The sequence below is a fragment of the Moschus berezovskii genome, chromosome 20 (genome assembly GCF_049115385.1).
Source record: "Moschus berezovskii isolate FMDL1 chromosome 20, NW_MosBer_1.0, whole genome shotgun sequence".
Lineage (NCBI taxonomy): Eukaryota > Metazoa > Chordata > Mammalia > Artiodactyla > Moschidae > Moschus > Moschus berezovskii.
Window position 1 is genome coordinate 18157490 of NC_142479.1, and position 63043 is coordinate 18220532.

General features: G+C 39.9%; 1 protein-coding gene across 1 annotated transcript; it reads left to right on the forward strand.

The window, feature by feature from the left end:
* The first annotated feature begins 21681 nt into the window (after positions 1-21681).
* Positions 21682-53382, forward strand: LOC129536469 (phosphatidylcholine transfer protein-like). The gene is made up of 6 exons (XM_055395432.2): positions 21682-21888; positions 42984-43098; positions 46645-46724; positions 49523-49694; positions 51370-51437; positions 52555-53382. The coding sequence occupies exons 1-6, from the start codon at positions 21757-21759 to the stop codon at positions 52618-52620; spliced, it is 633 nt and encodes a 210-aa protein (XP_055251407.2). The 5' UTR covers positions 21682-21756; the 3' UTR covers positions 52621-53382.
* The last annotated feature ends 9661 nt before the right edge of the window (positions 53383-63043 follow it).

The following is a 63043-nucleotide window of genomic DNA, read 5'->3' on the forward strand; positions in this document are numbered from 1 at the left end:
AAAAACAAAAAAGAAAGTAATTTTGTTTTAGAGCTGGTTGTCCAGATGGGAAAAAAAAAAAAGACAAACTAATGTGGATACAGAAATTTATGGAAGATTTGATTAAAACAACCCTGAGAATAGAGTTTTGTGCATGGGAATGATTGGCTTAGAATAAATATAGCTGAGTAAATTTTAAAAGCAAGTTTGTATAAAAGCAGAATTTGTTTTTTTTCTCTGCTGTGGACATTTTGTTGAAATGCTGATCTCCTACCTTTAACAGGGAATCTGTTATACTTTCTTATTTTGCCTTTGAAATCTTTAGTTGTCATTTTGGTCACGTGAATAAACACTGATTCACAGTGAACAACGATCTTATTTGACCAAGTAGTTTGAAACTTTTTGATATTTTTGATGAAAAATTTCCCAGATCAAATTCTAATGTAGTTCTTTGACCTCTAGCCTAATTTTGGTTACTTTAAAGGACCACTGGAACATCCCAAAGAGAGAGGTAATCTAATTAGATTTATTTGATATGTTAAATTACATGGGCAGTTTTGTCAAATAAGTAAATAAATCTTAGGCTACATTGCGTGAATAAATATTATTAATCTAGAAATTACGTGGAATTTCTGAGAATCTGGTATGTCCTGGTAAAATGTTATCAGTCATAATTTAAGTCACTATCTTAAAATGTTGTATGTCACAGCTGTAACCAAATTTCTTTGTTAATTGTGTAGTGAGCAGGTCTTTAACCATACCTTTTTAAAACTGGTAACAAAAAGTGTTATTTATATAGCACTATGTGAAATAGTGAATATGATGATAAATTTATGATTTCTATCTCAAGTATTACTAACTTTCAATCTTTCTTTTCCAGATAAAAAACTCTTATCTGGAAAAGACTCTCCCCCTCAAACTAATTATGAGTTATAGCAACTTGGTGAATTATACCTTTTAAGCAGAATTAAAACATTTATCTTTGTTCTCTCCATGATCCTCCAGAAACTGTAAACTCTTCATTTTCCAGAAACTTTGAAAATCAAGTAAATTAGGAAAGCAATCCCCTAACAGGTTCAGGAATCTCAAAGTATTTTGGGCCCTTGAAAAGGGAGAAATTGATTCAAATCTGTAGTTAACACAGAGGAAATCTGTGACGAGGCTTTGGCATGACTTTCCTGGCTTTATGAGGTCTTTTAAAAATTCAATCTGGGGAGACAGGAAGATGGCGGAAGAATAGGACGGGAAGACCATTTCCCCCCTCCACAAATTCAGCAGAGGAACATTTGAACGCTGAGTAAACCCCACAAAACAGCTTCTGAATGCTGGTAGAGGACATCAGGCACCCAGAAAAGCAGCCCATTGTCTTGAAAAGGAGGTAGGAAATAGTACAAAAGATAAAAAGAGAGTCAAAAGAGGGAGGGATGGAGATCTGTCCCAGGAAGGGAGGCTTAAAAAAAAAAGAGAGAAGTTTCCAAACACCTGGAAACACTCACTGGTGAGTCTGTGGTGAGTCTTGGAACCTCAGTGGGTAACATAACCAGGAGAAAAAAGAAATAAATAATTAAAACCCATAGAATACATGCCCAATGGTAACTCCCAGAGGAGAAGCAGCACAGATGCCCACACCCTGCACTAGCACACGGGGGTTGGGCAGGGAGGCTCGGGCTGCATTGCTTAGAGTGAGGATTGGGCCTGAATGCCCTGAGGGCAATCTGAGGGCGCTAACTTAAGACAGCCAAGCAGACTGTGGGATAGTTACCCCACGAAAAGGTGAAAAGCCCCAACCTAAGACACCGCCAGACCCGCTCATAGAACAAAGGACTGAGCGGAGCTAGCCAGCTACGGCTGGCCCATTCCCTGCCAATATAGGCAGGGGAGGGCAGCCAGAGCCGGAAGGGTGTAATCGTGGCCCCAGAAAGGCTTCCAATACCAAGCTGCTAGCAGGCTTCGTTGCTAACCAAGACTTCTTGAGTTCCAGCCAGTCGATATCCGCCTGAAGAAGGTGCACAAGCTGTACACCCAGAAAACCGAGCAGCAAGGACCTGGGAGGCGGTAAGTCACAGTGACCACACTTGCCAAACACCTGGTCACCTGAGCTGCTTGGACCGGGGAAGTGCATACAGCCCAGGGCCAGTCTCAGACAGTTCCTGGCAGAGCAACCTAGAGCCTGTGCAGTGTAGACTGGGACAGCACATGCGCCATGAGCAAGGGCAAACCAAGTGTGGCCAAGACACTGGGAACACTCCCCACAGACGCCATTGATATTTGTTAGCAGCGTTCCTCCCTCCCCACAGCACGACTGAGCAGGTGAGCCTGAAAAAGTGTCCACCACCGCCTCCTTGTGTCAAGACGGGAATTAGACACTGAAGAGACCAGCAAACAGAAGAAGCTTAAACAGAAGGAACTGCCTTGGAAACGACAGATGGAGAAGTCCTGAGCCAACGGCAAGAATAAGACTGAAAACCAGAGGCAGAGGCTTAAGGCCGAATCCTGAGAACACCAGAGATCTCCTGTTCCAGGGAACATTAATCAATAGGAGCTCATCAAATGCCTCCATACATACACTGAAACCACACACCACCCAAGGGTCAAAAAGTTTCAGAGAAAGACATACCACGCAAATTCTCCAGGAACACAGGAGAACAGCCCTGAGTTTCAATATACAGGCTGCCCAAAGACACTCCAAACCCATTGACATCTCATAACTCATTACTGGACACTTCATTGCACTCCAGAGAGAAGAAATCCAGCTCCACCAACCAGAACACTGACACAAGCTTCCCTAACCAGTGAACCTTGACAAGCCACCCGTCCAACCCCATACACATTGAGGAAACTACACAATAAAGAGAACTCCACAAACTGTCAGAAGACGGAAAGGCCACCCAAAACACAGCAATATAAGCAAGATGAAGAGGCAGAGAAATACCCAGCAAGTAAAGGAACAAGATAAATGCCCATCAACACAAACAAAAGAGGAAGATATAGGGAATCTACCTGATAAAGAATTTAGAATTTTGATGGTGAAAATGATTCAAAATCTTGAAAGCAAACTGGAGTTACAGATAAATAACCTGGAGAAAAGGATTGAGAAGATGGAAGAAAGGTTTAATAAGGACTTAGAGGAAATAAAAAAGAGTCAATATAGAATGAATAACGCAATAGATGAGATCAGAAACACTCTGGAGGGAACAAACAGTAGAATAACTGAGGCAGAAGACAGGATAAGCGAGCTAGAAGATAGATAGAATTTTAGAAATAAATGAAACAGAGAGGAAAAAAAGACAAATGAATTAAAAGAAAGGAGGACAATCTCAGAGACCTCTGGGACAATGTGAAATGCTCCAACATTTGAATCATAGGAGTCCCAGAAGAAGAAGACAGAAAGAAACACCATGAGAGAATACTTGAGGAGATAATAGTGGAAAACGTCCCTAAAATAGGGAAAGAAATAATCACCCAAGTCCAAGAAACCCAGAGAGTCCCCAACAGGATAAACCCAAGGCGAAATACTCCAAGACACATATTAATCAAATTAACAAAGATCAAACACAAAGAACAAATATTAAAAGCAGCAAGGGAAAAGCAGCAAATAACACACAAGGGGATTCCCATAAGCATAACAGCTGATCTTTCAACAGAAACTCTTCAGGCCAGGAGGGAATGGCAAGACATACTTAAAGTGAAGAAAGAAAATAACCTACAGCCCAGATTACTGTACCCAGCAAGGATCTCATTCAAATATGAAGGAGAAATCAAAAGCTTTACAGACAAGCAAAAGCTGAGAGAATTCAGCATCACCAAACCAGCTCTCCAACAAATGCTAAAGGACCTTCTCTAGACAGGAAACACAGAAAGGGTGTATAAACTCGAACCCAAAGCAATAAAGAAAATGGCAACGGGATCATACTTATCAATAATTACCTTAAACATAAATAGGTTGAATGCCCCCAACAAAAAGACAAAGGCTGGCTGAATGGATACAAGAACAAGATGCCCATATATGTTGTCTACAAGAGACCCACGTCAAAACGAGGGACACATACAGACTGAAAGTGAAGGGCTGGAAAAAGATATTCCATTCAAATAGAGACCAAAAGAAAGCAGGAGTATCAATACTCATATCAGATAAAATAGACTTTAAAACAAAGGCTGTGAAAAGAGACAAAGAAGGAAACTACATAATGATCAAAGGATCAATCCGAGAAGAAGATATAAAAATTATAAATATTTTTGCACCCAACATAAGAGCACCACAATATGTAAGACAATTACTAACAAGTATGAAAGGGGAAATTAACAACAATGCAATAATAGTGGGAGATTTTAATACCCCACTTACATCAATGGATAGATCCACTAAACAAAAAATTAACAAGGAAACACAAACTTTAAATGATACAATACACCTGTTAGAACTAATAGATACCTATAGGACGTTTCACCCTAAAACAATGAATTTCACCTTTTTCTCAAGTGCACAGGGAACCTTTTCCAGAATAGATCACATCCTGGGCCATAAATCTAGCCTTGGTAAATTCAAAAAATTTGAAATCATTCCAAGCATCTTTTCTGACCACAATGCAGTAAGATTAGATCTCATTTATGGGAGAAAAACTATTAAAAATGCCAACATATTGAGGCTGAAAAACACGCTGCTGAATAATGAACAAATCATAGAAGAAATCAAAAGAGAAATCAAAATATGCATTGAAATGAATGAAAATGAAAACACAACAACCCAAAACCTGTGGGACACTGTAAAAGCAGTGCTAAGGGGGAATTTCATAGCAATACAGGCATACCTCAAGAAACAAGAAAAAAGTCAACTAAATAACCTAACTCTACATCTAAGAACCTAGAAAAGGAAGAAATGAAGAACCCCAGGGTTAGAAGAAGGAAAGAAATCGTAAAAATTAGGGCAGAGATAAATGCAAAAGAAACAAAAGAGACCATGCAAAAATCAACAAAGCCAAAAGCTGGTTCTTTGAGAAGGTAAATAAAATTGACAAACCACTATCCAGACTCATCAAGAGACAAAGGGAGAAGAACCAAATCAATAAAATTAGAAATGAAAATGGAGAGATCACAACAGACAACACAGAAATACAAAGGATTATTAGAGGATACTATCAGCAATTATATGGCAATAAAATGAATAACCTGGAAGAAATGGACAAATTCCTAGAAAAGTACAACTTTCCAAAACTGAACGAGGAAAAAATAGAAAATGTGAATAGACCCATCACAAGCATGGAACTAGAGGCTGTAATCAGAAATCTTCCAGCAAACAAAAGCCCAGGTCCAGACGGCTTCACAGCTGAATTCTACCAAAAATTTAGAGAAGAGCTAACCTTTTAGAACTAAAACCCAAAAAAGATGTCCTTTTCATTATAGGGGACTGGAATGCAAAAGTAGGAAGTCAAGAAACACCTGTAGTAACAGGAAAATTTGGCCTTGGAGCATGAAATGAAGCAGGGCAAAGGCTAATAGAGTTTTACCAAGAGAACGCACTGGTCATAGCAAACACCCTCTTCCAACAACACAAGAGAAGACTCTACACATGGACATCACCAGATGGTCAACACCGAAATCAGATTGATTATATTCTTTGCAGCCAAAGATGGAGAAGCTGTATACAGTTAGCAAAAACAAGACCAGGAGCTGGCTATGGCTCAGATCATGAACTCCTTATTGCCAAATTCAGACTGAAATTGAAGAAAGTAGGGAAAATCACTAGACCATTCATATATGACCTAAATCAAATCCCTTATGATTATACAGTGGAAGTGAGAAATAGATTTAAGGGACTACATTTGATAGATACAGTGCCTGATGAAGTCTGGACGGAGGTTCGTGACATTGTACAGGAGACAAGGATCAAGATCATCCCATGGAAAAGAAATGCAAAACAGAAAATGGCTGTCAGAGAAGGCCTTACAAATAGCTGTGAAAAGAAGAGAAGCGAGAAGCAAAGGAGAAAAGGGAAGATATAAGCATCTGAATGAAGAGTTCCAAAGAATAGCAAAGAGAGATAAGAAAGCCTTCCTCAGTGATCAATGCAAAGAAATAGAGGAAAACAACAGAATAGGAAAAACAAAAATTAGAGATATCAAGGGAATATTTCATGCAAAAATGGGCTCGATAAAGGACAGAAATGGTATGGACCTAACAGTAGCAGAAGATATTAAGAAGAGGTGGCAAGAATACACAGAAGAACTGTACAAAAAATATCTTCACGACCAAGATAGTCACGATAATGTGATCACTGATCTAGAGCCAGACATCTTGGAATGTGAAGTCAAGTGGGCCTTAGAAAGCATCACTATGAACAAAGCTAGTAGAGGTGTTGGAATTCCAGTTGAGCTATTTCAAATCTTGAAAGATGATGCTGTGAAAGTGCTGCACTCAATATGCCAAATTTGGAAAACTTGGCAGTGGTCACAGGACTGGAAAAGGTCAGTCTTCATTCCAATCCCAAAGGAAGGCAATGCCAAAGAATGCTCAAACTACTGCATAATTGCACTCATCACACGCTAGTAAAGTCATGTTCAAAATTCTCCAAGCCAGGCTTCAGCAATATGTGAACCGTGCACTCCCAGATGTTCAAGCAAGTTTTAGAAAAGGCAGAGGCACCAGAGATCAAATTGCCAACATCTGCTGGATCATGGAGAAAGCAAGAGAGTTCCAGAAAAATATCTATTTCTGCTTCATTGACTATGCCAAAGCCTTTGACTGTGTGGATCACAATAAATTGTGGAACATTCTGAAACAGATGGGAATGCAGACCACCTGACCTGCCTCTTGAGAAACCTGTATTCAGGTCAGGAAGCAACAGTCAGAACTGGGCATGGAACAACAGTCTGGTTCTGAATAGGAAAAGGAGTACGTCAAGGCTGTATATTGTCACCTTGCTTATTTAACTTCTATGCATAGTACATCATGAGGAACGCTGGGCTAGAAGAAGCACAAGCTGGGATCAAGATTGCAGGGAGAAATATCAATAACCTCAGATATGCAGAGGAAACCACCCTTATGGCAGAAAGTGAAGAGGAACTCAATGGCCTCTTGATGAAAGTGAAAGAGGAGAGTGAAAATGTTGGCTTGAAGCTCAACATTCAGAAAACAAAGATCATGGCATCTGGTCCCATCACTTCATGGGAAATAGATGGAAAAACAGTGGAAACAGTGTCAGACTTTATTTTTTTGGGCTCCAAAATCACTGCGGATGCTGATTGCAGCCATGAAATGAAAAGACGCTTACTCCTTGGAAGGAAAGTTATGACCAACCTTGATAGTATATTAAAAAGCAGAGACATGACTTTGCCAACCAAGGTCTGTCTAGTCAAGGCTATGGTTTTTCCAGTGGTCACGTATGGATGTGAGAGTTGGACTGTGAAGAAAGCTGATCGCTGAAGAATTGATGCTTTTGAACTGTGGTGTTGGAGAAGACTCTTGAGAGTCCCTTGGACTGCAAGGAGATCCAATCAGTCCATTCTAAAGGAGATCAATCCTGGGTGTTCATTGGAAGGACTGATGCTAAAGCTGAAACTGCAATATTCTGGCCACCTCATGCGATGAGTTGACTCACTAGAAAAGACTCTGATGCTGGGAAAGTTTGGGGTGGGAGGAGAAGGGGACGACAGAAGTTGAGATGGCTGGATGGCATCACCGACTCTGTGGACATGAGTTTGAGTGAACTCTGTGAGCTGGTGATGGACAGGGAGGCCTGGCATCCTGTGTTTCATGGGGTCGCAGAGAGTCAGACATGACTGAGCTACTGAACTGAACTGAACTGAACTTACAATGTTCTGGACTATACACAGGCTGCTGATCTCAAAATCACCTTAAAACAATGCTCACACACGGGCAAACTACCATACAGGGTGTAGGAAGAAGTAGACAGGTATCTAAGTTGCCAAAGTAGGCCTGACGACTGATTACTTTGATAATTGCTCATATTTGCTTATGAAATGAATGTATTTCATGATCTTATGTACAGACTAAGTTAGTTGAATTGTTGAGTTTATGGCCAGTTGCTTATTTCCAGTACTTCTAGATTAACTTCAGTGGATTTCTCCACTCAAGGCTCTAAATGGATGACCCTTAGGAAATTATTCTAGAAGGAAGAAGCCATAGTTCTTTTGAAATTGATATTACTGGATGAGATTCTCTCATTTGGCCAATCAATCATAGCTGCTCTGATCATTGTCATAAATATAAAAATCCTCCCCCTTATGTTGGAAACAGTTAAACAATAGTAAGTGTGACCAGGTTAATAGTATGAAGAAATGTGATTGGGTACTTCATGAACAATGTCAAGATATCATTTCCTTCAAAGATAAGGATTTGCATTGAATATATTAAGTCAGATGAGCTGTGGATATACTGGGTGGCACCTAATGGAAGTTCTTATCCTGGGTTCTTACTTATAACCTTACAAATACTACTAACTCTATTACTTATATTCTGGTTATTTCATACTCTGATAAAATAATGATCAGATGACTTGAAGCAGTTGACGAGACATATAGATCTATATAAGATCAATAATAGTAATAGTGTAACTTTAAATATGGGGAGAAGCAACAAGAAGGAGTCATTTTCTGGACCATAATGCACTAGTAAGACAGGTGGTCCTGAGACTTGGCAGTTGATAGCGCCTAGTCCAGCAAGGCACACTGAGAGGCCTAAGAATGGGATCTTGGCCTGAACTCGGAACAAGCAATCCTAGCACTCTGACACAAAATAATCATGAAATGCCTCCCAGGCTATGGTCCAATTTATGACCATGAGAGAGCACTGCCAACTAAAACTTGGAACTTGCAATCTGTCACTACAAGCATGAAATCAGTAGCCACTGCAGTTGGTGACCTTCGACACACCCTGAAAGGAGTTCAGGGCAGAGGTCAGGAATAAGACACTCTTTTTTACTGAGAAATTCTGGTGGAACAGGCCTTCAGATATCCAGACATTTTCAGAGGAATATTTCATCAGACCAATTTCTTTCATCTTCTCCTATCTAGACAATCACTGAAGTCTTTAACAGACACATCTGCTCCTCATGACTAATAGCAACATTTTTGTGACTGACAGGAACCTTCTGCCAACATGTGTGCTTGATCACATGTATCCTCCTTCACTCAAATCACATATATACTGGCCTCCTTCCACAAGCTCTTCAGAGCAGATTTGAGTAACTTTCTCCTGGGCTATAGTCCTCATTTTGCCCAAAGTAAACTTAACTCACAACTCGCATGCTGGGTATTTTTTTTTAGTCAACACCTTCAGACTGAAAATGTTAAAATGTTCTCATTCTTGATAAGCAGCTCTACCACCATCTCTGATAGCCTACATAATTGAAGGCAGTCAAGTCATTGTTCCAAGGTCTCTTGAGGGTTGGGTCAAAAACAGCTCCGTGTTTCTGCATCCCTATGATTCCCCTTTCAATGGAGGATCATTTTGAAAAGTACACATAAAGGAGTATGACAATGTAAATCATGGTGTGCGGCACTGTGCCCTATCACTAAAAGAAAAGCAAGATTCACCATAAAGCTTTGTGTCCACTAGTCAAATAAAAAAGCTAGTTTTAGTTTAGTGAGTTTATTTTAAATAAGCATATTTTTAGATTTTTCAGCATTAAATACTTTTATTCTACCTGTGTCTGTTGAAAGTCATATAAGTTCATTTTATCTCTATCACAGAAATAACAAGCTGGACTTCCCTGGTGGTCCAGTGTTTAAGAATCTGCCTGACAGCACAGGGACCATGGGTTTATCCCTGTTCCAGGAAGATTCCCCATGCCTCTGTGCACCACAACTAATGAAGCCTATGTACTCTAGAGTTCATGCTCTGCAACAACACCACGTGTGCTTAGTGTCTCAGCCATGTCCGGCTCATTGAGACACTTTGGACTGTAGCCCCCTGGCCTCCTCTATCCATGGCCTTTTACCGGCAAGAATCCTGGAGTGGGTTGCCATTTCCTCCTCCAAGGGATCTTCCAGACCCAGAGACTGAACTCACATCTTCTGTGTTTCCTGTGTTGCAGATGGGTTCTTTATCCACTGAGTCATCAGGGAAACCTATAAGGAAACCAGATAAGCCACAGCAATAAGAAGACCACATGAACTGCAATGAAGGGTAAACCCACTCACCACAACTAGAGAAAGTTTGTGCAGCAAGGATTTCCACAATCTTTTTGGGACTTCCCAGTCTACATAATTATGTGAGTCAAATCCCTGTGATAAAATCGAATTTGGATGAAGATTAGTCAAAACACAGAGAGAATTTCCTTTAAAATTTGGGGAAGTAAAAGAACTAGATTCAGTCAAAGCACAGAAGTAAGTAATAATAGTGAAGGTTTACTTACCACATTCAAAATGCCAAGCACACTCTGAACATTTCACTCATTAGAATGTTTCATCCTAACACATCTGTAAGTATAAAGACTGTAATAGAGCACGGAATTTTATCTTGGTCCCAGCTATACACTCAATATATAGAACACACACAATTTTCAACTCTCTGATGAATTAATCGAAAGTGGAACAACACCCTAAAGCCCTAGGATCTCAATCTGACCGTATGGCAGAAAGATGGATATAAAAATTTACACTTTATCTCATGTTCCGCTTATTTCTTAACAAAAGAGTGAACTCTTAGAACAAATGAACTTTTAGAATTTTTAACAAATAGATTTTTTTGCCTTTTAGTTATTTTTTGCTTAGTTTTATTGATTAAGAATAAAAAAAAATGATCCTGCCTTTTGTTTGAACATCTTTGGTGGACATATAATGACTGTCTAGAAGTTGATACATTTGAAGTTATCATTGGTGTAAACAAGGGAGGAGAGAGGCAAAACATGTCAAGAAAAGAAGAGATTTTCATTTGCAGGCTAGGATGCTGGAAGTTAAGAAAATATGATACTCTTAGGGACAGATATGGGGGCTGGTGGGGGTGGAGAGCAGTTATCAAACCCATTTTCTCCAACCTATTTTACTTGATTCCTCTCTAGTGTTTCATAAACTGAGAAGAAGCCAATGAAAACCAAGCAGGCCAAAAATGGTACTTAGAGCTCAGTGAAGGATACACAGCAACTTTTCTTCTATGTCAAAAGCTTAGGAGGGACCAGATCTTTTTCTAAGTGGTCATGGTTTCTGCTTACCAATGAACACAGAGTTTCATTTTCCCAGGGACAGTGAATAAACTCTTTCTTAGGAGCCTAATTTCAGGCCAGTGTTGAGTGCTGGATTGCTGAAACTATCCAAATAGGAGGTCCTGTTTGTTTCCAGCTACTTCAGGCTCTTGTAAACAGCATTTGATTTCCATCACAAGCTAGGAAATGTGCCTGTGCAGCCAAGGTGACAGATCCCTGGAGAGGGTGTGCAAGGAGGCTGTTTTCTCATGTCTCATTTGGTTTATAAAATGTTGGTAGGGTTGAATAATCACCAAAGCTCCATGTCTTCTCATCCAATTATATTCCACTAATTTATGAAACATCCAGCAACCTGCTGGATGACTAGGAGGTCAACCAGATGTTTCCTGATGCAAAGTCAGAGAACTCGCATCCATGAGAGGGGAGGACTGGTGGGCACACATCCCTCCTGACATCACTGGGTGAGGCCTGGAGGAGATTTTCAAAGGAGAGAACCAGGGAAGAGTTCAGCTGGCAGATCTGAGCTGGGATTAACTCACCCAGATAACTGGGAAGAAGGATTCAGCAGTTTAAGCGTGTTTATTCTCCAGGAGGAGTTAGACCCTGCACTCCCTGAGTATCCCAGGGCTCTAGGAGAACTTACACTACAACTCCCCGGGCACAGTTAGGATCACATTCACCATATTCCACCCCCCAGCCCTCTTGTCCGAGCTGGACCTAGATACTTGCTTGTAAAAAACAGACCATGCTAGAATTGGTGTAAAGAAGAGCAACAGTGATGGGATGTCATCCAGAGATTAGACTATGAAAAACTGTGATGTCCTTCTTGCTCATTTTCTTTCTCTGGAGCTTCTCACTTCCTCTGATGAAGCAAGTCACCATTTGTGAGCTGTTCTCTGGAGAAGCTGAAGTGACAAAGAACTGAGGGTGGTCTTTTGACAGGCAGCCAGTCAGGAGCTGAGACCCTCTGTCCAACAGGCTGGGGGGGACAAAGTCTTGCCAGCAGTCTTCTGAGTGAGACTGAAGAGAATCCGTCTCTGTGCCGTCTGGCTTTGCAAGGACTGCAGTCCCAGAGGACCCCTGACTGCAGCCTTGAGAGATGCTGAGCCAGACACCAGGACCAGCTCAACCACACCCAGGCCCCAGACACACTGAAACTCTGAGATAAGAAATGTTCTTTATAGTCAATAAATTCTGGCTACTCAGTGATAGGCGACTCACTTCAGTCAGCTCTCTGCTCAAGTGTCTCCCTGTTTATAGTAGTCTCTTGCCTCCTGAGCCAAGGAGGCCAGCAAAACTGATCCCGCGTTATCCTCTAGATCCTTACTCATCTTCATCTTTCCTTATGGAAAACTATTGCTACTTACTTTTATACTACATATTTATTGATTATCTGGCTTCCCTACAAAGATGTCTGTCATTTTCTTGGTAAATAAGATGAATATATATTTGCCCCAATAGTGTTTACATATATTCATCAAATACTTATTACAGGGTTAATATATACCAGGTCCAGTGATTGTAGAGTCCCTGGAAGGAAATGGCAACCCACTCCAGTATTCTTGCCTGAAGAATCCCATGGACAGAGGAGCCTGGTGGGCTACAGTCCATGGGGTCGCAAAGAGTCGGACACGACTGAGCGACTTCACTGCTATCTAGGTCAGTAAATTTCTAAATAGATGTAGATAGACTGGTAGATATCTCTATTGGCCTTAGTTTTGCCCTCAGAAATAATAAAGAACATATCAATTCTGTTCCACAAATCCAGTTCTAATTGTTCTATTAACACTGCTTCTTTGGGTATGAGATCTGCTTATTGAATTTATTGTCTCCTTTATGGAGTTTAAACATGGGAATTTTACTTTAGTATATTTTTAATTTTAATTGAAGTTCGGTTGACTTATAATGCGCTAGTTTCAGGTGTGAAACAAAGTGAATCAGTTACATACATATACACATTCTTTTTTAGATTCTTATGGGAAAAGAATCTAAAAAATATAAACCACTACAAGAGTACTGAGTAGCATTCTCTGTGCTGTACAGTAGGTCTTTATTAGTTATGTAATTTATACATAGGAGTGTGTATGTGTCAGTCTCAGTCTTCTGATTTATCCCCACCATAGATGTAGAAAATAAATTCATGTCACATTGTTGACTTTTAATGGATGTTTGATGTTTCCTCATTTGGTGTTCACCTTTGCAATTGAGATTCCGTTTCAACTCTCTGCTTGCTTAGAGGAGGTGTGGGAGCTACTGAAGAGGCTCACTGTCTCCTGGTTTCCACTGGGAGGGCTCAGACTCATGGTGCATTAACCAGACCCCCAGGAACCATCTCCTGAATCACCAGACTGACGAACCACACTGTGTGTCTGCCTGAAGTTCCCACAGTCACTCTTCTTATCTAAGACAGAGTCCGCTAACCTTGTTGTATGGGTGTGCACTGTCAATGTTAACTGACCTGGCTACTTTCCTACTCTCATAAGATACACCGAGACAGACAACCTCTGAACGTGGATCATCTACATTGCTCCATTTTGACAACTGAGTTCTTTCAAAAGTCCCGACCTCTAGCTTTCTCTACAAGCTTTAATCCCTTTGCTGTCTATTTCTGGCCCACAAAGGATAACAATTCTTATGTTGACATCCTTCTGTACATAGTATAGAGTTATGTTTGTATAAAAATATAAAATATGACTATATTTATATTTTACATACACATATGTATATGTACAGGTTGTCAACTTAGGAGAAGGCAATGGCATCCCACTCCAATGTTCTTGCCTGGAGAATCCCAGGGACAGGGGAGCCTGGTGGGCTTCCATCTATGGGATCACACAGAGTCATACACGACTGAAGTGACTTAGCAGCAGCAGCCGTCAACTTAGCTCCCATCTTGAAACTATTATCTCTACCTCGCTTTCCATCAGCCCTTCAAGTATTTGAAGATCTTTATCACATTATCCAATATTCTCACTTCCTATGCCTAAAATTATTGTTTCTCTAATGACGCTAATCTCCAATAATTTTCTTATGCTTTATTACCAAAACTCCCTCCTCTATTCCAGTAGATATGTTAGAGTTCATTCAATAGCACTATATGGCTGCCAGTGTGAGAGGAACAGGGTACAGTGGGACTATTCTTCCTTGTACTCTATTTTTCTGTTTGTGCTAAGTCTGATTTATCTTTTTTAACCATATATTTATACAATTATCTCATAATAATCAACTTAGTAGAGGAGTGCGATACTCCTTGTCCATATTTTAAGTATTAAACTCTGCCAAGCAATAGCACACTCCTCTACTTCAGAATGAAAGACTTCACACTAGTCTCTGCTGAGTTTTACCATGTTAGTTTTAACCTCTCACATCATTTTGAAGAATGTCAGTCTATGCAGAAAGACTTCAGTTCAGTTCAGTTGCTCGTTTGTGTCCAACTCTTTGCGACCCTATGAACTGCAGCACGCCAGGCCTTCCTGTCCATCACTATCTCCTGGAGCTTACTCAAACTCACGTCCATTGAGTCTGTGTTGCCATCCAACCAGCTCATCCTCTGTCATCCCCTTCTCCTCCCACCTTCAACCTTTCCCAGCATCAGGGTCTTTTCAAATGAATCAGCTCTTTGCATCAGGTGTTTATTCCTGTCTTTACTAAGCTGTCAATCCTCTGAAATATTGGTCCCTGGTGAACTGCTGTTTCTTCAATCTATATGACATTTTTTCCTCTCATTAACTTATCAGAAGGCATATTATATTAGCTTTTTTAGATGTAAAGCCCATTTTTTACTCACTGGGATTATGTTATCCATTTATTCAATAAAGATGCATCAAGGGTCAACTCTGTGCCAGGAGCCAAGCTGGACATTGAATACACAGAGATCAACAAGCAAATGTGATTCTTGACCTCGTGAAACTTAAGCTTATTATTCACATTTTTAGAACTGTTTGTTAGACAATACTATAATTTCTAAGTTTTTATATTCAGAATTTTACTTTTTTTAAAGTACCAATCTTGATAAAGCAAAAACAGTACAATGTTAACTGTAGAATTTATGTGGTGGACAGTTGGGTTTTTCACTATATATATCTTTCTTGTTGTGTAGTCCCTCAGTCATGTCTGACTCTGTAACTCCTTGGACAGTAGCCTGCCAGGCTCCTCTGTCCATGGGATTTCCCAGACAAGAATATCGGAGTGGCCTACCATCTCCTTATCCAGAGGTTCTTCCTGATCCTTTGGGCTGAACCCATGTCTCTTGCACTGGCAGAAGGATTCTTTATTGCTGAGCCACCAAGGAAGCTACGTATTTCTTTCTACTTGTATATATAATTTGAAATTTTTCATAACAAAATTTTGGGGTAAAATTCACTTGTCTTTCACAAGCCATGGAATCATGCATATCCCTTTTTTAAACTCCTTGGATAGCTTTACTTGCTTTTTATGAACTTCAGGATGCTACAGCCTCTGTCTCCCAGGATTCCTGGTAAAATTATTACATAACATAAAGAACACTCAAAGTAAAGATGGACTATGACTGAAACTAAAAGCCTAGCATGAACTGACTCTGTGTCCCTTGACAAATCACTTAATGTCTCTGAGCCTTGATTTTCTGCATCCATAAAATGGGATAATATTAACACTCTAAGCTGTTTGAAAAATAAATAAAATTAAGTACATAATCACTTAGCATATTTAAAATGCATCTACCACACTTCTGCTACTTTCTGAACTTATATACCAGGCACATAACCATCATTTCCTTCTTTTCAAATCTGAATTAAGCAGTTAATATCCATTCAAGCTTTTTTCTTCCTTTACCCTTTGAAAAATAAAATTCTTAGAAACTCATATCTTTAATGTGTTGTTAGATGATTTGGTTCACAAATTTGGTGTCAGAAGAGGTAAATAATTTTTATCACCTTCAGTTCATTTCAGTCACTCAGTCGTGGCCGACTCTTTGAGACCCCATGAATCACAGCACGCCAGGCCTTCCTGTCCATCACCAACTCCCAGAGTTTACTCAAACTCATGTCCATCGAGTCAGTGATGCCATCCAACCATCTCACCCTCTGTCAACCCCTTCTCCTGCCTTAAATCTTGTACTTACATACTGCACTTTTAACTGCTGCATTTCATTTCTTTAAGTATGTTCTATATTTTGTTTAATCACTCTCGTGTTGTGGGCTTTCAGGTGGTTTTCTCTGCTTTAAATTTTTCTGCAATAATTCTCTTGTATGTATATATATACATATACACACACAAGAGGAGGAGAAGTGCACTCGAGACAGTGAAGGACAGGGAAGCATAGCATGCTGTAAGTAATGGGATTGAAAGAGTTGGACATGATTTAGCGATTTAATAACAACAATATATATGCATATGTGTGTGTGTGTGCGTGTGTGTGAATGTGCATATATATATATATATATATATATATATATATATGAGTCCTCATTAAAGATTTTTCTATCAATTCCTAAAAGTAGGATTTCTTCTGTCACAGGTTACATGCCTTTTAAACTGTGAAAAAAACTGACAAAAATACAGAGAATGTGAAAAGTTTTAATGGAAGGACAAAAAGCATTCCCAGTTGAGAAAAGCCACATAGATAAGGGTACAAGAAGCATAGTTTGTATTCTTTTATTTCTTCTAAGAAGTCAGCATATTGACCCTTTGTGTGAACTCGAATGACAAATTCCAGCTCCTGCCAAGTGACCACAAGCTGTTTGTCAGTCTCTTTTTATCTTCCTCCTGTCCCTTCTGTGATTAAGTCCCCAGAGGTTAAACAGTCCTCTAGGAATCTCACCCCTAGAGCCTTGAAAACCAGTGTTTGCTGCCCTTTGGTTTTTAATCTCAATAACTCCTCACCATACACATACTCCTCATTGTGCTATTCACACTTTCCAGATGAAACCCAGGGTGTGATTCAACTGTAGTCAAAGAAAAGGAATTCTGCACAATTTCACACATAGACATACACTACAACCCACTTTCCATCAACAACTGAAACTTAAAATTGAGTGTTCATGACATGAGATGCTTTAAAGAGCTGTCCCCTTGCCTTCAGTTTCATTAAAGGCATAGATTTATAGTCACACTTAATGGTGTTTACTTGGAAGCATGTGATGTTTACCCTTGCAAATGTATTATGCATCCCTCAAGTTAGAGTGAATAAAAGGGCATTGTAACTTCATGTAGTCCGACTGCTTGCTTAAATTTAGGTTTGCACTCAAATGAGAAAAATCTTTGAGTATCAGTCATCTCTGACTTTTTCACATATGTGTAGCTCTATTCACAAATCATTTATGTCTTTGCATAAAAGGGAGTGGAGACTTTGTATGTGTTGCTCAGAGAACCATCAGCTGCCTCTCCCGAGGAATTTATGTAAGATCAATATTTATCAACGTGAGCCAAGAATTGTGCCATACTCCTCGAGAGCCAAATGCTTCATTTTCTGTCTCTTCACCCCTGGAAAGAGCACAGCAGACTGAAATGTTGGCACAAAGCCCACTTAAAGTGGTTTTCACTCAGTTTCTGTTGCTTTAGATACTGTTTTGGCTGAAACTGAAGATTTCTGTCATGGACGCTGCTCATGACTAACATATAGTGTGTGTGTGTGTGTGTGTGTGTGTGTGTGTATAGTGTATTTGCAGAGTAAATGAGTAAAGAGAAATAAGTAAACATCGTTGTCACTCTTCACAAAGAAAAAAGAGGATAGCCTACTGAATGCATTATTTTAAGATATATTAACTGGACACCGCCAGACATTTTTGCATTGAATGAGGACACAGTTGTTACTTGGGATGATCTTCTAGCCATGTGTGTAAATAATTAAAAACATAATAATGAAAAGCCCCATATTCTATATTGAAGGTTAAAAAGAATTTCTTGGCGATTCAGAGCAAGAATCAGCATTCTGTTTAGAGAAATTTTAAAAAGATTAAGATTCTATAGGCATTCAACAAGCTTGTGATGAATGAGGAAGATAATTTTAGAAAAAGTAAGGACATAAACAAAAGGAACATAAAAGACCTTCAGATTGTATAAATAGGATTTGTTGCCATGAACATTTAGAGGTCTTGTGTCAGAAAGAACAAGTTAGTCTGAACTTTTCCATTAGAATTGGATTGTATCCTCAACTAGTGAGCTGTCACCTTCTTTTGTAAGCAAGAGATCCTCATGGACTTTTAAACATGGAAGTGACAGGATCAGATTTCCTGTAGTGATGCATCTTTGGGGCAAGGGGGCAAGAACATTCTTGTGAGTAGGGTATAGATGAAGCATGGACTCTCAAGCAGGGCATGTACCAAGAGCAAGACCACAGCCATCTTGAGTGACCTGGGCATACACACTACCACTACAGACCCTGCAGGACTTTTATAATCAATGTCCGCCCCTCTTTCTTGATATCTCTGGAGTCAGCTGTGTTGAGGTGCACTGTAAGAAAACACCACAAATGCAATACAGACTCCTGGAACTCAGACTATCAAGAATAAGCCAGGTATTCACTTATGTCAGTTTTTCATGAACGTCTGGAGGAGAACAACAACAGCATCTTGCTGTAGACTCAGCAATCAGACTCATGTCACAGTGAGGCCACCACTGTCACCCAACCTGCAAAGAGGTCTCCATCCACTCAGACAGGGAGTGAAATGGAAGACACTTAACAGGTATAATACAGGGGGAGATCATGAGCTTTAAGCAGATATAAGCAGTAATAGCATTCTGAGGTAACACCACCCCTGCCTCTGGTTTCTCTCTTGGCCTGCTTAACCATACTGCCATCTACGCTCAGTCCCCTCAGCCAGTGCCAGATGCTGGGACACTCCATACTATCTACCTACCATCTGGTGGAGAAGGACAGAGAGGAGAGGGCAAATGGGATCCCACTTGTTTATCATGTGTAGTACTATCTCTATGGAATGCTGCTTTGAGAAGGGCTTCAGGATTGCACCTAGACTCAGCAGGAAAGTCTCCAGTAATAAGGAAACAAACTTGTCATTGGTGTAAGTAGGGAAAATGACAGAAGGCATAAGCTGAGCATTTGCCATTCTTGAGCTACCAAGATTTTGGCAAAGTCTAGGTGAGAAATCATAAAACATAAATAACAGCAATCTTAGTTTTTAAGTGAGAGGTGAAGGGAGCATATTTAAATATTTTATATTATGCATACTAAATACATAAAATTACTATTAAAGATTTTATGTAATCTATATATACTAATGCATTTAGAGGACTTCATGAATCATGAGTTTTAAGATATGAACCTGGGGAAAGCAATGGTCATTAATTAACACATTTTTTCAGAAATTAATACCTGTGGCATTAATAAGTCTTTTGTCAATAACGTGTTAAGGAAGGGTATACAATCAGTTGAGACTGACAAGGAGGTGAAATGGAAGATGATATCAGTATTGGGCATAAGCTCTAGAAGCAAAGAGGATATCCAGATAGGGCTGCCATTTCCTTCTCCAGAGGGTCTTCCTGATCCAGAGACCAAACTCAAGTCTCCTGTGTCTCCTGCATTGCAGTCAGATTCTTTACCAGCTGAATCATCAGCAGTAAATAAAACAGACAAAATTCCTTGCCCTCCTGGAGTTCACATTGCAATGGATAAAGAAAACAGAAAAATATCATCATTTGGGAGCTATAATATTAAATTATTTGTTTTAAAAAGTCAGTTGCTGAGTTGGTCTCCTATATGCTGCTTAATTCCCTGTCAGACTTTTAACCCTCGTACTACAAATATTTATTCTATTTTGCTGATAAATTTTAACATCGACCTCCACTGTTATCTTGGATAGAATACGTTGTCTTTACCATTAAAATGATATCTTGTGTTCAAAGTTGAATCTTCTGAGAAGGAAAAGCAAGCAGATGCATCTTTTAAAATGTTTTCCCCCAAAGAACTGAAAAATAGAGCTTGGGAAATGCTTACATTAATATGGAGGTAAAATTTCCTCTAGGGTCATTTCTTTCCTTCTCTTTATCGTCTCATAATCAGATGTTTTAATGAATAAGAAAGCAAAATTTGAAAAGTAAGATATAAAATAGAATCTCATGAAAGAAATAACCAGGAGCCTTGTATTTTTGCTTCAAGGCAAAAAGCTATTTCCCAGTTTCCTCTTCCTTCTATTTCTGCATGTCAATGTCATATACAAATTCTTTATGGTAGGAAGAGTCATTTTTAGTGGATTCTAGTCCAGGCAGTTATTGACAGAGCGCCTTATGGTACTCACTGTGGACATGTTAACAGGTATTAGAGCTTTTTCAGTGCTACCTTAGCCCCAGCCTTGCTTTCACTGCTTCTGAGTTCCCAGCTGGTCACAACTGCTTCTGCTGATGCTCCCCAGGTACAGGCTCAGCTCCTTTTCCTGATGAAGATGAATAATGCATCAGGACTCCCATTCCAGGTTGGTATTATATTACCCTTGACCCCAAATTCATGACCCTAGATGACTAAGGGACTCCCACACTGCTTGCTGCTAATTAGTTCTGAGGTGTACTAGCAAGATTGGTTACTAGGAAGACTTGTGTACATTTGTGTTGCAGTTCACTTCTTCTACCTTTTCCCCCTACATGCACCCAGTCTGCAATCTCTAACTGCAGTCCTGATGCCCTCTCCTCTTCCAAACGAGATTACACGTCTAGTTTACTAGTCAAGATTCTAGCTGTAGTTATCTAATTACTACTCTGGATATTCTTGCCATGAACAAGACCTTGGAGATTGTGTCCATCTGGCTTGTTAGATTGGTCAGTTTCCACCAGTCTAATTCTTGTTCCACTCACTGGGTGCAATTCACTGGGAAAACCATTTTGAAATTAAAGATGGAGACAGGTACAGCCCCAGCAACACTAGGCATGACTTGACTTCTAACACCTCTGGAGTTGTCCCTTGTCTCACATCGGTGTTCTTTTCAAGCTAACAATTGCTCCATCCCCAGCTGATAATACTGTAGATATCAGTAAAAAGTGTCCAAGGCCCAAATCTCAAGCGGGGATAACCTATAATAGGAGTTGCCTTGTGGTAGTGAAGGATGCTTTTGGTGTCAACATTTATTAGCTGTTAAACATTCTGTAGATCACTTTGTCCCTGATCATAGAATAGACAGATCTGGGCTTTATATTTATCCCAGTTTCCTGAAGAAGGTCAAGGCTTTGAAAGCAGGAGTGGCCTTCTCTGGGGCTAATTCAAGACCCCATTAGTCTTCCTTTGGGAACTTCCTGGGAACCACAACTCTAGATACTTGGTGCACCCATAATGTGGGATAGATTTTATATAATTACCAGTCCTTTTAATGTTTCCAGTTTTTTCTTTCATCCCTGTTCTAATGGTTCCTTGAGAAAAAAAAAAACTTTGGATGCACAAATTTGTGAGTGGGAAGAAGGAATCTGGGATAAAAGTGAAAGTGAAGTTAAGAAGCTTGTTTAGAGAACCAGATGGCTCTTAACTTAGGAAAGTGGGCTACATTGCCAGCAAGTGCATAGATAAGTTCCGTCTTCTACCCTATCTCTTCTTTGGTTCCTGCCAATCATGCTTGGCCACACTCTTGCCCTGATCCTTAACACATACTAAGGCTGTGTGTAGCCTCCCTTGCAGGCAGAAGACTTGTGGCTGAGGAAGAATGGACTCTGCCAGGAGTTTTTCTGAGGAGCAATTCCAGGAGGCTTGCGAGGAACTTCAGGATCCTAGGCTATCAGACTGGAATTGCCAGATGGAATCCAGGGGCCTCACCATCTTCCAGAAGCTAAACAGGGTAGGGGTTTGCCTGCTGCAGGCCGCTAGGGTGGTAGCACACAGGGCACACTGGGAAGCTGCAGCCTCTCCGGACCCCCGGATGTCTTCTGGAGCCAGGAGGGACAAGCACTTGGGTGGTGTCTTCAGCTGACTTTGCCACTTTTGGGTCGTAGTGGGTGGAGAGGTCAATTGGATTTATTTTCATATCTGAGGCCTGCCTGACAGGGCAAGTGGTCTGTAAGAGAGGTTAATGGTAGACTTAACATGTGGGTGTGCTTGATTCTCAGCCCCATGCACTTGCCTGCAAAAGAGGTGGAACCACTTTCTCTGGCTGATGCCCGTGGTGTTTGTGTGGCATGGAGTATCTTATGTTTGAATACAGGTAGCGAAGAGATTGGACTTTTCAGAGAATGAGTGTGCAGGGTGATGTGCGTGAAGAAATCCAATGACTTTCTAACTAGCTTTTTGGCCTTCCCCTACTCTATCCCTTCCATCCTACAGAGTAGAGCTCAGTCAAGCACCTGAGAGAGAGGCTGTGATCTATCGATCCCCTTCCTGTGGCACTGTTGATTATAGAACTATTCATACTAATTGTGACTACAATAGCTAATGCATTGTACACTTTCTTAGGCTCCAGGCTTTGTTCAAATGCTTTGCAGACATTGACATTCAATCCTCAAATCAATCCCAATATAAGGTACTAGGATTGTCACTTTTCTACTTATATGGAAATTAATATGTGAAACAGTTAAATTGATTTCTCAAGACTGATTTGGCTGTCTAACTCCAGACTTGTGCCATAAAAGTGCTCTTTCATTGACTCTGAAAGAGGGCAATTGCTGTCAGGTGGGCTATGCATGTGGAACTAGGTGCTATATCTCCCATCACTAATCCACCTCCCTCTGCCCTCTAGTCAACACTGACCATTCCCCCCACCTCCCCCAAAAGGCTTTTTGCTCCTTTGTTTTTGTGGCTTTCATCCTCTGAACTGAGAGAGAGTGTCTGGTTTTGTATTGTGTATTGTTTCCATTGTGTATTGATATGTAGCAAGGCCCACCTCTCTCTTTGGGGGAGGATGGGTATTCAGAATTGTTCCTATCCCTATCAACTATGATATAAATCTTTTTCCCACCTGTTCTGGGCATGAAAGCAGTCATGGTACATTTACATAAGCTACAAGTCTTTCCAAAGAACTTCCAGATGTTGGAGGTCATGTGTTCCTAGAGGTGTGCCCTTGAGCTTCAGCAGCTAGGTTGGAGGGCCACTGTCCCATGCCATCTTGATTTCCATTTGTGTTAAATATCAAGAGGCCCTGTTGTATCAGGTGCAAGCCCTTTCCTACATCCTTAGTCCACATCCAGTATTATATGCTGCCTGACCCACTTACTAGAGCCTCATTTTCTTTCCAAATTGACTTCTGTCCTTTGCTTTCCTCCTGGAAGATAATTCCCTCTAATCTCCAGTTAGTAAATCTTGCCTTCCAAATACCACTCCAAACCAAAAGTGAATTCAGCTTGTCCCATACTCTCTCTAGGCCTGCACTTATCTTCTCTAAAGGCCTTTGGCCTTTTCTGTCTTGTAGGTTTGTGTGGTTTCACCTACCATGTATGTTGTTAACATTATGTCACTTTTCCACAGCCATGCACTAACCTGCTTGCCGCCATTTTACCTATGCATGTAGGTATGTCTTTTGGTCTCCAGGTCCTTGATTGGAGGTCAAAGAGAAGAGTCTGGCCCCTCTGGTAATCTTTACCTTGGTTAATATACCAGACTATTATCTATAAAATTCCAAATCAGGTTTTTGCAATCTTTGCCTTCTTTACAAATTCTTCCAAATAGCGTACACAGAGTAGACTTGTTTAAGGTTTACTAATATTTTCTGAAAGAGATGGGAATCCCAGACCACCTGACCTGCCTCTTGAGAAACTTGTACGCAGGTCAGGAAGCAACTGTTAGAACTGGACATGGAACAACAAACTGGTTCCAAATAGGAAAAGGTGTACGTCAAGGTTGTATATTGTCACCTTGCTTATTTAACTTATATGCAGAGTACATCATGAGGAATGCTGGGCTGGAAGAAGCACAAGCTGGAATCAAGATTGCTGGGAGAAATATCAACAACCTCAGATATGCAGATGACACTACCCTTATGGCAGAAAGTGAAGAGGAACTCAAAAGCCTCTTGATGAAAGTGAAAGAGGAGAGTGAAAAGGTTGGCTTGAAGCTCAACATTCAGAAAACAAAGATCATGGCATCTGGTCCCATCACTTCATGGGAAATAGATGGAAAAACAGTGGAAACAGTGTCAGACTTTGTTTTTTTGGGCTCCAAAATCACTGCAGATGCTGATTGCAGCCATGAAATTAAAAGACGCTTGCTCCTTGGAAGGAAAGTTATGACCAACCTTGATAGTATATTAAAAAGCAGAGACATTACTTTGCCAACCAAGGTCCGTCTAGTCAAGGCAATGGTTTTTCCCGTGGTCATGTATGGATGTGAGAGTTGGACTGTGAAGAAAGCTGATCGCCGAAGAATCGATGCTTTTGAACTGTGGTGTTGGAGAAGACTCTTGAGAGTCCCTTATACTGCAAGGAGATCCAACCAGTCCATTCTAAAGGAGATCAATCCTGGATGTTCATTGGAGGGACTGATGCTAAAGCTGAAACTGCAATACTTTGGCCACCTCATGTGACGAGTTGACTCATTGGAAAAGACTCTGATGCTGGGAAAGGTTGGGGCGGGAGGAGAAGGGGACGACGGAGAATGAGATGGCTGGATGGCATCACCGACTTTGTGGACATGAGTTTGAGTGTACTCCGGGAGTTGGTGATGGACAGGGAGGCCTGGCGTGCTGTGGTTCATGGGGTCGCGGAGAGTCGGACACGACTGAGCGACTGAACTGAACTGAACTGAACTGAATATTGGGGGACAAGCAGAGGGTCTCAATGATCAATCCTGGGTGTTCATTGGAAGAACTGATGCTAAAGCTGAAACTCCAATACTTTGGCCACCTCATGAGAAGAGTTGACTCACTGGAAAAGACTGATTCTGGGAGGGGTTGGGGGCCGGAGGAGACGGGGACGACAGAGAATGAGATGGGTGGATGGCATCACCAACTCGGTGGACATGAGTTTGAGTGGACTCCAGGAGTTGGTGATGGACAGGGAGGCCTGGCGTGTTGTGATTCATGGGGTCACAAAGAGTCGGACACAAGTGAGTGACGAACTGAACTGAACTGAATATTGGAGGACAAGCAGAGGGTCTCAATGATCCACCCAACTTTAAAAAAATTTTTTTTAATTGACAGATAACTGCTTTGCAGTATTTTGTTGTTTTTTGTCAAACCTCAACAGGAATCAACCATAGGTATACATATATATTCCCTCCCTTATGAAACTCTCTCCCATCTCCCTCCCCATCCCATCCCTCTGGGTTGATACAGAGCCCCTGTTTGTTTCCTGAGCCTTACAGCAAATTCCCATTGGCTATCTATTTTGTATATGGCAATGTATGTTTCCATGTTACTCTTTGCATACATCTCACTCTCTTCTCCTCTCCCCATGTCCATAAGCCTATTCTCTATGTCTGTTTCTCCACTGTTGCCCTGTAAATAAATACTTGGGTATCATTATGCTAGTTTCTGTATATATGCATTAGAATATGGTATTTATCTTTCTCTTTCTGACTCACTTTACTCTGTATAAGAGGTTCTAGGCTCATCCATCTCATTAGAACTGATTCAAACGTGTTCCTTTTTATGGCTGAGTAATATTCCATTGTATATATGTGCCACACTTTCTTTTTCCATTCATCTGTCGATGGACATCTAGATTGCTACCATGTTCTAGCTACTGTAAATAGCACTGCAATGAACAATGGGATACATGTGTCTCTTTCAATTTTGGTTTCCTCTGGGTATATGCCTAGGAGTGGGATTGCTGGGTCATATGGTACTTTTATTCCTAGTTTCTTAAGGAATCTCCATACTGTCTGCCATAGTGGCTGTATCAGTTTACATTAACACTAACAGTGCAAGAGCACTCCCTTTTTTGCACACCCTCTCCAGCAGTTATTGCTTGTAGACATTTTGAGGAGGGCCATTCTGACTGGTGTGAGGTGATATCTCATTGAAGTTTTGATTTGCGTTTCTCTAATAATGAGCAATGCTGAGCACCTTTTCATGTGTTTACTAGCCATCTCTATGTCTTCTTTGGAGAAACGTCTGTTTAGGTCTTTTCCCCACTTTTTGATTGGGCTGTTTGTTTTTCTGGTATTGAGTTGTATGAGCTGCTTGTATATTTTGGAAATCAATCCTCTGTCAGTTGTTTCATTTGCTATTATTTTCTCCCATCCTGAGGGCTGTCTTTTCACCTTGCTTATAGTTTCCTTTGCTGTGTAGAAGCTTTTAAGCTTAATCAGGTCCCACTTGGTTACTTTTGTTCTTATTTCCATTACTCTAGGAGGTGGGTCATAGAGGATCTTGCTTTGATTTATGTCATCGAGTGTTCTTCCTATGTTTTCCTCTAAGAGTTTTGGTTTTAGTTTTAGTTTCTGGTCTTACATTTAGGTCTTTAATCCATTTTGAGTTTATCTTTCTATATGGTGTTAGGAAGTGCTCTAATTTCATTCTTTTGCATGTAGCTCTCCAGTTTTCCCAGTACCATTTATTGAAGGGGTTATCTTTGCCCCGTTGTATATTCTTTCCTCCTTTGTCAAAAAGGTACCCATAGGCACATGGGTTTATTTCTAGGCTTTATAACTTGTTCCATTGGTCTATATTTCTGTTTTTGTGCCAGTACCATACTATACTGTCTTGATGACTGTAGCTTTGTAGAATAATCTGAAGTCAAGAAGGTTGATTCCTCCAGCTCCATTCTTCTTTCTCAAGACTGCCTTGGCTATTTGGGGTCTTTTGTGTTTCCATATGAATTGTGAAATTTTTTGTTCTAGTTCTGTGAAAAATGTCATTGGTAATTTGGGATGGATCACACTGAAAACACAACAACCTAAAACCTATGAGATGCAGGAAAAGCAGTCCTAAGAGGGAAGTTTATAGCAATATAATCCTACTTCAAGAAATAAGAAAAACATCGAATAGACAACCTAAATTTACACCTAAAACAACTGGAAGGAGAATTAAAAAAAAAACACCCCAAAATAAGTATAAGGAAAGAAATCATAGGGATCTGAGCAGAAATAAATGAAAAAGAAATGAGAGAAACAATAGTAAAGATTAATAAAATTAAAAGCTGGTTCTTTGAGAAGATAAACAAAATTGACAAAACTTTAGCCAGACTCATCAAGAAAAATGAGAGAAGAATCAAATCAACAAAATTAAAAATGAAAAGGAGAGGTGCCAACAGACAATTCAAAAATACAAAGGATTATAGGAGATTATTATGAACAACTATGTGGCAATAAAACAGATAACCTGGAAGCAATGGACAGATTCTTAGTAAAGTTCAACCTTCCAAGACTGAATCAGAAAGAAATAGAAATTATGAACAACCCAATTACAAGCACTGAAATTGAAGTGGTCATCAAAAATCTCCCTAAAAACAAAAGCCCAGGACCAGATGGCTTCACAGGAAAATTCTGTCAAACATTTAGAGCAGAGATAATGCCTATCCTTCTAAAACTCTTTCAAAAAAATTGCAGAGGAAGGAACACTTCCAAACTCATTCTAAGAGGCCGCTATCACCCTGATACCCAAACCAGACAAAGACAACACAAAAAAAGAGAACTACAGGCCAATATCACTGATGAACATAGATGCAAAAATCCTGTACAAAATTTTAGCAAACATAATTCAGCAACACATCAAAAAGTTCATACACCATGATCAAATTGGGTTTATTCCAGGAATGCAGCAAGGATTCTTCAATACATGCAAGTCAATCAATGTGATACACCATATTAACAAATTGAAAAATAAAAACCATATGATCATCTCAATAGATGCAGAAAAAGCCTTTGACAAAATTCAGCACCCATTTATGATTAAAACTTCAAAAAATGGGCATAGAAGGAACCTACCTCAACATAGTAATGGCCATATATGTTAAGCCTACAGCAAACATTCTCAATGATGAAAACATGAAAGCATTCCCCCTAAGATCAGGAATAAGACAAGTGTGTCCACTTTTGCCACTATTATTCAACATACTTCTGGAAGTCGTAGCTAAAGCAAGCAGAGAAGAAGAATAAATAAAAGGAATCTAGACTGGAAAAGGAGAAGTAAAGCTTTCAATGTTTGCAGATGACATGATACTGCATGTAGAAAACCGTAAAGATAGTATCAGAAAATTACTAGAGTTAATCAGTGAATTTAGCAAAACTTCAGGATACAAAATCAATACACAGAAATCACTTGCATTTCTGTATACCAACAATGAAAAATCAAAAAGAGAAATCAAGGAATCAATTCCATTCATCACTGCAACAAAAAGAATTAAATATCTAGGAACAAACTTACCTAAGGAGACAAAAGAACTATACACAGAAAATGATAAGACAGTGATGAAAGAAATCAAAGATGACATAAAGAGATGGAGAGAAATTCCATGTTCCTGGGTAGGAAGAATCAATATTGTGAAAACGACTATACCACCTGACTTTTGAAAGTCTACATTAAGACCTTTACTTCAGACCATCAATAGCCACATCAATCAACTTATTTCTTAATAATCATCAAAAGATTTCCACCCTGCTGTAATGAGTCCCTTGATTTTACTGTCTCTCCCCATTTTTGTTAATGTAAGACCTATAAGGGGAAGCTGAGATAGGTAATCAAATAAGGTTTGCTGGATTGCTGGAAATTGCTGCATAAGTTACCCTTGTCATCAAAGTTCTTGCCAAATGTTTGCTGAATATGGCGGATATTCAATGGATGAATGTCCTGATCATGATAAAGGCAGTTCATCATGACTTATATACAAATCATATCAGCTTCTTCATCAGGGGTTTGTTATTTGGAATTTGTAGATTGAGAAGAATCAGAGAGACCCCCTTCTCAGGCTTTTCAGTAGCCTTTATCCAGTAGAACCAAGCTGGGTATTCCCTAGGGAATAATCTGCTTTGAGTTTGGATCATGTATAGTTATGTACAATTAGCTAAGAAGCCACCATGAGACGTGATCATGATCTAAATGATGCTGTAAGAAAGCTACTTTTACATGAATTAAAAAGACTAAAATATGTGTAGAGGCATTTGAAAGAGCTTGCAATGTACCCAAAATATATATATTTTAAAGTAAAACAGATTGCGGTTTTAGTAGTTACAAATAATGCTGAATCTTATTCTTGGATAAATTGTTACTTTGATAGACAATATTTTGATAATATTTTTATTTTCTCTTTCTATTGAATCAGAGAATTTTAAACTTAGAAAATCTTAGAAACCATTCTGTCCAACACCATCACATTTTCTTTTCACTTTTCTTTTACTTTCTTTTCTTCGGCTTCCCTGTTCTCACCTTTCCTTTTATTCCTCTCCATGTTGTAATGGTAATAACTTGTCTTTACATGGTGTTTTAATACACAAAATGCTATTGCATATAAGTTTTCATTTATCCCTCTTAAGAATTCTAGAAGATAGACAGATATAGACTTCTTCTCCTACTTTACAGAGGGTATTAGACCCAGGGTTGTTAAGTGAGCCATATAAGACATCATAACTAGTAACCAGATACGAACCAGTCTACATTGTTAAACTCAGTACCAAAATATAAAGCTTGCTTCAATTCAGAAGTATCTTCTCTTTCCCCAAACTAGGCAGTACTAATTCAAAGCTGCTACATGCTATTCCAAGTGGTATTGTGGGAAGAACATGGGTTAGAGTCAGATAGCTATTTCTGCTCTACCACGCTTTCATGCTCTCATTAATTTACTCAGGATGTGGTGGTGTTTTAGTTGCTAAGTCGTGTCCGACACTTGAGACCCCATGGACTGTAGCCTACCGGAATTCTCTGTCCATGGGATTTTCCAGGCAAGAGTAATGGAGTGGGTGGTCATTTATTCAGGAGATACTCATCAAATGCCTCCTATGTAGTCTACCCTGGCAGGCACTACCTCAGAGCAGGAAGTCAGAGCTGCTGCTTCAATGAATGAACAATAAACCATATTTGATGACAAGAATAAACTCATAGTAATGACAGACTCAATTTCTAGATAGGTTGATAAGAAGTCTGGGGTCCCCAAGGAGGAGAGAGGTGTCTGGGACTCTCAAAGAGGATCCAGGGGTCTGGAATTCTCAAAGAGGAGAAAAGGGCAAACTTTTTTTTTCTTCTTCTACATTCCTTAGTTTTAGTCACATAAAACATTTTTCTTTAAGCCCAGAGGTACACAACAAAACAACTCAGCTTAACTCTGTACTAAAGGACTGATGCTAAAGCTGAAACACCAATACTTTGGCCACCTCATGAGAAGAGTTGACTCACTGGAAAAGACTCTGATACTGGGAAGGATTGGGGGCGGGAAGAGAAGGGGACGCCAGAGAATGAGATGGCTGGATGGCATCACCAACTCGGTGGACATGAGTTTGAGTGAACTCTGGGAGTTGGTGATGGACAGGGAGGCCTGGCGTGCTGCGATTCATGGGGTCACAAAGAGTCGGACACGACTGAGTGACTGAACTGAACTGAACTGCACTGAAGGGTTATATAACAACAATGTATCCTGTTTGAGGACAGTTTCTCCTTCTTGAAAACCTTATGATTAATCCTGTTATCTTAAAATTTATATTATGGGAGTGAGTCTGGTAGTTCAGTTCAGGAATTATTCTTAAGTAATTTTTTAAAACTTTGAACAGAGTTACAGATTTTGCCATTTGTTATAAACTGGTATATGTAATTTAACCAGAATCATGAGAAAGTTGGTGTTGTGTGAATTCTGAGGCACTTTCGACATGTTGTAGGAGTGATGTGGACTTTTTTGAGTTTTACACATTCATAAGTGAATGGTCTGTATCTCGTGCCTTTGTTGGTTTTCTGTGAGCTGTAGTTTCTGGGAAATGAGCATCTCTCATTCCTGTAACTCATGAAACCCAGTCATTCATGTGCCTCCTTCATGAGGATTCAGTGCGGCTGTGGTGCTGTTATCCCTCTGATAGGAACTCTAACTCAGTGTAAAGCCCCAAAGATCTGTTACTTATTTTTATTTTATATTGTAGTATATTTTATGTATAGCGTTGTGTTTGTTTCAGGTGTATAGCAAAGTGATACAGTCATATACATATATATGAATTAACAAAAGCAGTTCCCATCTTTTGATGGGGAGTTCGTGGTTTATAATATAAATGGCGTTATTTTGAGAGAGGGATAACTTAGGTAAGGCATTGTGTTTTTTGGTTTTTTTTTTTTTGCAGCTTGAGGCAGTTGTAAAATAACTTAATGTAGCTTTTTGCAACTGTGTATTCTATAGTATTTTTTTCATTTGGTGATATTTTAACTGTTAATGTTTATGGCATTGTGCTTTGTACCATTTATTAAATTTTATAAATTAAAAAAAATGCTATATATTTCACTCCACTTTCTTTTTGTCAGGTTTCTGATGGGATGTCTGATATAATTTCCATCTGTATTCCTCAATTGATAAAGTGCTCCCCCATCCTCCCTTCCATGGCTTCTTTCTAGATTTTATTTTTCTCTTTGTATATGATATATTTAAGATATTTGGTATTTATCTTGTATAGTTTGCTATAGATTGGCAGATGTAGTTGAAGGGCAGCCTGAACTTAAATAATAAGCTTCCATGTGATTCAAAGTAAAATATAATATATTGGGGACTTATGACACAAAGATTCCTCTCCTATATGTGGAACTGCAACGTGACTCTAGTAATTCAGAGCTTTCCTGGGTTGTTGTTTTAGAATGGATGGTGGCAATCGTCTAAAGCCAAGGTTGTAATTTTTTTTTTTCCTGTAAGAGCCAAATAGAAAATATTTTAGGCTTTACAGGCTAAAAGGCAAAATGATGGTTATTTTGTACAGATTTTTATAACTACTTAAAATGTAAAAGCTATTCTTAGATTGTAGACTGTTCAATAATAGCTAACATGGCAGATTCAGCAACCCCCAGTTTAAAGTATAGTTTTGGTGCCAAGTTGCTCTGTAAGTTAAGGATTTATGAACCTAAATCCCTAAAGCCCTAGCTGAGTTTATAAAGTGGAGAGAAATCCTTCTCTGCCAAATTTGTACAGGGATCCAGTTGGAAGATAAATTCTGAAGCACCTAATAAATTAAATGGTGTTTGGCTGGCTGTGAACTATAGCTAGTGTGATCTGTGGCCCAACATATCTACCATAGGCTTAGCTTACCCTTTTCCTGTTTAAAAATATAATAACACCCCTGTTATTTGAAAGAGTTATGGTTGGAATGATAAATTATAAGATACCCTGGCTATGGCTGTGTGCACTCCAACTGCTTATTATTTATCTAATAATATGTTGGGAGAAGTCAGTGACTTTTTGAAGGCAGGATAATACACTTTGATCTCTGCCATCACATCACTGGCTTCAAATCCAGGTTTTGTTGCAGGTTCTAATAACTTTGAGTCAGGTTCCTTAGTTGTGTGACACTGGGTGAGTTTGATAATATAAGTAAAAGTCTTACAGATTTATTAAGTCCTATAAAATCTTTTTCATTTAAAGTGTACAATTCAATGATTTTTAATAAACTTATGGGGTTATGCAACATTCACCAGAGTTTAAGTTTGGAACATTTGTGTAACCTCCAAAGAAATATCTTGCTCATTTGCAGTCCCTTGCTGTTCCTATTTCCAATTCCAGACAAACACCAAGCTACCTCTTATCTCTACAGAATTAACTTTTCTGGGAATTTCTCAGAGCTTCTTTAAACCTCTTTTCTTGTTGTCTGTAAATGAGTTTACTAATGGTCTATACCTCATGTTTTCATTGTGTACATTAAGTGGGGTGACCCTTGTAAAGCACTCAGCCCAGGGCCAGGTATTCAATAAAGATGCAGTAACATTAGCTATCAGTGTTATTTTACCTATTTCTCTGCAGTCCTTCAGGGTTAAAATTGCTATGTGGTTTTGGAGAGATATCAAATATTGAATCAGATTTAGTCAGCTGTCTTTCTTCTTAACTGTCATGGTACACACTTCTCAGTGGCAGCTGCAGCTTTGACAACTGCCATTAGGAGTGATTTTCCTTAATGAAAATTGTTTACTTTTCATACCTTCTGAGCCTGTTACATGCCATAGAAGATTGGTGTTGGAGAGCTGCCACAGTGGTAGATTTGGGAGGCTTCCTGGCCCATGAGGAATGGAAATGAGCTCTTCTAGGAGAGGCAAAGGAAATTCAATGCACAGTCAAGTTCATACTGACAAGATTAGAGAGATGTGATTTATCAAGTCTGTCTTGTAGTTAGTTATGTAAATGCAGGAAAACACCATAATTGAAGATAATGAGTGATGCCTTTCTCTAGGTCAGGGTGTAGGAACAGTAGGGATTACCCCTCTGTAGAAATTACTCCTATGCAGGAATTGCAAATGTCAAATGCATGCTTTATGACATCTGGACATTTCTCATATATAAACACATTACCTCTTACATAACTCATTCTGCTTAGGATAAATAAATGTACTATAGGCAGTAGTGTTTCTCTAAGTATTTTAATAGAGTATTTATATTTAAAGTAGTTAACAGTATATTTTAAAGTCAAATAAAAAAATTTTTCACTTAGTTACAGGACTTTCATTCAAAACGATTATTTTCCAAGGGTTGGGGATTATCATAGTAGGGAGAATGCTTTGACCATAAACTTCAGAGTGTCACAGGAGTGAGGCAGAGAGGTCTTTTATAAGGCAGCAAGGTTGAAGCCACATGTGGCAGAGTGAAATGAAGGTGATAAAACTGAAGAGTGTAACAGAGAATTTCTTACCATGGAGCCAATCTATTCTCAATGGTACCTGGATTTGATGCTGCTCAGACTGAGGCTGGGCCAAGTTTAGGAGCCTGGAGGGAGGATAGACACTTCAGTTCAGTTAACAAGCATTTTGATCCTATTGGTCAGTAGAGTAGGCAGTTTAGCTGATCATTAATGGGACATAGAAAGGGAATTTAGAGGCATTGTGTCTGGTCTTGTGACAAGTGAACAAAGGGTGTGTATATGACTCTCATCCAAATCATGGGGAAAAGGTGGATTTTTAGTGGTAAGCTATTTTCTGGAACACAAAGGGTGAGTGAGTTTCTTAACTACTGTTTTCCGGGATCACAGAACTGAAGTAAAATTCATCACCAGTAAGGTTCACTTGCAATAATTAGAATTGCTTATTGCTGCAAGTAAATAAAACTGAATTAAAAATGACAGTAAAATAGAGGTTTGTTTTTCTTTTTTTCTTTTTGTTTTTCCTCTTCTTTTTTTAAAAATTTATTTATTTTAATTGGAGGCTAATTACCTTACATTATTGTATTGGTTTTGCCATACATTGACATGAATCTACGAGGTTTGTTTTTCCAGCTAACAAGTAGTTTAGAGGTCAGCAGTTGCTGATTTGGATCAGCTTATCAATGTGGCTGGCAAAACTCTTTGAATCTTTTTAGTCCACATCCTCTTGACTCTTGTCACAAAATAGCTTCTGAAGTTGTAGATATCATGTGTATATTCAAGACAGAAAGGAAGTGCCATATAGCAGCTTCTACCTGCATAGGAGACCAGAAAATTTATTAACTATGCAAATGACCACAGGGCGTCTCTCTGCAAGAAAGATAGTATGTGTTCTAACAAATATTCTATTTCTTCTACTAATTGTATTGTTCACTTTATAGTCACTGATTCTCTACCATTGAAAAAGTCTCTAGATATATGAAGGGTCACAAATGAAATATCCGATAAATGGGGTATAGAAAACCATTCAATGTGTTTTACTTTAAATTAAGAAAAAATGAGCCATTCTTAGAACTGGTTTCCTGGAGGAGCCTTAGGAAAAGCCAAGAACATCTTGAGTAAACTTGTTTGAAGTCTTTGAAGTGTTAATATGGTTGACAAGTATAGCAACAAGTTTGAAAGAGTTTATATTAATTGCAAGAGACTTACACAACAATACTAAAAACATTGCCCAAATAAACTGATTTATTCTCTTTACTTTTGTACAAACAATGGTTCTCAATCTTGATGAGATGCTCCTTTGATACTGGTGACTGTACAGAGCAAACAACTATCTTAAAGATTTATGAAATGTATAAAGACACTTCAAATATTAATGTCCTTTACTCTAAAATTTATCTCTAATAAAACTTACTGTTTTAAAATGAAAAAAAATATAATTATGGACCAGACTTATATGAAATAACTATTTCAGAATATTTGCATTTGTAAAATTGTTTGGAAACAGAAATTACTAATGAAAATAAATTAGGCATGATCTTTCCATAGCTTTAGAATCATATTCTTTAAAATAAGAACAGTCAGTCAGTTCAGTCACTGAGTCGTGTCCAACTTTTTGTGACCCCACGGACAGCAGCATGCCTGGCCTCCCTGTCCATCACCAACTCCTGGAGCTTGCTCAAATTCATGTCCATTGAGTCGGTGATGCCATCCAACGATCTCATCCTCTGTTGTCCCCTTCTCCTCCTACCTTCAATCTTTCCCAGCATCAAGGTCTATTCTAGTGAGTCAGTTCTTCATATCAGGTGGCCAAAGTATTGAAGTTTCAGCTTTAGCATCAGTCCCTCCAATGAATATTCAGGGCTGATTTCCTTTAGGATTAACTGGTTTGATCCCATTGCAGTCCAAGGGACTCTCAAGAGTCTTCTCCAACACCAGAGTTCAAAAGCATCAATTCTTTGACACTCAGCCTTCTCTATAGTCCAGTTCTCACACCCGTACATGACTACTGGAAAAACCATAGCTTTGTCTATATGGACATTTGTCGGCAAAGTAATGTCTCTGCTTTTTAATATGCTGTCCAGGTTGGTCATAGGTTTTCTTCGATGGGGCAAAAGTCTTTTAATTTTATGGCTCCAGTGATTTTGGAGGCTAAGAAAATAGTCTGTCACTGTCTCCATTGTTTCCCCATCTATTTGCCGTGAAGTGATGGGACCAGATGCCATGATCTTTGTTGATGACTGAGTGACTTTCACTTTCAAAATAAGAACACCACCCATTTATACCATGTTACTTTCATTTTGTAACGTATGTTACAAAGAATTATTTATTTACCTTAAAGAAATATGTATCATTCCAAAAAAGCAGCATACACATTCTTTTCAAGTGCACAGGGAACATTCTCTACAACTATCCACACACTAGAGCACAAAACAAGCCTCAACAAGTTTAAGAGTTACAGAAATTATTTCAAACATCTTTTCTGACCACAATGACATGAAACTATAAATCAATCCCAGAAAAATGAAGAAAGGAAGAAACAATTACATGGAGACTAAAAAGCATGCTACTAAAAAGCGTTTAAATAATAACATCAAAGAAGACACTAAAAAATACTTCAAGGAAAATGACAATGAAAACGGAACTATACAAACACTATGGAATGTGGCAAAAATAGTTCTCAGATAAAAGTTCACATTGATACAGGCCTTCTTTAAGAAATAAGAAATCTCAGGTGAATAATCAAACTCACCATCTACAATAATTAGAAAAAGAAGAACAAACAAAACTTCAAGGAAGCTTAAGGAAGGAGTTAATAAAGTTCAGAGAGGAAATCAATAGAGATAAAAATGATGGGAAAATCAATAAAACCAAGACCTGGTACTTTGAAAGGATAAACTAATTTGATAAACCTATGGCCAGGTTCACCAAGAAGAAAAGAGGGAAGACCAAATAAGAAAAATAAAAAGTGAAAGAGGAAAAACAACTGATACTGAAGAAATATATATATATAAGACTATGAACAATTACATGCCAACAAATTTGACAAATTAGAAGAAATGGAGAACTTTCTAGAATCATACAGCTCACCAAAACTGAATCAAGTAGAAATAGATTGCTTGAACAGACCAATCACTAGAAGTGAAATAGAATCTTTAATTTAAAAAAAATCTGTACAAATAAGTCCAAGCCCAGAAGGCTTCACAGGCAAATTCTACCAAACACACAAAGAAGAATTTAGACTTATCATTCTAATACTCATGTTAAAGTTTGAAGGGAAAGGAACATGCCCAAAGACATTCTATGGGGCCACTGTCACCCTGCTACTAAGACAAGACAAAGACATTACCAAAAAAGAAAAGTACAGACCAATATCTTGATGAATATACATGCAATAATGCTTGATAAAATATTTATAAATTGAATTGAACACATAAAAAAATCATGCACCATGACCAAGTGGGATTCATCCTAGGGCCACAAGGCTGGCACGACACATACAAATAACTCTGTGATATACCACATCGACAAAAGAAAAGACAAAACCACATAATAATTTTAATAGTTGCAGAACAAGAATTTGATAAAATTTCACATCAATTCATGATAAAACCCTTATGAAAGTGAATATAGAGTGAACATGCCTCAATATAATAAAAACTATTTATAAAAAACCCACAGCCAACTTGAAAATCAATGGTGAAAAGTTGAAAGCCTTCCCAATAAAATAAGGAACAAAACAAGGATACCCACTCTCACCACTTCTCTTTAACTTAGTGTGAAAACATGTCTTAGCCATAGCAATCAGACAAGAAAAATGAATAAAATATATTCAGAATGGTAAGGAAAAGGCAAAATTGTCATTTTATTCATGGACATAATACTCCATATACAAAACACTAAAGACTTCACACCAAAATATTAGAACTTACAAATGAATTCAACAAAGTAGCAGGATACAGGATTAACATACAGAAATCAGTTGCATTTATTTGTGCTAGCAGTCATATTTCAGAAAGGGGATTAAAAAAAAAAAGCTTTAAATAATGAACCAGAAAAGTAAAATACCTAGGAATAAACATGACCAAGGAAGTACAGGATGCTCGGGGCTGGTGTACAGGGATGACCCAGAGGGAGGATAAAGGGAGGAGGGAGGTGGGAGGGAGGTTCAGGAGGGGGAACTCATGTACACCTGGGGCAGATTCATGTCAATGTATGGCAAAACCAACCAGTATAATATTTTAAAATAATTAGCCTCCAATAAAAATATAAATTAAAAAAGAAAGACTTACATGCTGATAAATATAAAACATTAATAAAGGAAATTAAATAAGATTTAAAAAACCCAGAAAGACATCCTATGCTCTTGGATTGGAAGAATTTTGTTAAATTGGCCATAATACCCAAAGCAATATACAGATTTAATGCAATGCCTGTCAACATATTTATGATAGTTTTCCCAGAATTGTAACAAATAATTCTAAAGTTCATATGGAAACATAAAAGACAAAGAATTGCCAAAACAATCCTGAGGACAAAGAACAAAGCAGAAGACATAACCTTCAGACAATACTACATAGCTACAGTAATTAAATCAGCATGGTACTGGCACAAAGACAGACATTCAGGTCAATGGAACAGAATAGACAGCTCAGCAATAAACCTACATACCTATGGAAAATTAATCTTTGATAAAGGAAACAAGAATATACAATGGGAAAAATGCAGTCTTTTTAGCAAGCAGTGTTAGGAATGTTGGACAGCCACATGTAAGTCAATGAAGTTAGAACATATCCTCACACTATACATGAAAGTCGGAGAAGGCAATGGCAAGCCACTCCAGTACTCTTGCCTAGAAAATCCCATGGATGGAGGAGCCTGGTAGGCTGCAGTCCGTGGGGTCGCTAAGGGTTAGACACGACTGAGCGACTTCACTTTCACTTTTCACTTTCACACATTGGAGAAGGAAATGGCAACCCACTCCAGTGTTCTTGCCTGGAGAATCCCAGGGATGGGGGAGCCTGGTGGGCTTCCGCCTATGGGGTCACACAGAGTCGGACACGACTGAAGTGACTTAGCAGCAGCAGCAGCATACATGAAAGTAAACTAAAAATACCTTGAAATTTAAATATAAGACAAGACACCATAAAATTCCTAGAAGAAGCAAAACATTCTCTGATTTAAAGCATACAATGTTTTCTTAGTTCAGTTTTCCAAGGCAATGGAAATAAAATAAAAAATAAACAAATGGAACCTAATGAAACTTACAGGATTTTTCATAACAAAGGGAACCATAAACAAAACAGAAAGGCAAACTATGGACTTGGAGAAAATATTTGCAAATGATGCCACTGACACGGCTTAATTTCCGAAAGATACAAACATGCCCTATAATTCAATAGCAAAAACCAAACAACCCAACCAAAAAATGAGCAGAAGACCTAAATAGACATTTCTCCAAAGAAGATGTATACAGATGGCCAATAGGAATATTAAAAGGTGCTCATCACCACTAGTTATTAGAGAAATGAAAATCCAAACAACACTGGTACCACCTCAAATCAGTCATAATGGACATCATTAAAAATCTACAAATAATAAATCCTAGAGAGAGTGTGGAGAAGAAGGAACCTCTTAACAGTGTTGGTGGCAATGCAATTTGAGGCAGTCATGGAAAAAATTATGGAGGTCATAAAAAAACTAAAAATAGATTTGCTGTATGATCCAGCAATGCCACTTCTGGGCACATAACCAGAAAAACTATAATTCAAAAAGATAAATGCACCCACATGTTCATAGCAGCACTATTTATAATAGTCAAGACACGGAAACAAACTAAATGTCCACCAACAGATGAATGGATAAAAAAGATGTGGTATATATATAATTATCACGGAGCCATTATAAAGAATGAGATAATGCCATTTGCAGCAACATGAATGGACCTAGAGATTATCGTCCTAAGTGAAGTTCAGGTCAGAAAGAGAAAGACAAATATATGCTATCATTTATATATGGAATCCAAAGTATGACACGAATGAGCATGTTTATGAAACAAAAACAGACTAACAGATATAGAGAACAGACTTGTGGTTGCCTGGGGGAGATGGAGCAGGGGCGTGAAGCATTGGGAGTTTTGGGCTCGCAGATGCAAACTTTTACATATAAGATGGGTAAACAACAAAATCCTACTGTATAGCCCAGGAACTATATTCAATATTCTGTGATAAATTAAACCATAATGGAAAAGCCTATGGAAAAGAAGGTATGTATATCTATAACTGAGTCACTTTACTAAACAGCAGAATTTAATACAACACTGTAATTCAATTGTACTTCAATAGAAAGTTTTTAAAAGAGAAGAAATATATCATATATTGCAATTAGGTATTTTTGGATTTTAGCATTACATACCATTTAAATTTTTTCACATTTTATAATTTTTCTTAATGAATATGAATTATTTTTATAGTTATAAAAATTCACTTTATTTTTTCAAAGACAAAATGAAGTTGTGAATATGTTTGCTGAGGTCCTCTTTCAAAGGAAATGATTCTTTGATGCAAGAATTTGGAAGGGGTTGCTAAACACCTGAAAAGAACATTTGATTGCTGGACAAGGAAAGATGTCATGCCACAATTTGTCCTCTGGTGTTCTGGCATTTCTCAGTCTGGCCTTGAAGGGAATGTTTAAAGAAAGTTCTCATGATAGTTCATTCTTGGGTATTCACGTAAATCACACTGTTTTATTTTTCTCTTCCTTGTGGGCTTTCTTTTTTCTCTTCTGTAATATTACAGAACTGAAGTAATACTTACTTAACTGAAGTAAGGGCTAAAATTATCAATACATTCAGGAGGGATGGGAGCTAGTTCCAGGAAGCAGTTTGTCTTCATTCACCCAGGTAATCAAAGCTAATTTGTGTGAAATTGGGGAGATCATAATCTGTATACATAGCTATCTTTTTGCTCACTGTGTATGGGAAGTGGGGCCACACTATTCCTGAACAGAAGCTAATTCTTTGTCTTCCCAAGCTAACGAAAACGTGTGTGGGTGTTGATGTGTGCTGGGTATAAAGCCTCATCCTCTTCCCATCTGTGAAGTTGACGGGAGGAGACAGAAGGAGAAGGAGGACTTTCCTCTTGAGTCCTGTCCTTCCTGTGGTGCATCCATGGCACAGCACGCATGGGGGTCAGACCTTCCAGTTTCTCATTTGCTGATTGGAAACTCTTGGTATAATGCCACATACTATTAGAGCTGAAACATCCTTATGAATTCAGTTTCAATTTTACCTTCTATTTTCTGCCAGGTACTTTCACAGACATCTGAGATTCCTAAACTTAGAATTATTGTTATGCCACCTAAGTCAGGAGACTCTTGAAACAACAGGATCTCTAGAAAGATTTTCACGTTTACACATTGATTTCACATAAGTTCTTGGAACAGTGTTTAAGAATGTGGGTTGATTCATCTTTGATTAGCCATTAGGGCTGCATTAGTACCTGGAAGTATAGGTACATTTAAAAGGCTCATTTTTGTTTCTTTTGTTTGTTTGTTTTCATACTGGAATTAAGTCATTAGTTTAATCTTAACAACGAACCCTTTCACAAGAGGGTCACGAATTGTACAATAAACCTTTTGGCAAGGGGTTCAGGAATTAGTTGCCATTGTACAGAGAGTAAAGTGTATCCACTCCAGCCTACATCCTCACAGAATATGGCTTAACATGAAAACAAGGAAAATCTCTTGTACTTAGAAATTTAGATATGATCTTTTTTTCTGAATAAAAAAAACACTAATATGGTTTGAAGCTGGTGTTTCTTCCCCCATTTTGTTCTTTTTTTTTTATTTAAAATTTTTTATTTGGAGGATAATTGCTTTACAATGCTGTGTTGGTTTCTGCAATACAACAGCATGAATCAGCCATAAGTATACATATATCCCCTCCCTCTTGTATCTCTCCTCCATTCCTCCCCCACTCCATCCCACCCCTCTAGGTTGTCACAGAGCACTAGGCTGTGTTATACAACAGCTTCCACTAGCTTTCTATGTCACATATATTAGTGTGTATGTTTCAATGCTGCTCTCTCAGTTTGTCCCACCCTGTCCTTCTTATGTTGTATCCACAAAACTGTTCTCTATCTACATGTATCCCTTTTTCATTCTTTTATACACAATTTTTATAGAAAAAAAAGCAGTTGCTGAAAAATTCCATCTTGGAATTGGTAAAACAATAATGTTTTGGATTTCATTACGGCCCATGGTTATCTAAAATAGTCTGAACTCTGCCTATGTGACATTTCCCCATGAGTGTTTAATAAGCACTTCAAACTCAACATGCTCAAAGTAGAACTCTTGGACAGCCCACAGATCACCACCTCTGCAAGCTTTCTCTGTCTAGAAAATGGATCTCCCATCGACCTTGTTGTTTAAGCAAATGTTACAAGATTTGTTCTAGCTATCTCTGTCTCTACAGCCAACCTGTCAGCATTTCTGTTGACATTACTTCCAAAACGTTTCCCTAAATTACTGCCTTCTCCCCATCACTGTTGTTACCACTCTGGCCAATTGTCAACCTGTCGTCTCTGGATCATTGTACTGGTCTTCTAACCCATCTCCTTACTCACTTATGATCTATTTTTACCAAGAAGCAAGAACTATTAAAAAAAATCATTTCCCTATTTTAAGTTCTTGACTGGCTTTCCATAGCTACTAGAATAAAATCTTTTTGCCCATTGCCTTGGTTCACAAAGCCTTGGGACCCAGCCCCCACTACCTCTCTGACCTCAGCTCCTATCACTTTTCCCCATCACTGTTCTCTGGTCTCCTTGACTTTCTGTTCTTTGAGTAAGATAATCCATCAGCCTGTGGGCCTTCTCCCTACCAGGAATGGGCTATTCTCATCTTCCCATGGCCAGCTCCTTCTAATACTCAGAACAAACTCTTCTGATAAATCACTCATAGGGACATTCCCTGAACCCCTGATGATATGCAACAAACCACCAGCCCCCACAAACTAGACACCATTTATCACATAACCTTCTGTTATTCTACTTAAATTGCCTGGATAGCTATCACCACCACCTGTGGCAAAGAATAGATCTATGACAGCAAGATCAGCAAGATCTTCACCTGTTTTTTCACCATTGCATTACAAAGACTGCAGAGGAGATGCCCAGTAGTGAGATGGCACAAGCAGCTATTTTTCATATGCTGTGTAATAGAAACTTGGTAATCACTAGGTTGTTTCTACCTCTTCTCATTTTACAGCCAACTGGACTTTATGAGTATAAGATCATTGGTACTCTGAGAGCTCCACCAGATCTACTTGTAGATACCTGTACGGATTTAGGCTATATAAGACGGCGGATCCCACAAGTTACAGGTCAGTGACATGTAATCCTTTTAAAAAAATCAATTCGAAGGTAGAATCTATTGCTATTTTCCCTAACCAGCAGAGATCAATAGGTTTAGTTTCTATTATACAATGTTTCATTTTAAATTTTGGCTTAAATATCTGAGGTGCTGGGCTGAAATATGCCTTCAATATTTCTAGGACTTCCTTTTTATACTTTAATAGATTCACTCTACTGTTTGCTCCTGTTTGAACTTACTACAAGTTTGTTGTCATCTCATTCACACACACACACATATACATATGTATGTATATATATACATATATACATATACAGCTGGAAGAGCATGGCAGGCTTCTTGGAGGAGGTGGTGTCTGAACTTTGCTTGAAAAATTGAATCAAAGTTTTATAAACAGCAATAATATATGTACATGGTGAGGTGAAAAGTGAAGGGTGAGTGGGTTAAGGACATTTGGCTCAGGGAACAATATGAGTAAAATGAGGAAGGCATGGAACAACAGGAATTTTTTTTCTTTTTTTTTTTTAATCTGTGAGCAGTTGGGTGCTTTTGGGTTGTTGGGGTAGGAGAATCTGGAACTAGCCTGGGACGAGAGTCCAGATACTCAAGGTTCTAGGCTGGTTACCTCGCTACACTTCCTAGATTTTCCCCAGAAATGATGGACAATTATGAGGGGCATTAGATAGGGGATCTTTCTGGCGCTGAGTGGGGAGTGATCTCTGCTGTCCCAGGCACAATGGAACAGATACAGCTAGCCCAGGGGCCAGAAACACTGACAGGCACTTGCTGTGGTTAAGAATCCTGGCTGCAAGGAAGAAAAGCTAACAAATTGCAGTGTAATGAAAGGGAAAAGTGTTTATTGGGTCATGACATTGAAAATCCATGGTTGTCTGGCTTCCAGGATAGCTGCACATAATAGTTCATTTCTCCAGCTTGACTCTGTTTTTTTCTGTATTGACCACATTCTCAGGCAGACTCTGCGTCATGCAGAGAGGCCACCAGAAGATGCAGGCTTACACTCTAACCAAGTATACAACCCCAGAGGGACAGCAGCTTTCCTACTGATGGCATCCAGAGTCTCAGGGTTGGCTCTTATCACCTCAGCCTGGATCATACATTATTTCCTTGGGGATGCTTGTCATGGTTTAGGGCCACATACTGTTTTCAAACACTCTTTCTTTATGGAGAATGGAAGTGCCATATATTCGAGGAAGAAGCCAGATGTTCTCTGTCCATCTCCCTACCAGCTGTGGTTCAGTCATGTGCTGCAGCCGTTTGCAGAGCTCTGACTTGAGGTATTTGCTATCAACAGTCCACACCACGGAGTATGGTCCAGAGGCTGCAGTGGTTTGACTTTTCTGGAATAATTATGACATTCTTAACCTAACTCTGGTCCTCTCAGATCATCTATAAGCTACCTGAGAACCTTTACAAGGCTACTTTTCTGCCTAAACTTGCTAGAGTGGCAAGCCACGATTCTGTCCACATATGCCTTCCCTGAACTAATCACTGTGACCAGGTTCTGCTCATTTTCCCAGCCCTGAAATTAACACTGAGTCAGTCTGGGAATACCAGACCACCTGACCTGCCTCTTGAGAACTCTGTATGTAGGTCAGGAAGCAACAGTTAGAACTGGACATGGAACAACAGACTGCTTCCAAATCAGGAAAGGAGTACGTCAAGGCTGTATATTGTCACCCTGCTTATTTAACTTATATGCAGAGTACACCATAAGAAATGCTGGACTAGATGAAGCACAAGTTGGAATAAAGACTGCCAGGGGAAATTTCAATAACCTCAGATATGCAGATGACACCACCCAGAAAGCGAAGAACTAAAGAGCCTTTTGATGAAAGTGAAAGAGGAGAGTGAAAAAGTTGTCTTAAAACGCAACATTCAGAAAACTAAGATCAAGGCATCTGGTCCCATCACTTCATGGCAATTAGATGGGGAAACAGTGGAAATAGTGGCTGACTTTATTTTGGGGGGCTCTAAAATCACGGCAGATTGTGATTGCAGCCATGAAATTAAAAGACACTTACTCCTTGGAAGGAAAGTTATGACTAACCTAAACAGCATATTAAGAAGCAGAGACATTATTTTGCTAACAAAGGTCCACATACTCAAAGCTATGGCTTTCCCAGTAGTCATGTACGGATATGAGAGTTGGACAATACAGAAACCTGAGCACTGAAGAATTAATGCCTTTGAACTGTGGTGTTGGAAAAGACTCTTGAGAATTCCTTGGACTGCAAGGAGATCCAACCAGTCCATCCTAAAGGAGATCAGTCCTGAGTGTTCATTGGAAGGACCTTGTTGAAGCTGAAACTCCAATACTTTGGCCACCTGATGCAAAGAGATGACTCATTTGAAAAGACCGTGATACTGGGAAAAATTGAAGGCAGGAGGAGAAGGGGATGACAGAGGATGAGATGGTTGGATGGCATCACCGGCTCAGTGGACTTGAGTTTGAGTGAACTCCGGAAGTTTGTGATGAACAGGGATGCCTGGCCTGCTTCAGTCCATGGAGTCTCAGAGTCGGACACGACTGGGCAACTGAACTGAACTGAACAGTCCTGCTTAAACCACATAGAGTTGAAGGAGGTAAATGGTGATGCCCTGAAGGAGAATGAGATTCTGGTGCAAGAAGCGGGGAGTCATAGCAGATCAGGCAAATGCAGCAAATGTCTACTCATTCCCTTCCTTTCAAGGTCATCTTCGACTTCTTGTAGTAATGGACTGATAAATTCTTTTACTCCATGGCCTGCTTCTAATAGGTTCTTTTCCATCAAAAGTTGAATTAAATAACACATTTCTGTGCTGTCAGCACCTTCTCAAGGGATTCTCTTGGTTCTTTCAGAAGCTTAGGCTTGGCTCCTTCTCTAAATGGTTAGTTAGAAGCTTCCCCCACAGCTTGAGCACAGAGGCTGTGCACTTCATAGCATCGCTTTACTCTCTCTCTCCAAGAGCTGATGCTATTTGCACACAGTAGCATGGTGCATATTTAGGAGATTTGATCCCTGTAACTGTGACATAAAGCAACATAACATAGTTAAGCCACTTTCTAGCTTTTCAGGAAAGACACTAACCTGTCTGGAAACTTCATTTCTAAACTGGGTTGTTCAGTTCCAGGACACCTGTAATATGTCACAAAGTTTAAGGTGAGGAGAAGGTCACAACAGAAAAATTATTGGTACTGTAGTGCCATCAGATGATAACCAAGATTTTAGAACTTGAAATTTTATTTTCGGGTGCCTAATTTTGTTTCACTGCCTTCTGTCTTAGACTGTTGTTTGTGATATACAATGAACAAGTTTTGTTGTGTTCTCTTATTTTTACTGTGTTTTTATATCTACCAGACACTGTCCCGGGAAAACAAGATTTCAGTGGTTCTAAATATCTGACTTTCTCTAAAATTCAATGTCTCATGAGTTAGTAAACCCTACAAGGTTATTGTATGAAAATTGCTTGTTAATTGAAGCCAAAGGGACTTCCAGATGCAATAACGTCTTTTGTGTTGTTTTTTTCTGTTTGTTTGTTTTGCTTTGTTTAATAGAAGCCGATGAAAGAGCATGCAATGGAGGAACAGTGATCTACATGAAACTGGAGTGCCCTTTTCCAATGTACCCCAGAGATGTATCCTTTTCAAAAGCATACTATTATTCACCTTTTAAGTATTTTTGTTCCCCATGGCCATGACCCAATGGCGGTATATCAGAAGGTGTGGAAAACATTGTCTTTGACTCTTGTATAAGCATCTGCTAAAGCTGTTGCTTCTTGTGTAGCTTTCAGAGACTGTGCAGTGTGATTTCTGGGTCTGACGACATCTATAATTGTGGGAAGGCAACTCATACTTTCCTGAGAATTTTCCTAGAAAATCCTTGTCCTGCAGATTTGGGAGCCTGAAAACAACTTTTCCTTAAGAGTATTCAATACAACCCCTCAGTCTGTAGAAGAGGAAGCAGGGACCCAGAGAGTTAAGGTGACCGAGGCACACAGACAGGCGGTTATCAGCCGACTCGGGGATGGAACTCAGGCCCCACATTTCCAGCTCTCTCCACCTCCCCTCCTCCCCCAGCATTGGCTCTGGACCCTGTGTGTTTGTGTGTATTTACTGCTCAGTTTCTTAAAATCGAATTACCATCCCTGTAATAGTGTCATAGACATAGTGGCTGGTCTGTGAATCTTTATTGAGATGAAATGCTTATATTACTCTTGGTGAACCAGAACCAGTGAGGACATTTGCCAACTGGGGTATCCACATATCTTCCTGTGGTCACCAGGTGTAAGTAACCTTGCCTGAACATCCTCTGTGCCCAGAGGTTAATGATTAGGGCTTAAGGGGAGGACAGAGAACAATGATCCCATTGTATCCTGAGTAAGATTCTGCTTCAGTCTTTCTCAAATGCCCCCACCAAGCCTGTCTACAGGGAGTGTTACTCTCATTTCTTGCACAGTGAAGCCGAATCTCAGAAAAATTAAGTTACCCAGGATCACAGCTGTTAAATGACCCACCCTCTGAGATCTCATTTATTTATTGGAGAAAGGGGGAGTGGGTTCCCCTCATAGTTAGAGCAGCAACGAATCATTGACAGGTGGGCTGTGAAAGGGCTGCACTCAATATGCCAGCAAATTGGGAAAACTCAGCAGTGGCCACAGGACTGGAAAAGGTCAGTTTTCATTTTAATCCCAAAGAAAGGCAATGCCAAAGAATGCTCAGACTACCGCACAGTTGCACTCATCTCACACGCTAGTAAAGTCATGCTCAAAATTCTCCAAGCCAGGCTTCAGGAATACGTGAACCGAGTACTTCCAGATGTTCAAGCTCATTTTAGAAAAGGCAGAGGCACTAGAGATCAAATTGCCAACATCCGCTGGGTCATGGAGAAAGCAAGAGAGTTCCAGAAAAACATCTATTTCTGCCTCATTGACTATGCCAAAGTCTTTGACTGTGTGGATCACAATAAACTGTGGAAAATTCTGAAAAAGATGGGAATAGCAGACCACCTGACCTGCCTCTTGAGAAACCTGTATGCAGGTCAGGAAGCAACAGTTAGAACTGGACATGGAACAACAGACTGGTTCCAAATAGGGAAAGGATTACATCAAGGTTGTATATTGTCACCCTGCTTATTTAACGTATATGCAGAGTACCTCATGAGGAACGCTGGGCTGGAAGAAGCACAAGCTGGAATCAAGATTCCAGGGAGAAATATCAATAACATCAGATATGCAGATGACATCACCCTTATGGCAGAAAGTGAAGAAGATCTAAAAAGCCTCTTGATGAAAGTGAAAGAGGAGAGTTAAAAAGTTGTCTTGAAGCTCAACATTCAGAAAACAAAGATCATGGCATCTGGTCCCATCACTTCATGGGAAATAGATGGGAAACAGTGGAAACAGTGCCAGACTTTATTTTTTTGGGCTCCAAAATCACTGCAGATGCTGATTGCAGCCATGAAATTAAAAGATGCTACTCCTTGGAAGGAAAGTTTTGACCAACCTAGATAGCATATTAAAAAGCAGAAACATGACTGCCAATCAAAGTCTGTCTAGTCAAGGCTATGGTTTTTCCAGTGGTCATGTTTGGATGTGAGAGTTGAACTGTGAAGAAAGCTGAGCCCCGAAGAATTGATGCTTTAGAACTGTGGTGTTGGAGAAGACTCTTGAGAGTCCCTTGGACTTCAAGAATATCCAACCAGTCTATTCTAAAGGAGATCAGTCTTGGGTGTTCATTGGAAGGACTGATGCTAAAGCTGAAGCTCCAATACTGTGGCCACCTCATGCGAAGTGTTGACTCACTGGAAAAGACTCTGATGCTGGGAAAGGTTGGGGGCGGGAGGAGAAGGGGACGACAGAGAATGAGATGGCTGGATGGCATCACCGACTCGATGGACATGAGTTTGAGTGAACTCCAGGAGTTGGTGATTGACAGGGAGGCCTGGCGTGCTGTGATTCATGGGTTCGCAAAGAGTCGGACACAAATGAATGACTGAAGTGATTGAACTGAGCTTCCCAGGTGGCTCAGTGTTGAAGAATCTGCCTGCCAGTACAAGATTTGCAGGAACTGTGGGTTTAAGCCCTGGGTCAGGAAGATTCCCTGGAAGAGGACATGGCAACCCACTCCAGTATTCTTGCCTGGGAAATCCTATGGACAGAAGAACCTGTCACGCTACAGTCCATGGGGTCACAAAGAGGCAGACCAGTTGGGAACTGAGTATGTACACAATGCCTGCTATGAAAAGAGAACACCAGGGAGGCAACAGGGTTTTGCAGGGAAGTTAGGCAGACCAAGCAAAAAGTGAACTGACAGTTTAAGGGAGCAAACACCAAGTGGAGGCAACAAAATCATTTCCTTTTGCTTCTGACTTGTGGGCTTTCCTTTTATCCATCTGAGAAGTTTCACTCTTGTCTTGCCTTGACTCGCAGTGTAGTGCGTCTATGTGCAGCAGCGGCGAGAGATGGACTTCAGAGGGCGGAAGATTCAGGTGGTCCTGGCCAAGAGCACCTCGGTGCCACAGTTTCCAGAGAGGTCAGGCTTCATCCGGGTGACGCAGTGCCATGTGAAGCTGGCTGCGCAGAGCGATGGCAGGGGCGGGAGCAAAGGTAAAAAGAAGGCACCTGTTGGTGTGCTGGTGCGCCCTGTGAAGGCTGCAGTGACTGTGAGGCTCAATAAATACATGACACATTTTCCCTGAGGTCAGAGAACTAGGCATGGGTTCAAAGGAAACAGAAGAGACTCATTTCACACCTGAAGTTTTGCTACAATGCAAGGCGGATGTTTAAATCTGATCAATCTAATTTTTACTTACTCTTGCATTGTCCCAATGAAATCAGAACATTGAAGTGAACCAAAATGTTTAGGAATTCATGTCAGGCTGCTCTTGTGCTGCACATTCTGGCTGGAGGTGAGCAGGGAGGCTAGTGGGACCATCTCTGAGGAGGTACCTCTCACTCAGCAAAAACTAAGGGACTCAGGACCTGTCTGCCTTGAGCTCCATACTCAGGAGAGAATCTGGGAGTGGTTATTGTGGCCACCTGCTGGACTGGAATGGGTGTGGCCTTGAGACTGCAGTAAAATCTGAATGGTAGTTCTGATGTGTGTTAGATCTGCCGCCTTGGATGCATCATCCCACTCTTCTAAGTCTCAGTTTTATCATTTATAAACTGGAGTTTAACTTTATCAACTTTTTAAAAAAATTTATTTAATAAATGGTACAAAGCACAATGCCATAAACATTAACAGTTAAAATTTCACCAAGCGAAAAAAAAAATACTATAGAATACACAGTTGCAAAAAGCTACATTAAGTTATTTTACAACTGCCTCAAGCTGCAAAAAGAAAAAAAGCCCAATGCTATACCTAAGTTATCCCTCTCTCAAAATAATGCCATTTATATTATAAACCACGAGCTCCCCATCAAAAGACGGGAATATATATATATATATATATATATATATATATATATGACTGTATCACTTTGCTATACACCTGAAACAAACACAACACTGTAAATAAAATATAGTAAAATATAAAATAAAAATAAGTAACAGATCTTTGGGGCTTTACACTGAGTTAGAGTTCCTATCAGAGGGATAACAGTACCACAGCCGCACTGAATCCTCATGAAGGAGGCACATGAATGACTGGGTTTCATGAGTTACAGGAATGAGAGATGCTCATTTCCCAGAAACTACAGCTCACAGAAAACCAACAAAGGCACAGATACAGACCATTCACTTATGAATGTGTAAAACTCAAAAAAGTCCACATCCCTCCTACAACATGTCAAAAGTGCCTCAGAATTCACACAATACCAACTTTCTCATGGTTCTGGTTAAATTACATATACCAATTTATAACAAATGGCAAACTTTTATAATTAAGATAATTGAGAGAAGCAATTAAGTGAGATATATATCCAAATATATAGACTTATGGTATGCTATGTAATGATATGCTAAATCACTTCAGTCGTGTCCAGCTCTGTGGACTGTAGCCCGCCAGGCTCCTCTGTCCATGGAGATTCTCCAGGCAAGAATGCTGGAGTGGATTCCCACACCCTCCCCATCTAGCACTTGCCATGGGTTTAATAATTAGAAGCAGAATGTGCCTTGACTGTTTGCTAAAGTGTGTATACAAGTCTCCCATAAAGGAGATGGGAGAGTTCACTTGAATTGTGTGTTACCTTCCTCCTTAATTTCTTGGTCTGAATATAAACCTGGATGTTTGCTGCTGTATTTTTCCTCTTTTTGAATTGTCCTTTCTTTCCCTCTCTAGTATTCATTTGTTACTTCGTAAACCCTGGTGGCTGGATTCCATCCTGGATCTTCAACTGGGTTGCCAAGGTGAGACCCCCAGAGGCAAGAGGGAAAGTGTACTTGACAAATGTTGACTTTCTGTGGGGCTGTTAAACTGAAGAGATGTGCCATCTCAGGCCTCATGATGCTCTTTTACGAAGAGGCACGGTTGACTGACTCTGGTTAGGCCTGGGGTTGCCAACACCTGGGATTGAGGCTGGGATAAAAGACCAAAATCTTTACCTAGAATATCAATTCCCCATGACCTTCCCACCAAGATCCCACCAGCATCACTCTCTGGAACCTTTGGACAATATCCTGCTCCTTGTAGGAACAAGGGTGCTTGTGGACCCTGTATCTGCTTATGGAGGGGTTAGGCCAACATGGCTTGGGAGACAATGAGATATGTTCAAGCCTGGGGAAGCCTCCAGTTTCATTTTTGTGTTTTCTTTCTATAAGGAGAAGGGACTTCAGTGGTATGCAGATCACTCATGGAGACCATTCAGTCTGCTTTGTGAGGTCCTACTTATGGGCTGGTGGACTCACCAATTCCCAGGGAGAGTGAAAAAGTACACAAACTTGAGTAAAACACATCATAGTTTGAATTTTGGTCCCTACTTCCGACTATGTAATCTAGGGAAGCTATCACTTTCTTCCCTCCAAAAACAAACAAAAAAAAGGGGGTGGTGGTGGATATTTCCACAATGTAGAGAAGGAGTAACCAAAACAACATTTGGGGAAAATCTGGGCAATGTTCAACGCTAACTAAGGGATGACAGACCCCACCTCTTGCTCCCAATACTTACCAATTTCTAATTTTGTAAAGCAAGTCCTTTCATCCTTTTGGAAGAATCACACAGCCCACCCCAGCCCCATTTCCTGAGTTTTCTTTTTCTTTTTTAAAAATAGTGTCTTAGAATTGTCTTAGCTTTCTACTAGCAAGAGCTAAAATATGCAAAGTCTGACACCTGTGGCCCCTACCTTACCTGCGCCCTGAGTCTTACCTTTTTCATCATCAATGATAACATTCTGTTGAAATCTTATCAGGAGCCCTATTGTCATATTTATTATTCCCCAAGGCACCTTCCTTCACCTTTGCCACATCCTGAGAATCAAGAGTAGTTACTGTGAGGACAGAGTAAAGGCAATCTCCTTTTCTTTGCAGAATGGAATTCTTGGCTTCCTGGCTGACTTGGAGGATGCCTGCCTGAGGCACCAGAGGAGAACCTAAGAGAGATTTGGAAGCTTTTTGTTTATGAATGATGTCCCTGGAAGTGCCACAACTACTGATGCTCAGCTTGTCTGTCATTTTTCCATCTCAGAAACCTGCACACTCTCCAGCACCTTGTGCCCAAGTGTGCCAGCCTGATGCCTAGCTTCCTTTCCCATTCTCCCCCACTCTGGGACACACGGCCTGGTTTCACTGTAGAATGTGGGTCAGATTTGGAAAAGCCTTGTTTGTTTATTTTTTAAAAGGGGAATCCTCAGGAGGGAACCCAGTCATTCCATTGTTCCATTCTAGGGGGATGGTTGGCAGAGGAGTGGTAACATTGTCTAAGTGTGACTGACCCGAGAGAGCTGTCTCCTTCCCACATGTGAGTTTTTGCAACACGAGAGGGTGACTTCTTGTTGCAGGTGCATTACCTTCAGAGTTGACTCACAGTACAGCAAGAGTGGAAGACTCATGCCCATTTTCCTTTTGCTTTACTGACTTGATTTGCCTGGTTTGAGATGATAATTTAGTAAGCCTTTCCCCATTTCTATTTGTAGAGGATCATGAGTGGTTTCTATTTCAAATCATTTTGAAAAACGTTGCAGACCTGACTACATGTATAGTGTGGTGACAGTTATCTGAATACTGGTGTCTTGGTTTTTCTCTGCCACTGGAAAAGGCTATCTGTACCTCACTGAGGCATCAAGACAGCCCTGAAAGTTAACAGAAACCAACTTGTTTTACACACAGCATTGAATAAATTGTCTTTTAGGCAAGAAATTGATTTCTCTTCTAGAATGTTTGGAGATGTCGGAGGGATAATTGTTGTTATTCAGTTTCTCAGTCATATTTGACTCTTTGCAGATCGCCAAAGAATTGATGCTTTTGAACTGTGGTGTTGGAGAAGACTCTTGAGAGTCCCTTGGACTGCAAGGAGATCCAGCCAGTCCATTCTAAAGGAGATCAATCCTGGGTGTTCATTGGAAGGACTGATGCTGAAGCTGAAACTGCAATACTTTGGCCACCTCATGCGAAGAGTTGACTCACTGGAAAAAACTCTGAAGCTGGGAAAGGTTGGGGGTGGGAGGAGAAGGGGACGACAGAGAATGAGATGGCTGGATGGCATTACCGACTCTGTGGACATGAGTTTGAGTGAACTCCGGGAGTTGGTGATGAACAGGGAGGCCTGGCGTGCTGTGATTCATGGGGTCACGGTGAGTCAGACATGACTGAACGACTGAAATGAACTGAACTGAACCCCATGAACTGCAGCATGCCAGGCTTCCTGTCTTACACATCTCCCAGAGCTTGCTCAAACTCATGTTCATTGAGTCAATGATGCCATCCAACCATTTCATCCTCCGTGTCCCTGTTCTCCTCCTCCCCGCAATCGTTCACAGCATCAGGGTCTTTTCCAATGAGCTGGCTCTTTGCATCAGATGACCAAAGTATTGGAGTTTCAGCTTCAGCATCAGTCCTTCCTATGAGTATTCAGGATTGATCTCCTTTAGGATTGACTGATTTGATCTTCTTGCAGTCCAAGGGACTCTCAAGAGTCTTCTTGAACACCACAGTTCAAAAGCCTCAATTCTTTGGTGCTCAGTCTTCTTTATGGTCCAACTCTCATATCTGTACATGACTACTGGATAGAAAACATAGCTTTGACTGGAAAGATATTTGTAGGCAAAGTGATGTTCTGCTTTGTAATGTACTTTCTGGGTATCTCGCTGGGTTGACAGTGGCCTGCTGCAGGTTCAGAGGCACTGGCAGCAGCAGTCCTGGGAGGCATGGCAGGCATACTGGCATAAGTCCTTTAGGAGGAGGTTGCCATCACCCTACCATAGAGTCTATAGCCTACCATAAAGACTGAAAACTCTAGAAATCTGATGTCTCAGGCCAGACTACATGGAGGGAGCACAGCTCCACCTACCAGCAGAAAATTGGATTAAAGATTTACTGAGCATAGCCCTGCACACCAGAACAAGTCCCAGTTTTCCCCACAGCCAGTCTGTCCAATCAGGAAACTTGAAGAAGCCTCTTATCCTCATCTATCTGAGGGCATACAGAAAGAAAACCACAATTACAGAAACCTAACCAAAATGATCATGATTTCAGTGTGTCTGCCCTCTGATGCCCCCTGGCAATACCTACGTCTGATTTGGGTTTCTCTTACCTTGGTCGTGGGATATCACTTCACAGCTGCTCCAGCAAAGCGCAGTCGCTGCACCTTACCTTGGACAAGGGGAATCAGAGGGCAGACACACTGAAATCATAAACACGGGAAACTAGTCGATCTGATCACATGGACCATAGATGAATGTGGTCCACTGGAGAAGGGAATGGCAAACCACTTCAGTATACTTGCCTTGAGAACCCCATGAACAGTATCAAACGGCAAAATGATAGGATACTGAATGAGGAATTCCCCAGGCCAGTAGGTGCCCAGTGTGCTACTGGAGATCAGTGGAGAAATAACTCTAGAAGGAAGGAAGGGGTGGAGCAAAAGCAAAACCAATACACAGCTGTGGATGTGACTGGTGATAGAAGCAATGTCCGGTGCTGTAAAGAGCAATATTGCATAGGAACCTGGAATGTTAGGTCCATGAATCAAGGCAAATTGGAAGTGGTCAAACAGGAGATGGCAAGAGTGAACGTCGACATTCTAGGAATCAGTGAATTAAAATGGACTGGAATGGGTGAATTTAACTCGGATGACCATTACATCTACTACTGTGGGCAGGAATCCCTTAGAAGAAATGGAGTAGCCATCATGGTCAACAAAAGAGTCCGAAATGCAGTACTTGGATGCAATCTTAAAAATGACAGAATGATTTCTGTTCATTTCCAAGGCAAACCATTCAATATTACAGTAATCCAGGCCTATGCCCCAACCAGTAACACTGAAGAAGCCGACGTTGAACGGTTCTATGAAGACCTATAAGACCTTTTAGAACTAACACCCAAAAAAGATGTCGCTTTCATCTTAGGGGACTGGAATGCAAAAGTAGGAATCAAGAAACACCTGGAGTAAAAGGCAAATTTGGCCTTGGAACACGGAATGAAGCAGGGCAGAGAATCATAGAGTTTTGTCAAGAGAATGCACTGGTCATAGCAACACCCTCTTCCAACAACACAAGAGAAGACTCTACACATGGACATCACCAGATGGTCAACACCGAAATCAGATTGACTATATTCTTTGCAGCCAAAGAGGGAGAAGCTCTATACAGTTAGCAAAAACAAGACCAGGAGCTGACTGTGGCTCAGATCATGAACCCCTTATTGCCAAATTCAGACTGAAATTGAAGAAAGTAGGGAAAACCACTAGACCATTCAGATATGACCTAAATCAAATCCCTTATGATTATACAGTGGAAGTGAGAAATAGATATAAGGGACTAGATCTGATAGATAGAGTGCCTGATGAAATATGGACGGAGGTTCGTGACATTGTACAGGAGACAGGGACCAAGACCATCCCCATGGAAAAGAAATGAAAAAAAGCAAAATGGCTGTCTGAGGAGGCCTTACAAATAGCTGTGAAAAGAAGAGAAGCGAAAAGCAAAGGAGAAAAGGAAAGATATAAGCATCTGAATGCAGAGTTCCAAAGAATAGCAAGGAGTGATAAGAAAGCTTTCCTCAGCGATCAATGCAAAGAAATAGAGGAAAACAACAGAATAGGAAAAACAAGAGATCTCTTCAAGAAAATTAGAGATTCCAAGGGAACATTTCATGCAAAGATGGGCTCGATAAAGGACCCAAATGATATGGACCTAACAGAAGCAGAAGATATTAAGAAGAGGTGGCAAGAATACACAGAAGAACTGTACAAAAAAGATCTTCACGACCAAGATAGTGATGATAACGTGATCACTGACCTAGAGCCAGACATCTTGGAATGTGAAGTCAAGTGGGCCTTAGAAAGCATCACTACGAACAAAGCTAGTGGAGGTGATGGAATTCCAGGTGAGCTATTTCAAATTTTGAAAGATGATGCTGTGAAAGTGCTGCACTCAATATACCAGCAAATTTGGAGAACTCAGCAGTGGCCTCAGGACTGGAAAAGGTCAGTTTTCATTCCAATCCCAAAGAAAGGTAATGCCAAAGAATGCTCAAACTACCACACAATTGCACTCATCTCACACGCTAGTAAAGTCATGCTCAAAATTCTCCAAGCCAGGCTTCAGCAATATGTGAACCGTGCTCAGATGTTCAAGCATGTTTTTGAAAAGGCAGAGGCACCAGAGATCAAATTGCCAACATCTGCTGGATCATGGAGAAAGCAAGAGAGTTCCAGAAAAACATCTATTTCTGCTTCATTGACTATGCCAAAGCCTTTGACTGTGTGGATCACAATAAACTGTGGAAAATTCTAAAAGAGATGGGAATACCAGACCACGTGACCTGCCTCTTGAGAAACCTGCATGCAGGTCAGGAAGCAACAGTCAGAACTGGTCATGGAACAACAGACTGGTTCCAAATAGGAAAAAGAGTACGTCAAGGCTGTATATTGTCACCTTGCTTATTTAACTTATATGCAGAGTACCTCATGAGGAACGCTGGGCTGGAAGAAGCACAAGCTGGAATCAAGATTGCTGGGAGAAATATCAATAACCTCAGATATTCATAGGACACCACCCTTATTGCAGAAAGTGAAGAGGAACTCAAAAGCCTCTTGATGAAAGTGAAAGAGGAGAGTGAAAAGGTTGGCTTGAAACTCAACATTCAGAAAACAAAGATCATGGCATCTGGTCCCATCAATTCAAGGGAAATAGATGGGGAAACAGTGGAAACAGTGTCAGACTTTTATTTTTTTTGGCTCCCAAATCACTGCAGATGCTGATTGAAGCCATGAAATTAAAAGAATCTTAGTCTTTGGAAGGAAAGTTATAACCAACCTAGATAGTATATTAAAAAGCAGAGACATTACAAAGGTCCGTCTAGTCAAGGCTATGGTTTTTCCCGTTGTCATGTATGGATGTGAGAGTTGGACTGTGAAGAAAGCTGATAGCCGAAGAATTGATGCTTTTGAAGTGTGGTGCTGCAGAAGACTCTTGAGAGTCCCTTGGACTGCAAGGAGATCCAAACAGTCCATTCTAAAGGAGATCAATCCTGGGTGTTCATTGGAAGGATTGATGCTAAAGCTGAAACTGCAATACTTTGGCCACCTCATGCGACGAGTTGACTCACTGGAAAAGACTCTGATGCTGGGAAAGGTTGGGGGCGGGAGGAGAAGGGGATGACAGAGAATGAGATGGCTGGATGGCATCACCGACTCGATGGACATGAGTTTGAGTGAACTCCAGGAGTTGGTGATTGACAGGGAGGCCTGGCGTGCTGTGATTCATGTTGTCGCGGAGAGTCGGACACGACTGAGCGACTGAACTGAACTGAACTGAACCAAAATGATCACATGGGTCACAGTCTTATGTAACTCAGTGAAACTAAGCCACTCCATGTAGGGCCACCCGAGAAGGACAGGTCATGGTGAAGAGTTCTGGCAATACGTGGTCCACTGGACAAAGGAATGGCAAACCACTTCAGCATTCCTGCCTTGGAAAGGGATAATCGTTCCCTTATTATTGAATTAGTATTGTGGTTGACTCTACATTTTTCTCTCAGGAATTGTACCTTAGTCATCCACTTATCCCACCACCAGAAGACATCCCATTTTCTACTTTTCTCTTGAAATTTGGTAGCAAAGATATTCTGTGTACAAAGGGACAGTAAAATATTGGGTAAAATTTTAATAACTGTGAGTGATGGTACTCAACCTTGATTAATGGACATAAAATTTCAGCATTTAATTCCAAGAAGCAGCAAATTTATTAATGGGATACCTCAGATTTTGTCTCTTCTCTTTGGAAAGGGAAGTGCATTGAATACCAAATAAATAGTGACTTATATTTGTCCTATCTTCAGTCTCCTTCCTGCTTAGTTCCTGATGCATCTGTTAGGTCTCTTCGGTTTCAAGTCACATCCTATCTAACTCATGTACTTGAATATAAAAGATATTTTAGAGTTACTTACATGTAAGATCAAATGTAAAGTGGTCTCAGGTAGGGGTTTATGGGTGATCAAACTGGCATTTGGAATAAACTCTGCTCTTCTTTAAGCTTTCTTTAATGTTAGGCTCTTGAGAAACTTGTATGCAGGTCAGGAAGCAACAGTCAGAACTTTACATGGAACAACAGACTAGTTCCAAATAGGAAAGGGAGTGCGTCAAGGCTGTATATTGTCACCTTGCTTATTTAAATTATATGTAGAGTACATCATGAGGAACACTGGGCTGGAAGAAGCACAAGCTGGAATCAAGATTGCTGGGAGAAATATCAATAAACTCAGATATGCAGATGACACTACCCTTATGGTAGAAAGTGAAGAGGAACTCAAAAGCCTCTTGATGAAAGTAAAAGAGGAGAGTGAAAAGGTTGGCTTGAAGCTCAACATTCAGAAAACAAAGATCACGGCATCTGGTCCCATCACTTCATGGGAAATAGATGGAAAAACAGTGGAAACAGTGTCAGACTTTGTTTTTTTGGGCTCCAAAATCACTGCAGATGCTGATTGCAGCCCTGAAATTAAAAGACGCTTACTCCTTGGAAGGAAATTTATGATCAACCTTGATAATATATAAAAAAGCAGAGACATTACTTTGTCAACAATGGTCCGTCTAGTCAAGGCTATGGTTTTTTCCGTGGTCATATATGGATGTGAGAGTTGGACTGTGAAGAAAGCTGATCGCCGAAGAATTGATGCTTTAGAACTGTGGTGTTGGAGAAGACTCTTGAGAGTCCCTTGGACTGCAAGGAGATCCAACCAGTCCATTCTAAGGGAGATCGATCCTGGGTGTTCATTGGAAGGACTGATGCTAAAGCTGAAACTGCAATACTTTGGCCACCTCATGCGATGAGTTGACTCACTGGAAAAAGACTCTGATGCTGGGAAGGGTTGGGGGAAGGAGGAGAAGGGGATGACCGAGAATTAGATGGCTGGATGGCATCACCGACTCTGTGGAAATGAGTTTGAGTGAGCTCCGGGAGTTGGTGATGGACAGGGAGGCCTGGCGTGCTGTGATTCATGGGTTCGCAGAGAGTCGGACAAGACTGAGCGACTGAACTGAGCTGAATGTTAGGCTGTTTTTGCTGTCAGGATCATTTCTGTTAGCAAAGGGTTTGCCTGCATCTTCCCAGGTTCATGCCAAGTCAATAAAAGACAGCATTTTTTTCCAGTAGATCCAGAAGCATCCTATGCTTCCCTCTAAATCATATGTCAATCCCTGCTGCAGTCACTGTGGTCACATGGATAGAACTGTGCAAATTAACAATTACTTCATAAATGTGTCATTAAAATATCACTATCAGTAAGGTGGCTGGAATTTAATTTTAGGTAAAGTAATAGTGAATGTCTCATGTAATTGAGGTCAAGTTACCAGTCATTTGTCTTTGAAAGACAAGTACTAAAATTATAGCCTTTGAGTAGAGAGTTGACATGAAATGCTCTCAGGCAAACTGTGTATTTAAACAGTATTTCATGATCTGCTAAAAACACTAAGATTAATAAGGGTACTAGCATTCTAGGTAGGAGATTTTTAAAGAATCACTCAGCTTGCTCTGATTAGTACAATTAAGGCCCTTTTGGCATTTAAGATTTCTGAATCAGGGAAGACAATCCTACACAGCATTGAAATTTGAGGTTACATGGGGAACTGAGAACCTGTGAACAAACAGTAAGCTTCTTGTTGTTCAGTCGTTAAGATATGTTCAACTCTTTTGACCCCATGGACTGCAGCATGCAAAGCTCTCCTATGCTTCACTATGTCCTGGAGTTTGCCCAAAATCATATCCATTCAGTTAGTGATACTATCCAAACATCACATCCTCTGTTATCTTCTTCTCCTCCTGCTCTCAATCTTTCCCAGCATCAGGGTCTTTTTCAATGAGTCAACTCTTTGCATGAGGTGGCCAAAGTATTGGAGCTTCAGCATCAGTCCTTCAGAAAATATTCAGTGTTGATTTCCTTTCAGATTGATTGGTTTCATCTCATTGCAGTCCAGGGAACTCTCAAGAGTCTTCTCTAGCACCACAATTTGAAAACATCAGTAATCCAGAGAGAAGAAATCCAGCTCCACCCACCAGAACACCAACACAAGCCTCCCTAACCAGGAAAGGTTGACAAGACACCTGCCCAACTCCACCAACAGCGAGGAAACTCCACAATAAAGAGAACTCCACAAACTGCCAGAAGATGGAAAGGCCACCCCAAACACAGCAATATAAACCAGATGAAGAGGCAGAGAAATATCCAGCAAGTAAAGGAACAGGATAAAGGCCCACCAACACAAACAAAAGAAGAAGAGGTAGGGAATCTACCTGATAAAGAATTTCGAATTTTGATAGTGAAAATGATTCAAAATCTTGAAAGCAAACTGGAGTTACAGATAAATAACCTGGAGACAAGGATTGAGAAGATGCAAGAAAGGTTTAATAAGGATTTAGAGGAAATAAAAAGAGTCAATATACAATGAATAATGCAATAAATGATATCAAAAACATTCTGGAGGGAACCAACAGTAGAATAATGGAGGCAGAAGATAGGATAAGTGAGGTAGAAGATACAATGGTAGAAATAAATGAAATAGAGAGGAAAAAAGAAAAACGAATTAAAACAAAAGAGGACAATCTCAGAGACCACTGGGACAATGTTAAATGCTCCAACATTCGAATCATAGGAGTCCCAGAGGAAGAAGACAAAAAGAAAGACCATCGGGAAATACTTGAGGAGATAATAGATGAAAACTTCCCTAAAATGGGGAAGGAAATAATCACCCAAGTCAAAGAAACCCAGAGAGTCCCTAATAGGATAAACCCAAGGCGAAATACTCCAAGACATATATTAATCAAATTAACAAAGATCAAACACAAAGAACAAATATTAAAAGCAACAAGGGAAAAGCAACAAATAACACACAAGGGAATTCCCATAAGGATAACAGCTGATCTTTCAGTAAAAACTCTTCAGGCCAGGAGGGAATGGCAAGACATACATAAAGTGATGAAAGAAAATAACCTACAGCCCAGATTACTGTACCCAACAAGGATGCCATTCAAATATGAAGGAGAAATCAAAAGTTTTACAGACAAGCAAAAGCTGAGAGAATTCTGCACCACCAAACCAGCTCTCCAACAAATGCTAAAGGACCTTCTCTAGACAGGAAACACAGGAAGAGTGTATAAACTCGAAGCCAAAACAATAAAGTAAATGGCAACTTGATCGTACTTATCAATAATCACCTTAAATGTAAATGGGTTGAATGCCCCAACCAAAAGACAAAGACTGGCTGAATGGATACAGAAACAAGACCCCCATATATGTTGTCTACAAGAGACCCACCTCAAAATGAGGGACACATATAGACTGAAATTGAAGGGCTGGAAAAAGATATTCTACGCAAATAGAGACCAAAAGAAAGCAAGAGTAGCAACACTCATATCAGATAACATAGATTTTAAAACAAAGGCTGTGAAAAGAGACAAAGAAGGACACTACATAACGATCAAAGGATCAATCCAAGAAGAAGATATAACAGTTATAAATACATATGAACCCAACGTAGGAGCACCACAATGTGTAAGACAAATGCTAACAAGTCTGAAAGGGGAAATTAGCAATAACAAAATAATAGTGGGAGGCTTTAATACCCCATTCACACCTATCCTATGGATAGATCAACTAAACAGAAAATTAACAAGTAAACACAAACTTTAAATGATTCAACAGACCAGTTAGACCTAATTGATCTGTAGGACATTTCACCCCAAAACAATGAATTTCTCCTTCTTCTCAAGCGCACATGGAGCCTTCTCCAGGATAGATCACATCCTGGGCCATAAATCTAGCCTTGGTAAATTCAAAAAAATTGAAATCATTCCAAGCATCTTTTCTGACCACAATGCAGTAAGATTAGATCTCAATTACAGTAGAAAAACTATTAAAAATTCCAACATGTGGAGGCTGAACAACATGCTGCTGAATAGCCAACAAATCATAGAAGAAATTTTAAAAAAATCAAAATGCGCATAGAAACGAATGAAAATGAAAACACAATAACTCGAAATCTGTGGGACACTGTAAAAGTAGTGCTAAGGGGAAGGTTCATAGCAATACAGGCATACCTCAAGAAACAAGAAAAAGGTCAACTAAATAATCTAACCCTACACCTAAAGAAAATAAAAAAAGAAGAAATGAAGAATCCCAGGGTTAGTAGAAGGAAAGAAATCTTAAAAATTAAGGCAGAAATAAATGCAAAAGAAACAAAAGAGACCATAGCAAAAATCAACAAAGTCAGAAGCTGGTTCATTGAGATAATGAATAAAATTGACAAACCATTAGCCAGACTCATCAAGAAACAAAGGGAGAAGAACTAAATCAATAAAATTAG

What these genes read in the sequence shown, in the direction of transcription:
- LOC129536469 (XM_055395432.2), top strand. Translation starts at nt 21,757, where the DNA reads ATGGACTCTGCCAGGAGTTTTTCTGAGGAGCAATTCCAGGAGGCTTGC. An exon ending in GCGGATCCCACAAGTTACAG is followed by an intron (nt 43,099 to 46,644) that starts GTCAGTGACATG and finishes TTTGTTTAATAG; the next exon opens with AAGCCGATGAAAGAGCATGC. An exon ending in TGGCAGGGGCGGGAGCAAAG is followed by an intron (nt 49,695 to 51,369) that starts GTAAAAAGAAGG and finishes TTCCCTCTCTAG; the next exon opens with TATTCATTTGTTACTTCGTA.